A 72,089-nucleotide genomic window follows, 5' to 3' on the forward strand; every position below is an offset into this window, starting at 1 on the left:
AGTGTCATACCCCAAAAGACTCAAGGCTGTAATCGCTTCAACAAAGTACTGAGTAAAGGGTCTGAATACTTATGTAAATGTGATATTTCCGTTTTTTGTTGTAATACATTTGCAAAAAAATCTAAAAACGTGTCTTTGCTTTGTCATTATGTGGTATTGTGTGTAGATTGATGAGCGTAAAAATGATTTAATCCATTTTAGAATAAGGCTGTAAGATACCAAAATGTGGAAAAAGTCAAGGGGTCTGAATACTTTCCGAATGCACTGTATCTACCTTAATCACCTCGTACCCCTACACATTGACTCATTACTGGTACCCCGTGTATACGGACAGGTTATATATGAGAGAGAGAGAGACCGTGAACCGTGTACAACGCGCATGAAATATTTGATATCAAAGTATTGCAGAATCATATTATAGACCCTCTCCAGCCGGTGGGGGTCCCTTGTCAAGTAATTAACAGCCTGGCAATAACTGAACACAGCTGCTGCTTTCTGGGCTTTGTTTTGTTTCCAGGCTACAAGGTGCTATCTAGAACCTAAAAAGGTTCTTCAGCTGTCCCCATTTGAGAACCCTTTGAAGAACTGTTTTTGGTTTCAGGTAGAACCTTTTAGGTTCCATTTAAAACCCTTTTCACAGAGGGTAGCTATTCTGTATTTGAAGAGAAGAGACTGACATCAGACACAGTGCTATGCTCCCGAGTGGCGCAGCGGTCTAAGGCACTGCATCTCAGTGCAAGAGTCATCACTACAGTCCTTGGTTCAATTCCAGGCTGTATCACATCCGGCCGTGATTGGGAGTCTCATAGGGGCGGCGCACAATTGACCCAGCGTCGCCAGGGTAGGCAGTCATTGTAAATAAGAATTTGTTCTTAATTGACTTGCCTAGTTAATTAAAGGTTAAATTAACAAAAAAATATATATACTCTGCATCATTCATCGTTACCTAACACATTTTTTTTCAAATGGTGTCCTTTACGCATAAAATACGCATGACACATTGGCTTGTGGGCTGAAACACCCCTGTTGATACTGAATGTGATACCAAGCCACAATGTCAAATGCTTTGACAGCTTTGACATGATAAGTAGATTGGATGGGGAAAACTGATTTGTCATTCATATGAGATCTAAAGTGTTTGATGCAGTGCATCTCAACCAAAACCTTTTTTTGCTGCATTATAGAGAGGGAAGGTGTGCAGGTTTATTGAACATGACCATGTTGGACTAATACTTTTTACAGTTTTTGATAGATAATGGTTTATTTGAGTGCTTATAAAAACATTCATATGTCAAAATTCAGAATTTAAGTATATTTAGAAAAACATTTGCTCATTAACATGCAAATGTATACATTTGGCATGAAAATATGAGTAATTTCAGATATTTTGAGTCAAAGTTACATACTCAGCTTCAAATTTACAACAATAATTTAGAAAGTACACGCAAGTACGTTCACCATGATAACATTACATTTTAAGACAATTCAGGGATTTTACCAAAGGACCTGTAATTGCTAAATTGTTAATACAGAAAAATGACACTTTTACAATAAAAAGTTACATGATAGACTATTGTATATTGTCATGTCCCTGAAAAGCGACACAGGCATAATAAGACCATAATATACATCTGACAAAGCCTGGTGGAATCCCTATCTACACATGCTTTTTAAAATCATTGAATGGATTGACCTAAAAAATGTATATAATATAGAAATATATCAAGCAAGTACATCGAGTTTGGAATGAACAGCCACACCCTAGACCTGGGTTCAATACTATTTAAGGTATTTCAATTACTTTCACATTCATTTCAAAGTAAGTATTTTTATATTTTTTCTTTGGAAATACAAGTATTTTCTACTACTTCAAATAGAAGTAGCTGATTCGGTCACATTATTTGAAAATACTCAAATACACAGAAAATAAGTATTTAAAATATAAATACTTAATTAAGCATGCATTTGAACCCAGGCCTGCCACAATCCAATGGTTAGGACTTTGTCTCTGTAAACCTGCAAGCACTATAATATATCAGCAGCATTATCATGTTGATGGAACATTTTGGATGTGGGCAAGACATCTGCCAAGTTAAAAATGACAAAATGTATTGAATACAATATCTGGATATAACTAAATATAATCATGTTTTAAATCCCTTTTCAGTTTTGATATTCTGCACTGCTACAGTAAAGGCAATATGTATTTATTTATTTTTATTTAACTTTTACTTATTCAGGGGATCCCAATGGAGGCCAGGGTCTCATTCACAATAGTGCCCTGAGAACAAACAATTCACAAATCAACATAATTCAATAAAACAGCAAAAAATGAAAATACAAGACACAACAGATACATTTCAACAACACAAATAAATGATTACAATCAACCAAAACACTCGCAAACCTCAGAGAATGTATTCCACATCAGCGTTCTAAACTGCCCTGCTGGCACCAGGGATTCAAGATGTAATGAAGATTGTAAATTATTCCAAACATGAGGGGCATTAAAACTAAGGGCTAATTTACCTAGGTTGGTAGAGATACAAGGGACCTCAAGAGTTAACCAACCCTGTGACAGAAATTTAGCCAGTTTATTCATGACAAAATGTAGCTAACATTAGATAGTTAATCTAGAGATTGTTACCTTTGCCTCAATTCGGCAGGCTCGTCCAGATCATCATGGCATTTGTAGTTTTTTATGATAGCCGCATTAGCAGCTAATTAGCGTTTCACTTTTGGGGGATAAATACAGGAAAATATATTGATAAAAGTAACCTTGTCCTAGAGATTTACATGGTTATCAAAACGTCATGCCAGGGTAAGCCTACATTAAACACAGCTCTAATTTTAAGTGTTTCTAAAATCCACTATGGGAAAAATGAATGGTGGAAAAACAATTGGTAACTTGACTTGACACCATTGTGTCCTGTCTGTGAACATTTGAACGAAAACCAAATCAAAGGAGACATGGACGCTATTAAAAAGCAACTGACAATGCAATATTAAAACAAATGGGTGGAGATTAATCATAAACCCAAATTGAGAACCTTTTGTTTGATTAAGGCTGACTTTGTGTGTGAGATATATATTATGTACAACCTACATAAAAGCAAGTGATCGCTATGTGCACATGTAAGATCCGGAATATTGCCTCTGCATATTGAAACAGGTAAGATCAGGGAAATTGCCTCTGTGTATTGAAACAGGTAAGATCAGGGAAATTGCCTCTGTGTATTGAAACAGGTAAGATCAGGGAAATTGCCTCTGTGTATTGAAACAGGTAAGATCAGGGAAATTGCCACTGTGTATTGAAACCGGTATGATCAGGGATATTGCCACTGTGTATTGAAACGGGTATGATCAGGGAAATTGCCTCTGTGTATTGAAACAGGTAAGATCAGGGAAATTGCCTCTGTGTATTGAAACAGGTAAGATCAGAGGTATTGCCTCTGTGTATTGAAACAGGTAAGATCAGGGATATTGTCTCTGAGTATTGAAACAGGTAAGATCAGGGATATTGTTTCTGCGTATTGAAACAGGTAATATAAGGGATATTGTTTCTGCGTATTGAAACAGGTAATATAAGGGATATTGTCTCTGTGTATTGAAACAGGTAAGATCAGAGATATTGCCACTGTGTATTGAAACAGGTAAGATCAGAGGTATTGCCTCTGTGTATTGAAACAGGTAAGATCAGGGATATTGTCTCTGAGTATTGAAACAGGTAAGATCAGGGATATTGTTTCTGCGTATTGAAACAGGTAATATAAGGGATATTGTTTCTGCGTATTGAAACAGGTAATATAAGGGATATTGTTTCTGCGTATTGAAACAGGTAATATAAGGGATATTGCCACTGTGTATTGAAACAGGTAAGATCAGAGATATTGCCACTGTGTATTGAAACAGGTATGATCAGGGAAATTGCCTCTGTGTATTGAAACAGGTAAGATCAGGGAAATTGCCACTGTGTATTGAAACAGGTAAGATCAGGGAAATTGCCTCTGTGTATTGAAACAGGTAAGATCAGGGAAATTGCCACTGTGTATTGAAACAGGTAAGATCAGGGAAATTGCCTCTGTGTATTGAAACAGGTAAGATCAGGGAAATTGCCTCTGTGTATTGAAACAGGTAAGATCAGGGAAATTGCCTCTGTGTATTGAAACAGGTAAGATCAGGGAAATTGCCTCTGTGTATTGAAACAGGTAAGATCAGGGAAATTGCCACTGTGTATTGAAACAGGTAAGATCAGGGAAATTGCCTCTGTGTATTGAAACAGGTAAGATCAGGGAAATTGCCACTGTGTATTGAAACAGGTATGATCAGGGAAATTGCCTCTGTGTATTGAAACAGGTAAGATCAGGGAAATTGCCACTGTGTATTGAAACAGGTAAGATCAGGGAAATTGCCTCTGTGTATTGAAACAGGTAAGATCAGGGAAATTGCCACTGTGTATTGAAACAGGTAAGATCAGGGAAATTGCCTCTGTGTATTGAAACAGGTAAGATCAGGGAAATTGCCACTGTGTATTGAAACAGGTATGATCAGGGAAATTGCCTCTGTGTATTGAAACAGGTAAGATCAGGGAAATTGCCACTGTGTATTGAAACAGGTAAGATCAGGGAAATTGCCTCTGTGTATTGAAACAGGTAAGATCAGGGAAATTGCCTCTGTGTATTGAAACAGGTAAGATCAGGGAAATTGCCACTGTGTATTGAAACAGGTAAGATCAGAGATATTGCCACTGTGTATTGAAACAGGTATGATCAGGGAAATTGCCTCTGTGTATTGAAACAGGTAAGATCAGGGAAATTGCCTCTGTGTATTGAAACAGGTAAGATCAGAGGTATTGCCTCTGTGTATTGAAACAGGTAAGATCAGGGATATTGTCTCTGAGTATTGAAACAGGTAAGATCAGGGATATTGTTTCTGCGTATTGAAACAGGTAATATAAGGGATATTGTTTCTGCGTATTGAAACAGGTAATATAAGGGATATTGTCTCTGTGTATTGAAACAGGTAAGATCAGAGATATTGCCACTGTGTATTGAAACAGGTATGATCAGGGAAATTGCCTCTGTGTATTGAAACAGGTAAGATCAGGGAAATTGCCTCTGTGTATTGAAACAGGTAAGATCAGAGGTATTGCCTCTGTGTATTGAAACAGGTAAGATCAGGGATATTGTCTCTGAGTATTGAAACAGGTAAGATCAGGGATATTGTTTCTGCGTATTGAAACAGGTAATATAAGGGATATTGTTTCTGCGTATTGAAACAGGTAATATAAGGGATATTGTTTCTGCGTATTGAAACAGGTAATATAAGGGATATTGTCTCTGTGTATTGAAACAGGTCGGATTGTGGTGAAATGGAAGAGGAAAGACTATGTAACTATTGTGACCTCGAAGAGAGAACTCAATTAATTTTATCCTCTATTGCCCTTTCTACCACAATATACGCTTTCAGAAATTCCACCAGATCTACCCTGGCATTATGTGGCTGAGCGATGAAGAGAAACTGAAAACGTTTTTTGTCCATTGTGTATTTCTGTTTGCAGAATTTTTTTTATAAAGCCTGGAATAAAAGAAAAAGTGTGACAGAATGAAATTCAAAGTGCACATATGTATATAGATTGTGTAGATCACTTATACTAGAAGGGCTTGTAAGTAAGCATTTCACAGTAAGGTCTACACCTGTTGTATTCGGTGCATGTGACAAATACAATTTGATTTGATTTGTGCCAGACCGGGTTTAAACGCCATCCATTTCATTTTGCTGTATTTCTTTTGTAATTCATTTGTATTCTTTTTTACAGCTCTAGGGATGTTATTATTATTGCTTGAATAACCTTATCTACTACTATGTATTGATTTCTTGTTCATTCTTTATGCGGTGCACACTGCACAGAACACTGGAAGAATTATCACTGAATAATCACTGTGAATCATTGTAATGTTTGTTTATGCGTCAGTAACTGGCGATTTGACACGGAAATACAATATAATTCATTCATTTGATAGTTCCCAAACCACGTGCACATCATATACACATATAATAAATAACAATTTAGTACAGAACATACAGTATATAAAAGCTGCTATACATACAGTAGATGTAAAGCAGATTGGTAGGCTACATCCATTTTCTGACTTTAACATTAATAATATAAAGCCATTGACTCTGGAAGCAAACAATAATGTAATTGTAAACAAACAAACTGATCATTTTGATCTCATGAATGGTCAGTTCTTGCATCCATAGCTCTGTCTATCAATTTGACAGTGGTTACATTCCTCCAGCCCCATCTCTCAGCTGTTTACCAAAACAAGTGGTGGGGTGGCCGCTTTGTTTTTTTGAATCGCCGCTTGACCCTTAAATAACAATCTTCTTCTATTAGCATCTTGAATTAAGTACTCTCAATGAAGATTTTCTAATTGTGAATGTTGTTGACCACAGAACATTATCCTATTACAGTATGTTCAATATACCAGTCTACAAAGATACTGTGTACATAATAGTTGATGTTTCTTCATTTCAGTGTTCTGCCTAAAGTTCAACATTTTAATAATGCTACCTGACAGAAAGCCTTATGCGGAGTGTCATTCTGCATTCAAATACTCGTCAGCCTCCAGAAAGAGGCGACAGTACGATCGATGCTTGTGTTACGTTGCACTTCAGTATCTTGGCGCATCATGTGTCAGAGCTTTGTGTCAGAGCACTGTGGTTACCTGGGTGACTTCCGAGCTCATGTCATCGTTTGGCTGGTAGCGTGAGTCCAAAGACAACATCTCCATACCTAGTCATACCGGTTGATTGGACCTCTCCACCCTGTTGGCGCTGGAGTGCTGCTCGCACTGGTGCTGCTGGTGGGGGCGGGTACGAGAAGAATTCTGCAGCTCCAGCACAGAGGGACTCAAGGGGATGCAGAACTCGCGGAAGCAGCGCTTGAAGTTCTCATCCAGGAAGGCATAGAGGACAGGATTCAGGCAGCTGTTGGTGTAGCCCAGAGCGATGCAGAAGTGCCAGGTGACGGACTGCAGCAGGGAGTTGGGGATGTTGATCAGGGCTTTGATGATGACGTAGATGTGGATGGGCGTCCAGCAGATGATGAAGACGGCCACCACCACCAGGACCATGCGGGTGATGCGCCGCAGGTTGCGGTCCTTCTCCTTGGAGCCGGACAACATGCGCACGCTCTTCAGGCGCAAGATCATTAGCCCGTAGCATACGGTAATGATGAGGACCGGGATGATGAAGGCAAAGATGAAGACGCAGATTTTCAGGAGATTCTCCCAGTACCAGGACGGGTGTGGGAAGATCAAAGTGCAGTCGATGATTCCTGAACATGTGAAGATTGAGTACAAAACACAGTTGAAGGAACGTAGTACATGAGGAAACCAATAGCTTCACAGCAGTCTTTTTCACAGGTACAGTTGAAGTCAGAAGTTTACATACACCTTAGGCAAATACATTTAAACTCAGTTTTTCACAATTCCTGACATTTAATCCTAGTAAAAATTCCCTGTCTTAGGTCAGTTAGGATCACCACTTTATTTTAAGAATGTGAAATGTCAGAATAATAGTAGAGAGAATGATTTATTTCAGTTTTTATTTCTTTCATCACATTCCCAGTGGATCAGAAGTTTACATACACTCAATTAGTATTTGGTAGCATTGCCTTTAAATTGTTTAACTTGGGTCAAACGTTTCGGGTAGCCTTCCACAAGCTTCCCACAATAAGTTCGGTGAATTTTGGCCCATTCCTCCTAACAGAGCTGGTGTAACTGAGTCAGGTTTGTAGGCCTCCTTGCTCGCACATGCTTTTTCAGTTCTGCCCACAAATTTTCTATTGGATTGAGGTCAGGGCTTTGTGATGGCCACTCCAATACCTTGACTTTGTTGTCCTTAAGCCATTTTGCCACAACTTCGGAAGCATGCTTGGGGTCATTGTCCATTTGGAAGACCCATTTGTAACCAAGCTTTAACTTCCCGACTGATGTCTTGAGATGTTGCTTCAATATATCAACATAATTCTCCTTCCTCACGATGCCATCTATTTTGTGAAGTGCACCAGTCCCTCCTGCAGCAAAGCACCCCCACAACATGATGCTGCCACCCCCGTGCTTCACCATTGGGATGGTGTTCTTCGGCTTGCAAGCCTCCCCCTTTTTCCTCCAAACATAACAATGTTCATTATGGCCAAACAGTTATATTTGTGTTTCATCAGAACAGCGAACATTTCTCCAAAAAGTACAATCTTTGTCCCCATGTGCAGTTGCAAACCGTAGTCTGGCTTTTTTATGGCGGTTTTGGAGCAGTGGCTTCTTTCTTGCTGAGCGGCCTTTCAGGTTATGTCGATATAGGACTCGTTTTACTGTGGACATAGATACCTTTGTACCTGTTTCCTCCAGCATCTTCACTAGGTCCTTTGCTGTTCTGGGATTGATTTGCACTTTACGCACCAAAGTACGTTCATCTCTAGGAGACAGAACGCGTCGCCTTCCTGAGCGGTATGACGGCTGCTTGGTCCCATGGTGTTTATACTTGCGTACTACTGTTTCTACAGATGAAAGTGGTACCTTCAGGAGGTCTACAATTTTTTTTCTGAGGTCTTAGCTGATTTCTTTTGATTTTCCCATGATGTCAAGCTAAGAGGCACTGAGGTGGAAGGTAAGCCTTGAAATACATCCACAGGTACACCTCCAATTGACTCAAATGATTTCAATTAGCCTATCAGAAGCTTCTAAAGCCATGACATGATTTTCTGGAATTTTCCAAGCTGTTTAAAGGCACAGTCAACTTAGTCTATGTAAACTTCTGACACTGGAATTGTGATACAGTGAATTATAAGTGAAATAATCTGTCTGTAAACAATTGTTGGAAAAATGACTTGTGTCATGGACAAAGTAGATGTCCTAACCGACTTGCCAAAACTATAGTTTGTTAACAAGAAATGTGTGGAGTGGTTGAAAAATGAGTTTTAATGTCTCTAACCTAAGTGTATGTAAACTTCCGACTTCAACTGTAGATAAAGCTACATAGGCCCCGAAGCATTGCTCATAATGTTAGCCATAATAATCAGCTATTTGTTAAACAACCTTGTGCTGCCTGCTTCTATTCCCCAAGCTGACATCAGATAGAGTTCCTTCAAGAGACTGCAAATAACACCCATTCTCCTCTAACCAATAAAAAGAGCTATGATGGTTTTTACAGGCATTTTGAAAACCTAATTCAGGAGACGCATCACAAATTTTTCTAACAAGTTTCCATCCCACTATTATACTGAAATGATGCATGGACTTTAAGACTATTATACATGGTGGAAGCTGCTAGTCTATGGTTATATTAGTCATCTATAAAGACTACATGGTGGAAGCTGCTAGTCTATGGTTATATTAGTCATCTATAAAGACTACAAGGTGGAAGCTGCTAGTCTATGGTTATATTAGTCATCTATAAAGACTACATGGTGGAAGCTGCTAGTCTATGGTTATATTAGTCATCTATAATGACTACATGGTGGAAGCTGCTAGTCTATGGTTATATTAGTCATCTATAAAGACTACATGGTGGAAGCTGCTAGTCTATGGTTATATTAGTCATCTATAATGACTACATGGTGGAAGCTGCTAGTCTATGGTTATATTAGTCATCTATAAAGACTACATGGTGGAAGCTGCTAGTTTATGGTTATATTAGTAATCTATAAAGACTACATGGTGGAAGCTGCTAGTCTATGGTTATATTAGTCATCTATAATGACTACATGGTGGAAGCTGCTAGTCTATGGTTATATTAGTCATCTATAAAGACTACAAGGTGGAAGCTGCTAGTCTATGGTTATATTAGTCATCTATAAAGACTACATGGTGGAAGCTGCTAGTCTATGGTTATATTAGTCATCTATAAAGACTACATGGTGGAAGCTGCTAGTCTATGGTTATATTAGTCATCTATAAAGACTACATGGTGGAAGCTGCTAGTCTATGGTTATATTAGTCATCTATAAAGACTACATGGTGGAAGCTGCTAGTCTATGGTTATATTAGTCATCTATAAAGACTACATGGTGGAAGCTGCTAGTCTATGGTTATATTAGTCATCTTTAAAGATGCACTATGTAGAAATCGCTCTGCAATTTTCTGGTTGCTAATTTCAGTTTATGTGACAAAACAAGCAAGTATAGTGTAGAGCCTCCATACTCAACTGGCGGACCGGAACCGGAACCAGAACGGGGTCAATACGGACCGCAGGTTCCAAAGAAAAAACATATATATATTTTTTTACATGTTTCGGACCCCTGGTATCATAATAACACACATAACTCACATTTCTATGTGAAGTTGGTTGGGTCGCCCCAAAAGTTACATATTGCAGCTTTATAGCATTATATTGATGAATAGAGTTGGAAACCTACATTAAGGCCAATTAGGGATGAACACTTACAAAACATTATTTAATATAGCCTCTGATTTGCAGTTCTAAATCCACCATTATGTAAAAGTTAATGTCACACGTAAACCTAAATAAAGGAGCTGAAAGTGTTCTTATTGTATGATAATAAAAAAAGGTTTCATAGCTAACATGGCACTCTATTTCTCTCTATGACTCAGACCCAGACCATGTGTAGAACAGCAAAACAGCATTTCACAGACATGAAATGAAATGTAAAACATAATTGTTACTCTCTCGCTACTGTGGTGTACTCACTGACATTATAGATAGGCTGCCTACAATTGAGGATCATAGAAAAACAGCATGGGGAAACGTACTGTCATACTTGCCATTATCGGTTACAGTAGTTAAGGCGGTGAACATGACAGGCAGACCGATGGCAGAGGACAGGATCCAGTTGCACACGTTGACAATCTTTGCATTACGGGGCGTGCGGAAGTCTAAGGCCTTGACAGGGTGGCACACTGCAATGTAACGGTCAATACTCATGGTGGTCAATGTGAAGATACTGGTGAACATGTTGTAGTAGTCGATGGATATCACTATCTTGCACAGAACGTCTCCAAATGGCCAAGTCCCCATCAGGAAGTTGACACTCTGGAAGGGCAGTGTACTGGTGGCTAGTGCATCAGCCAAGGCCAGGTTGAAGATGTAGATATTTGTGGCGGTTTTCATTTTAGTGTATCTGGAAAGATAACATACAGAAAGAAAAATCAGAAGACAAATAATCAGGACAGCAGCTTGTCTATCTCAAAACCATAGGCTCAGCAATATCTTCGGTTCACCTTGCCGTTCATGGCAACATCTTATCGCTGTGTCTCAGTTTCTCAGACAAATCATGCCACCAAGAACAGGTTTACAAAATATTGGATTTATAAGGAATTTATATTACAAACAAACACACAGACAGATGGTGTATTGACATAGGCCTACATACATTACTGTTAATTAATTCTAATCCAATTTCTCTTTCTTACAGAGTTACCGACTGGGTAGCTCTCGAAAACGATTCTAATTATCTGTGGGTTTTCAGCGGTTAGCTTTGCACACGGTTGACTGCATGTCAACTACAATTCCTCCAACAGTGTGTTTTAACGTTTAGAAATGTCAATAATCATTGCTTGCGAAACGATTTTCGAAACATGCTGATATACCTTTTATCTTTCATACAGTGCCTTCGGAAAGTACCCCTTCCCTTTTCACATTTTGTTACGTGACAGCCTTAAAAATAGGTCAAATACGTTTTTTCCCTCATCAATCTACACACAATACCCTATAATGTCAAAGCGAAAACAGGTTTTTTGAAACTAGCAAATTTATAAAAAAGAAAAATCAATACCTTATTTACATAAATATTCAGACCCTTTGCTATGAGACTCGAAATTGAGCTCAGGTGCATCCTGTTTCCATTGATCATCCTTGAGATGTTTCTACAACTTGATTGGAGTCCACCTGTGGCAAAAACCAAGCCATGAGGTTGAAGGAATTGTCCATACAGCTCAGAGACGGGATTGTATTGAGGCAAAGATCTGGGGAAGGGTAGCAAAACATTTCTGCAGCATTAAAGGTCCCCAAGAACAAGTTTGTAAGAAGTTTGGAATCACCAAAACTCATCCTAGAGCTGGCCGCCTGGCCAAACTGATCAATTGGGGGAGGGCCTTGTTCAGGGAGGTGACCAAGAACCCAATGGTCACTCTGACAGAGCTCCAGGGTTCTTCTATGGAGATGAGACACCTTCCAGAAGGACAACCATCTCTGCAGCACTCCACCAATCAGGCCTTCGTGGTAGTGTGGCCAGACGGAAGCCACTCCTCAGTAAAAGGCACACGACAGCCCACTTGGAGTGCGCCAAAACACACCTAAAGCCTCTTAGGCCATGAGAAACAAGATTCTTTGTCTGATGAAACCAAGATTGACCTCTTTGGCCTGAATGCCAAGAGTCATGTCTGGAAGAAACCTGGCACCATCCCTACGGTGAAGCATGGTGGTGGTAGCATCATGCTGCGGGGATGTTCTTCAGCGGCAGGAAGTGGGAGACTAGTCAGGATCTAGTCAGTGAAAGATGAACGGAGCAAAGTACAGAGAGATCCTTGATGAAAACCTGCTCCAGAGCGCTCAGGACCTCAGACTGGGAAGAAGGTCACCTTCAAACAGGACAACAACCCTAAGCACACAGCCAAGACAACTCAAGAGTGGCTTCGCGACAAGTCTCTGAATATCCTTGAGTGGCCCAGCCAGAGCCCCGATTTGAACCAGATCAAACATCTCTGGAGAGACCTGAAAATAGCTGTGCAGCAATGCTCCCCATCCAACTTGACAGAGCTTGAGAGGATCTGCAGAGAAGAATTGGAGAAACTCCCCAAATACAGGTGTTCCAAGCTTGTAAAGTCATACCCAAGAAGATGTGAGGCTGTAATCGCTGCCAAAGGTGCTTCAACAAATTACTGAGTAAAGGGTCTGAATACTTATGTAAATGTGATATTTCTGTTTTTTCTAAAAACCTGTTTTTGCTTTGTCCTTTTTGTGTAGATTTTAGAATAAGGCTGTAATGTAACAAAATGTGGAAAAAGTCAAGGGGTCTGAATACTTTCCAAATGCACTGTATCAGCGAGAAATAATCGTTCAAATAAAAAATCTACACTTACTGTAGCAGTTTTGCACAGATCCACAAGCAGTGTGTGCCTCCAGTTGACAAACTACACTTCCTCTCCAGTTAAGTTTACACACAGGTGTTCAGAACACACTACGCTAGATAGCTAATTAGCCCAGGTGGCTGCCTATGTCTTGCACCTGTCTTCCGAAACAAGCGATGTAACATGGAGATATGGCCGTGTAGGAACACTAACCCAGTTAAGGTGTGTGGTAATTTTTAAAAATGTATTATTATTATTTTGCACTGATATGAATGATACGTTCCTTATGTTTCCAAAATTGTACCGCAAGCGATACGTTTTAACAGTCAGAACGATCCTAAAAAAACTCCCCCGGCCAGAAGATACTGTCGTCAATAGGCGCTAAAGTTAAAGTACGTTATTGTTAAACAAACAGACAGTCATTGTAATGGAAATTGAATTTTTACTTGAACAAATATTTGACCAGCCTAAATCCTCTCATGACAGGCACCGACAATAGTTCATCAAAATGATTAGCTCCAACAGCATAAAGACAGTGTTGAGTGGATCAAGAATGTCATTTCCACCCATTAGATACTACATTGATCTCTTATGTATCATATCAGAGCACTTATGATCCAGTTGGGCTTATTATACCAATTATCCAGGGATACCATAAGTAGTGTTGTCCATTGTGTTTAATTCAACGGAGCAGACTCGATTTTTTATCCTTATCTGTTGTCATCCCCGATCTTAATAATTTCAATCAAAATCATAGTGTTAATTTGGAGCTTATTGTGCTCCGTTACACAAAGAACGTATTGCTGCAAAATTAAGTACGGTTCACTTTTGTTGTTTCTTAATTTTCATTATTTCTCATTATGAGGCATCATTTGTAGGTTTAATTTTGTTACTTTCTAGGTTCAGCATATTCCTGTACACAAATAAAACTAAAAGGAAACCATTTTCATTTGTATAACTATTCTGCAATAATTTCTTTGTAGTAGTACAGAGAGTAAAGGTGGGTTTACATTGTGGAGATGCGGAATGACTACAAGGAACCGTCGCTTATATGTGAATTAGACTTTCGGAGCAGTCTGACCCTGTGCAGGATGCCTTTCTAATCCAAATCTCCCGGGCAATCTTGTGGACCGACCTGCCAACATTTTACGTTTGCGTGTGATGCGGATTACCATTAATTACATATTATATAAAAGTTATAAATTGAGATTTGGATGCGTGGGGGGGAAACTCAAGCATGTCGGAGCTTGAACTGTCGTTCCTGCGTCTCCGCAATTTAAGGATAGTAAATCAATTATTGCTATTGAACTTCCCATAATGACCAAAAAGAAAGAGTGGCATATCTTAAACAGATAGAAAGGCTTGTGTAATTGGCTATATAAATATACTGCTCAAAAAATAAAGGGAACACTTAAACAACACATCCTAGATCTGAATGAAAGAAATAATCTTATTAAATACTTTTTTCTTTACATAGTTGAATGTGCTGACAACAGAATCACACAAAAATAATCAATGGAAATCCCATTTATCAACCCATGGAGGTCTGGATTTGGAGTCACACTCAAAATTAAAGTGGAAAACCACACTACAGGCTGATCCAACTTTGATGTTAATGTCCTTAAAACAAGTCAAAATGAGGCTCAGTAGTGGGTGTGGCCTCCACGTGCTTGTATGACCTCCCTCCAACGCCTGGGCATGCTCCTGATGAGGTGGCGGATGGTCTCCTGAGGGATCTCCTCCCAGACCTGGACTAAAGCATCCGCCAACTCCTGGACAGTCTGTGGTGCAACGTCGCATTGGTGGATGGAGCGAGACATGATGTCCCAGATGTGCTCAATTGGATTCAGGTCTGGGGAACAGGCGGGCCAGTCCATAGCATCAATGCCTTCCTCTTGCAGGAACTGCTGACACACTCCAGCCACATGAGGTCTAGCATTGTCTTGCATTAGGAGGAACCCAGGGCCAACCGCACCAGCATATGGTCTCACAAGGGGTCTGAGGATCTCATCTCGGTACCTAATGGCAGTCAGGCTACCTCTGGCGAGCACATGGAGGGCTGTGCGGCCCCCCAAAGAAATGCCACCCCACACCATGACTGACCCACCGCCAAACCGGTCATGCTGGAGGATGTTGCAGGCAGCAGAACGTTCTCCACGGCGTCTCCAGACTCTGTCACGTCTGTCACGTGCTCAGTGTGAACCTGCTTTCATCTGTGAAGAGCACAGGGCGCCAGTGGGGAATATGCCAATCTTGGTGTTCTCTGGCAAATGCCAAACATTCTGCACGGTGTTGGGCTGTAAGCACAACCCCCACCTGTGGACGTCGGGCCCTCATACCACCCTCATGGAGTCTGTTTCTGACCGTTTGAGCAGACACATGCACATTTGTGGCCTGCTGGAGGTCACTTTGCAGGGCTCTGGCAGTGCTTCTCCTGCTCCTCCTTGCACGAAGGCGGAGGTAGCGGTCCTGCTGCTGGGTTGTTGCCCTCCTACGGCCTCCTCCACGTCTCCTGATGTACTGGCCTGTCTCCTGGTAGCGCCTCCATGCTCTGGACACTACACTGACAAACACACAAACCTTCTTGCCACAGCTCGCATTGACGTGCCATCCTGGATGAGCTGCACTACCTGAGCCACTTGTGTGGGTTGTAGACTCCGTCTCATGCTACCACTAGAGTGAAAGCACCGCCAGCATTCAAAAGTGACCAAAACATCAGCCAGGAAGCATAGGAACTGAGAAGTGGTCTGTGGTCCCCACCTGCAGAACCACTCCTTTATTGGGGGTGTCTTGCTAATTGCCTATAATTTCCACCTGTTGTCTATTCCATTTGCACAACAGCATGTGAAATGTATTGTCAATCAGTGTTGCTTCCTAAGTGGACAGTTTGATTTCACAGAAGTGTGATTGACTTGGAGTTACATTGTGTTGTTTAAGTGTTCCCTTTATTTTTTTGAGCAGTGTATAAACAATATTCTATGACGTTTGAGAATAGCAAATACAATCCCATTATGCTCATCCACATCATTCAGATTGTTTTTTCATGAGAAAATGTTTAATTCATTTCCAATGCAACATTAGCAGTCTGGGATTGTCTCATTTCTTCTCGTTTCCAAAACTCTTTATTATCTTCTAATGTCAATGAGATATTCAGAACAGATAACAGCAAATCATCTTTTTTATTTAGGAAAAATCTCACTGATCACTGTTTAGATAGATTACTAAACCGTACCGTGCCCCTGATTAAAAAGGGGGAAATCTAGTCAGTTGTACAACTGAATACCTTCAACTGAAATGTGTCTTCTGCATTTAACCCAACCCCTCTGAATCAGAGCGGTGCGGGGGGCTGCCTTAATCGACATCCACGTCTTCGGCGCCTGGGGGTTCACTGCCTTGTTCAGGGGCAGAATGACAGATTTTTACCTTGTCAGCACGGGGATTCAATCCAGCAACCTTTCGGTTACTGGCCCAATGCTCTAACCACCAGACTACCTGCCACACCAAAAGGAAGTTAGAGGAAAGAAGTTAGAGACCGTTTCACGAGCCAATGCTAACTAGCGTTAGCGCAATGACTGGGAGTCTGAAAGAACAGCGCACTGAATGGAAGTCTACAGGAACAGCTAGCATGCTATAGTTCCCTTAGACTTCCAGTCACTGCTCTAATGCTAGTTAGCAACTTCCTTCAAACTGCACGCAGAGACATAAAAATGGTATCCACGAGTTCATCTGACTCTGGGGAATTTGATAAAGGGCTTCATTGACAAAACCCCGAAGTATCCCTTTAAGATACAAGGCGTTTTCTGGATAAATACAATCTCAAATTGGCCGCAGGTAGCCTAGTGGTTAGAGAGGCTAGACAGCAACCGGAGGGTTGCCATTTTTAAATTCTGGGTCTGATGGGAAGAATCTGACAGGAAGGGAATCCTGGATGCCATTGCCTGCTGTTGTGCCCTTGAGCAAGGCACTTAACCCCCCCCCCCCCCCCAACAACTGCTCAACGGGCGCCAGGGTGACAGCCCCCTGCCCCAACCTCTCTGACCTATATATGTATGTGTGTCATTTGGAGGGGTTGGGATAAAGAGAAAGTAAAATTTCAGTTGACAAATAAAAGTTAATTTGATCTCAAATGAAGAACTACTCCAAAATAAAAAAAACAGCAGCACAGTAACCCAAACAATGAAAAGACAAAGAATTCAATCAAAGGCACATTGTAAACAAATGCACTGCATTTTACTTTTAAATGTAATTTACTCTTGAGCTGACATCCGCAGCATTTACTCTGAATGCAATCTCTGAGAACATCAGGGAAGTTGCCTTGTCGATAGTGCATTGCACTCGGATTGAATCCTGGCAGAAGATTGAGATGGCTGGGGAATGCATGCCAAAATAAATTGAACTATTTTTTTTGAAAAGATAATTCATTTTTTGTCTGCTATGTTTGCGCATGGAGTCGTACATTATACGTAAGCCATGGATGTACACAAGGAACCGGATGTCTTGAGCTTTAAGCGTAACATTTTCCGTGTCTGATGGATGGGTCTGATGTCATCAGTGAAAAAGCCCAGGAAGGAGCCAAGTGCAGGGTGTTTTGTATTGCACATTCTGGAACACAACATGTCTGTCTATAACAACACCATAAAACACAGCAGGGGAGAAGTGTTGATAAGGTGAAGCTTGAGTCTGGACAGAAGGGATATCTGGATCTGGACAGAAGGAATATCTGGATCTGGGCAGAAGGGACATCTGGATCTGGACCTAGGACTGTTGCGGTGACTGTATTACCGCCACACCGGCGGTAACGAGTCATGAAGGCAGTCAAATTCCATGGGACCGTTTAGTCACGGTAATTAGGCTTCTCCAAGCTCTGATGCTGCTGATGGTCATTAGTAGCCTACCAAACTTGCTAACTGACTGGCACTCTATAATCACTCTGACATCAACGCAAATGTGTTCGAAAATCTAATCAAACACTTCATGAGAGCCCACGAGCTCATGTTGGGCAACATGGCCTCTATTAAAAAGAGGAGGATCCCATCAGCCTTCTATAGGCTAGACCTAGTATATTTATTTATCAACTTTCCTAATATTAAGCACAATGCTTCTCTTTAAAACAGGAGTATAGCCTACCTGGCTAGCATGAAAATAAACCATCAGAAAAGCGTCCTCCATTTGCTATTTAAGTGCATAGATTACATGTATTTTTTTCCTGCTTTCCCTGTTTCGAGACAGGTGCATGATAACGGTCTATTCTAAATCAAAACAAATTTCACACCTATATTATTTAGTATATGTAAAGACAAGATTAAATCAAGAATAGTCTGATGGGTGACAATATTAGCCTATCACTTGTGAATTATTTTTTGTCACTTGTGAATGATGCCCAGCATAAGAAACTGACTTTTTTGCAACTTTTTCTATTCATAGTTGCACACCTCATGTAGCCTAGCCCATAGGCCTATATGTTTTAATAATGTTTGCATAACTAATAAAGTGCCCAAATAACCTTTTAAAATTAAGCACATTAATCCGCTTGACAAAGGGATTAGAGCCTAACTGTCATACATAAGCAGCACGAGATTCAAGTGTGGGGAAGATAATTTCACCATAAAAATGCACCTTTATAATATTTGCTGTCACTTTTGATAATGGTGTTTTTCCACTAATGGAACATTCGTGCTTATAGCCTACTGCCATGTGTGCATTGCTGCGCTTATAATGTGGAGAAATAGAATATGAATATGTGGACAACTACATAGGATATGTATATGAATATGTGGACAACTACAAATACCTAGGTGTCTGGTTAGACTGTAAACTCTCCTTCCAGACTCATATTAAGCATCTCCAATCCAAAATGAAATCTAGAATCAGCTTCCTATTTCACAACAAAGCCTCCTTCACTCATGCTGCCAAACATACCCTCGTAAAACTGACTATCCTACCGATCCTTGACTTCAGCGATGTCATTTAGAAAATAGCCCCCAACACTCTACTCAGCAAACTGGATGCAGTCTATCACAGTGCCATCCATTTTGTCACCAAAGCCCCATATACTACCCACCACTGCACTTGTATGCTCTCGTTGGCTGGCCCTCACTACATATTCGTCACCAAACCCACTGACTCCAGGTCATCTATAAGTCTATTGTCATGATGTTGGCCTGTGGGTAAGGTTTATGACCCCTCCATAAATACCTTTCTCCCTTCCCTCTCTCTCTGACTCTACTGAAGGTCTCTTGAATAGCCTTTGTTAAACATAGAGAGTCTGGGAACATCAAACAAGTGGGGGGAAAGGAACCATATTTCAGTAATAGAACCAGTTGAAAATATGTGTTGGTACTTAATGTATATGATGTCTGTTCGGTTGTCATCTGAGACATTATGACTGATGACAGGACGACATAAACTGTATCTGGGAAAGTCTACACATTCTAGTTATCAGATTCACATGGAATTGTTGTGCAAATTAAATGTTTGAATATGAAACTATTTGTGATAAGATTAAATGTAATTTTAGCTTCCAAATGAGAGAATTGGGTTATCATAAGGTTAGAGCCCTGCTCAATCAGTGGTCCGCCCCTGTGAAGAGACATGGGTTATAAACTATGAAACACACCTTTCTCTCCCTCCACTATATAAGCCCTTGACAAAAATGCAACCTGCTGTTCCGAGGACGATAGGACGACGGTCCATACGTTAAAAAGGACTAACATGTCAACTACAGAACTAAGCCAATCTCAGCGTGAGCTTTGGTTGTGAATGGTATGAACTTTGAACTCTTATTCACTAAAGAAGTGAGACATCCTAGCCGTTGAGTTAGCAACAGCAGCTGTAAACGTGGGCTAGGAAAGGACGGACGACGTATCCAGTCTAACACACAATGAAGATACTACAACGTTTCCAATTTACCACCAGAGACATTCTTCCGAGGACAGGAAGATCTCTGTTGGCCAACACGGCCAGCATCTACGACCAACCTATGGAAGCGCAGCTCAGAGTAAATATTTATTGCATTTTCCTTTTCCAAATGGGCGGTAATTTAGGATGCATAAGATACTGTATTTACGAAAGCTTAGCTTCTCCCTTTGTTCCTCAGTCTTCCCGCTCTTTCATTCAAGCCCAACCCCCTCTCTTTGTGTAACAAGCCATCATACAGGTTCCGTCCACCAGGGACGTTTTCTGTAGGACATAATTTGCATTCTGTGTATATGTAATTCTGTGTGATTAGTTAGGTATTTAGGAAATAAATAATTAAACCCAATTTTGTATTGCTGATTCAACTTGTTAGCCAGGGTTCGTGAAGATAACCAAGAATCTACAACTTTCAGATGAGACTGAAATAAGGTGACGATTAATATTTACTGCTATTGATGTAAAATATTACTAGGTCTTTCAGAGTTTATTCCGAAGATAACGGCTCTATAAACACTCTTTCGTGGTGCCCCGACTTTCTAGTTAATTACATTTACATGATTAGCTCAATCAGGTAATATTAATTACAGAGAAAGGATTTTATAGAATAGCATGTCATATCACTTAATCCGGCATAGCCAAAGACACGACACTATGCTAGGTAAAGCCCCGCCTTATCTCAGCTTACTGATCACCATAGCAACACCCACCCGTAGCACGTGCTCCAGCAGGTATATTTCACTGGTCACCCCCAAAGCCAACACTTTCTTTGGCCGCCTTTCCTTCCAGTTCTTTGCTGCCAATGACTGGAACAAATTGCAAAAATATCTGAAGCTGGAGACTTATATCTCCCTCACTAGCTTTAAGCACCAGCTGTCAGAGCAGCTTACCGATCACTGTACCTGTACACAGCCAATCTGTAAATAGCACACCCGACTACCTCATCCCCATATTGTTTTTTATCCTCTTGCTCTTTTGCACCCCAGTATCTCTACTTGCACATCATCATCTGCACATCTATCACTCCAGTGTTAATGCTAAATTGTAATTATTTCACCTCCATGGCCTATTTATTGCCTTACCTCCCTACTCTTCTACATTTGCACACACCGTACATACATTTTTCTATTGTGTTATTGACTGTACGTTTGTTTATGTGTAACTCTGTGTTGTTGTTTTTGTCGCACTGCTTTGCTTTATCTTAGCCAGGTCGTAGTTGTAAATGAGAACTTGCTCTCAACTGGACTACCTGGTTAAATAAAGGTGAAATAAAAGAAAAAGAAATGGCCTAATAGTTTATCAACATTTTAAGCTAAATGTTCTGATCTGTTGCATCAGCCACATTGCATAAACAAGTTTGATGCTAGTGGTTGTATTAATTTGGGATCTATTGCATCCCACAACTGTCTCAGACTATGTTTTGAATATTTATTTCTCACACAGAATAGGTCAACTTTTGTACAGTCGTGGCCAATTTTTTTTTAGAATGACACAAATATGAATTTTCACAAAGTCTGCTGCCTGAGTTGTATGACGTCAATTTGCATATACTCCAGAATGTTATGAAGAGTGATCAGATGAATTGCAATTAATTGCAAAGTCCCTCTTTGCCATGCAAATGAACTGAATCCCCCACTGCATTTCAGCCCTGCCACAAAAGGACCAGCTGACATCATGTCAGTGATTCTCTCGTTAACACAGGTGTGAGTGTTGACGAGGACAACGCTGGAGATCACTCTGTCATGTTGATTGAGTTTGAATAACAGACTGGAAGCTTCAAAAGGAGGGTGGTGCTTGGAATCAATGTTCTTCCTCTTTCAACCATGGTTACCTGCAAGAAAACATGTGCCGTCATAATTGCTTTGCACAAAAAGGGCTTCACAGGCAAGGATATTGCTGCCAGTAAGATTGCACCTAAATCAACCATTTGTCGGATCATCAAGAACTTCAAGGAGAGCGGTTCAATTGTTGTGAAAAAGGCTTCAGGGCACCCAAGAAAGTCCAGCAAGCGCCAGGACTGTCTCCTAAAGTTGATTCAGCTGCGGGATCGGGGCAACGCCAGTACAGAGCTTTCTCAGGAATGGCAGCAGGCAGGTGTGAGTGCATCTGCACACACAGTGAGGCGAAGACTTTTGGAGGATGGTCTGGTGTCAAGAAGGGCAGCAAAGAAGCCACTTCTCTCCAGGAAAAGCATCAGGGACAGACTGATATTCTGCAAAAGGTACAGGGATTGGACTGCTGAGGACTGGGGTAAAGTCATTTTCTCTGATGAATCCCCTTTCCGATTGTTTGGGGCATCCGGAAAAAAGCTTGTCCAGAGAAGACAAGGTGAGCGCTACCATCAGTCCTGTGTCATGCCAACAGTAAAGCATCCTGAGACCATTCATGTGTGGGGTTGCTTCTCAGCCAAGGGAGTGGGCTCACTCACAATTTTGCCTAAGAACACAGCCATGAATAAAGAATGGTACCAACACATCCTCCGAGAGAAACTTCTCCCAACCATCCAGGAACAGTTTGGTGACGAACAATGCCTTTTCCAGCATGATGGAGCAATGCCTTTTCCAGCATGATGGAGCACCTTGCCATAAGTGGCTCGGGGAACAAAACATCGATATTTTCAGTCCATGGCCAGGAAACTCCCCAGACCTTAATCCCATTAGGAATGTGTGGTCAACCCTCAAAAGGCGGGTGGACAAACAAAAACCCACAAATTCTGACAAACTCCAAGCATTGATTATGCAAGAATGGGCTGCCATCAGTCAGGATGTGGCCCAGAAGTTAATTTACAGCATGCCAGGGCGGATTGCAGAGGTCTTGAAAAACAAGGGTCAACACTGCAAATATTGAATCTTTGCATCAACTTCATGTAATTGTCAATTAAAGCCTTTGACACGTATGAAATGCTTGTAATCATACTTCAGTATTCCATAGTAACATCTGACAAAAATATCTAAAGACACTGAAGCAGCAAACTTTGTGGAAATTAATATTTGTGTCATTCTCAAACTTTTGGCCACGACTGTACTTGTACATTTATATTTACATTTACGTCATTTAGCAGACGCTCTTATCCAGAGCGACTTACAAATTGGACTATGGGGGATAGTAGATTGACATAGGCTAGTGCTTTTGCTGTTCATTAGGCCACTGCATCTTGTTGGCTGACAAAGTAAATGTGGACAGTTCTTCCAAATAACTTCAATATGCACCTCGGAATTGGATAAGGACGTTCGCAGTTGTGTCCCAGATGTGTCTGTCTTCACTTGTAGCCTGTGAGAAAGACCCAATCACGTGATGGAAAGCCATGTGAGTGAGAGGTGCTTAGGGGCGCGCAGCACTCAGGGAGAAGGGCACAATGCAGCAATCCGGGCCAAGGGCACAACGGCCACTGGCCGCAAAAGGCATGGATTTGTTTGGGGTGCATTATGGCCGCAAAGGGGATGCCGCCGTGAAATTCGAAGCATTATCAAGTGCTTGTCAAATTGTGAATGAGAGACTAATGAACTGTGTACAGCCTGCGCAAAAAACAAAGCAGACCTCATACCTTTCAAGCAACTTTTTTCAAATCATCATTAGAGTCGCATCATGCCGCCTGACAATGTATTAAAAATCAAAACATATAGCCCAACATCTGCAGAACAACTAAAGTTACATTAATAACTGTAAATTAAGCATATAGGAATACCTATTTCTTTGTTAACCGTTCAACACAGAACAGCCGCATGTGCGCACTCTCTCAAATTGTTTGGAGAAAATATTTATATTTTATTCAGCTATGTTCAATTGTATTCTTCATACTATAAAATAATGCCACGTAATTCTAAGGAAATCTTTCTGCTAAATGAACTCGTGTAGCCCACAGCCATTTGGCATAGACAGATCAGGACCTAACATAAGGACAACTCAGAGTATGCTATTCTGTTCTTCTGAAATAGACTACGATTTCTTCATATCATGCTTCTTTAGACCTGTCTAAAATAAATTATGGATTTATTGTGATGGTGTAGGCTATATTACATGGATTTATTCTACTTTTTAAAATGTAGATGTTCCAAAGGTCTACAACAGTGTGGAAGCCAGGAGATGCTAAACGTGTTTATGTTGATTAACGGTCAATTACCGTGAGACCGACAGTTATTTTTTGGACAATCACCAGCTGACAAAATTTAGTGACTGCCACAGCCCTATCTGGACCTATGTATGAATCTCCCAGAGTATACAACAAGCCATGCCAACATGCTCTACGGTTTTCATTATTCTCATATGTGACCTTGGATGCTAACAGAAGGGAAGTTCAGAAGTCTGATCAGTAATCAGTAGTGGGCGACAGTGACAGCTATGGTTGGAGTTCACTTCTTCATATTAAATGCTCTACTACGCTCATCCTGTCTCTCACAAGAAATTTCACAGGAAAAGAGAAAATGATTGACGGTTATAACACAGCAGAATGGAAATAGTCCCTGTGCACAATCCTGTTAAATGAGCTTTTAGTGCCTTTTTTCAATAAGAGATTTGTTCCTGGTTTTAGATGACAAGCCAATTACAAGTAGAGCGAATGTGCATCAAAAGCCTTTTTTTTCTTCTCTTAAGTTGGATGAATTTAACTGGTCCTTCCTCATTAAGGAAATTGTCCCCATAATCAGGGATGCCCCAGATGAATCATCTCCCGATATTCTTTAGTCTGGCTCCAGATTCTTTGAGGTGGAGAGTTATTCTTATGTATCAAAGGCATGATGAACCCTCTGATGCAGCATGGAGAGAGGATGGCAGTTGCACGCCATCAAAAACAGGTTCTTTCCACCTCTGGAAATGTCTCTCTCTGCTGTGATTTGAGGTTAGTGATTATGGGTGAGTCAGGCCCTTAGAATTCAATAGCATCAAACCTCTCTAACATCTGCTGGGGGACAAATCCATTTGATGCCACCACAACAACCTGTTCCCACAGACTTTGGCCGTAGTGTATTGGAGGAGAAGTCTTCTGCCCAACATCTTTCATTTTTGTCATTTAACAGACACTTATCCAGAGCAACCAGGGTTAAGTGCCTTGCTCAAGGGCACAACATATTTTTTACATAGAGGACTCAGGGATTCAAACCAGCAACCTTTTAGTTACTGGCCCAACACTCTTAACTGCTGGGCTACCTGCTGCCCAGCAGAAAAATGTGTAGCAGGGAGCAATGGCACAGGACGCCTCCTGCAACAGTGCTGTCTGCCTCTAGTCAGTGGCAACTAGTTCGCTATGAAAGAGGGAGCACAGCCATCACAGTATCTGATTAAGACAGACAGCAGCTTAACACTAAAACACTTCAGCTGCCTCATAGTAACTGCCTCTGCAATTACTGAGTGTGATGGTCCGCTCGACTGGCAGACATGATCACACCGGTGGCTGTTACCTCGAATCAAATAGAGCAGATATCCCTGCGCAGCCAGCTGTCTTTTCTCATTATTCAGCAGGTGATGTCTAGTGGAACGGATTTGCAAATACTTTTGGATATTCACCGCTGACACATGGCTCCAGGCATAAGTGACATAAGCTTATGTCGGGGTCCCAACTTACTGTTACAATAGTAGAATGCACTAGGTGCAATTTCAAAATGTGGTTGTGCATCAGCAGTTTTTCTCTTGTTATGTCAACTAACAATTTTTAGATTGGTAAATGAGTCTAGCCAGCTATCTAAACGTGTAGTAATCATGGCCAAATACCAACTGGGCAGGCAGGGCAGGTGCCCTGACCTCCCGGGGGCCCCTATTGATTTTGATAGTTACTCTCACTCAGATATCATTAACATGGCATAAGTTGTGGCAAAATGTGTATAATTGCAGAAAGCTTGCTTTAAAACTGCTACATTTTCTCTACTCCCCATGGCAAAATGTGTCCAATTGCAGGAAATTAACTTTAAAACTTACATTTTATCTCTGCCGTCGAGAGGTGGGCCACCAAAATGTTTTGACTGTGGGGTGGGGGCTAGGGCCGGCCCTGCACATGGCCTTTGAGCACGGCATGTTGTAAGGCCTAATGCACATGCATAGTGATAGTTGACATAGAGCAGACGTAAACAAGCCTTTTCACAATAGCTCCGAACTCATCAGAGCCACACTAGTGCAATTTATGTTGTCCCCTTACTGGCTATCACCCGGTTACTCAACCCTGCACCTTAGAGGCTGCTGCTCTATATACATAGACATGGAATCACTGGTTACTTTAATAATGGAACACTAGTCACTTTAATAATGTTTAAATAATGTTTACATACTGCTTTACTCATCTCATATGTATATACTGTATTCTATTCTACTGTATTTTAGTCAATGCCACTCCGACATTGCTCATTCTTATATTTATATATTTCTTAATTTGATTATTTTACTTTTATATTTGTGTGTATTGTTGTGAATTGCTGGATACTACTGCACTGTTGGAGCTAGGAACACAAGCATTTCGCTACACCCACAATAACATCTGCTAAATATGTGTATGTGACCAATAAAATGTGATTTGATTTGAAAAGATTTCGATTATGTGGATATAGAGCAGTAACACACCATGGTATGTTGAGCCTGTTTACAAAACATTGGTTAGTTTGGATTATCTCTTAAAATGCAGTTTGATTTTAGGAAATGAATGGTAACCTAGTATAACCACAGAAACAGCGCAGCAGGGTAGCCTATGCAATCAAGGCTGGTTGCTAAGGAACAACCGGAACATCGCCTCTTACTTTTTGTGATTACCTTCTCCCCATATCAAATCATACAGCCACAGATAGAACAATGAGCCAGATGTTTCACCAGAGTAGAAATATGAAGCATCCGGTGGGCATTTCCACTCAACACCAAATATGGAAGCCCAGTGGCTGGCAGTGGGAGAAGATGGAGCGAGATGGATTTTGGCCAACATTCTACACATTTTCTCATCGATAAAACATTGGATCTCAACACAGTTTTCTGTTCCCAAAACTAAAATCTGTTACGAACAGACTGGAATAAGTTTAGTAGACTTTACCGTTTGCCAAAGTTTCTAAAAATGGTGTTGTTTAGAAGGAGTGCGAGGGCGAATTGAGTTATTGCACGAGTACTTCACAGAGTAGACATTCCCTAATGTAAATATGCAAATGCATGCTAGAACGCGCCAATAAGATCTCGCTAGCTCGTGCTTGGCTCTGTCCACCTCCTTGTTTGTTTTGCCCACTATGATTAATTTGCTCCCATTGGAAACAACAGGCTGTGGTGTATCTTGGGTTAGTTCGAAAAATATTTGATACAACCTTCCATTACATTCACGCGAGACAGTGTTTCTCCTAGATTGTTTCAGGCGGGGTCCAAAGCCCCCAAAAATCAACATGGGCCTCTTTAAACATTTGAATTGAAATCAATTTCCCTAATACCCAATTTCCCTAATACCCACCTATATAATGGAAACAATGTGGTGAGTTCCTTTGGTACGAACCAGTTAAAGTTCTGATGAATATTCAAATGTAAAGTGGGCAATTTAGACTCTGACGTCTTTCTTTTTCCAGCGTTTTAAAACTGGAAAGCTTTGTCAAAGGGACAATACATTATTCAGTTGGAAATGTCAAAGACATGTTCTCTCAAAAACCATCATCACAAAATCTACAGTTAATATAGGAGCCAAAGAAAACAGTAATGAGTCCAATTAAAAACACCGTTTTTTTTTAAGTGTGACATTTTTTATGGCATCTCCTGAATTAGAATCCTTTCAATGGTGGAGAGAACCAAGATAAGAACCATCTTAATTGTATCACCCTGCACAGCAGGGAACGCAAACTTGTATTGTGTTTGAGGTTTAAAAAGGCTTCTAAAATGTGTAACTTCCAAAATGTCAGACTGGATTTGCACTAACCCTTACAAAAATGTCAATTACACAACAATTCACATTTCCTGTTGCTGTGAGAAACTGGTCAAATTAAGATCCCACATCTGTATTATATAATGACTGGAGACTGAATCAATGTCAGTCATGTATTCATTGACAAAGCTACTACTACCAATCATATTGTGAAGACACATTTACTGTTCAGGAGCAGTCCTGTTCTTGTCCTCATCTTACCTTGAGGAAAGACAATCCCTATGGGAGGGAGGCAATGGTGGAAATACAATTGTTCACCACTGCTGACCTTTCAAGACCAATATTGTTAATCTCCCTTAATAAAGATAGAAGGTAATTGAGCATAAGAAGAGGGAGATTGCCCTGCATGCTTCATCCTGCCAACAGACATCAGGAGTTAATCATAAGGAGAGCCAACATATTGAGCCAAAAACAGTGTGACATAAGGAGAGCCAACATATTGAGCCCAACACAGTGTGACATAAGGAGAGCCAACATATTGAGCCCAACACAGTGTGACATAAGGAGAGCCAACATATTGAGCCCAACACAGTGTGACATAAGCTGCCTATTGGCGATCCATAGGTGGCTGAGTTAGCGTTATTTACTTGGGTTTGAGAGGATGGAACTACTAGTATTAACCTGTATTTTCTGCCCATTTACCTGATGCTGTTTGGCATAGAGTACTGTGTGGAGCCTATTCAAACACATTTCTATCCCCATACGACATCCAGCACATGGACGTCTTTGAAGTGGCTTTATGAAACCAACTAACATCATGAAATGAGGAGATGTGTTATTACTGAAGGGTTGTTGAATGATCGATCAGGTAACACTTACAGAAAAATATTATTTGGCGATTTGCTCAGAACCCTCCTTTAAAACTTCTTCAGGATCGGTGGGTCCCCTGCGGGACGTAGGCTAATGCGATTAGCATGAGGTTGTAAGTAAAAAGAAGATTTCCCAGGACATAGACATATCTGATATTGGTAGAAAGCTTAAATTCTTGTTAATCTGCACTGTACAATTTACAGTAGCTATTACAGTGAACGAATACCATGCTATTGTTTGAGGAGAGTGCACATTTTTTAACATGGAAAGTTATTAATAAACAAATTAGGCACCTTTGGGCAGTCTTGATACAAAATTTGGAACAAAAATGCAACGGTTCATTGGATCAGTCTAAAACGTTGCACATACACTGCTGCCTTCTAGTGGCCCAAATCTAAATTGCACCTGGGCTGGAATAATACATTATGGCCTTTCTCTTGCATTTCAAAGATGATGGTACAAGAAAATAAAAATAAAACAGTTTTTTTCTTTGTATTATCTTTTACCAGATCTAATGTATTATATTCTCATACATTCCTTTCACATTTCCACAAACTTCAAAGTGTTTCCTTTCAAACGGCACCAAGAAAATGGATATCCTTGCCTCAGGGCCTGAGCAACAAGCAGTTAGATTTGGGTATGTCATTTTAGGCGAAAATTGAAAAAAAGGGTGTGATCCTTAAAGGAGTTGGACCTGACGTATTAGGCATACATTGTAGCAACCTGTTGATAAGAGGACAATTTAAATGATAAATCTTTACTAATCAAAATCATTTTGTTTGTGCATAGAGGGACATTTTAGCCTGAATTGATTTCCCTACCTCGTCATGTTTTGCACCCTTCAAAATGATGATAAAAAACAAGCACTAGCCTGACAACAATAAACCACCATTTTGGTTCATGAAGGAACATATGGCCATGAAGCTGACCCTTTTGAATGCATTGTTTGTGACCCAAAAATGTAAGTGTTAACAGCAATTCAGGGAATGGATCACACCAGGTGTTTTATTGTACTGCAAGAGGCTGACTAGGGGAAGGGATGGGCTGGTAGGCTGACTGGGGGAAGGGATGGGCTGGTAGGCTGACTGGGGGAAGGGATGGGCTGGTAGGCTGACAAGGGGAAGGGATGGGCTGGTAGGCTGACTGGGGGAAGGGATGGGCTGGTAGGCTGACAAGGGGAAGGGATGGGCTGGTAGGCTGACTGGGGGAAGGGATGGGCTCGTAGGCTGACAAGGGGAAGGGATGGGCTGATAGGCTGACTGGGGGAAGGGATGGTCTGGTAGGCTGACTGGGGGAAGGGATGGTCTGGTAGGCTGACTGGGGGAAGGGATGGTCTGGTAGGCTGACAAGGGGAAGGGATGGGCTGGTAGGCTGACTGGGGGAAGGGATGGTCTGGTAGCCTGACTGGGGGAAGGGATGGTCTGGTAGCCTGACTAGGGGAAGGGATGGTCTGGTAGGCTGACTGGGGGAAGGGATGGGCTGGTAGGCTGACAAGGGGAAGGGATGGGCTGGTAGGCTGACAAGGGGAAGGGATGGGCTGGTAGGCTGACTGGGGGAAGGGATGGTCTGGTAGGCTGACTGGGGGAAGGGATGGTCTGGTAGCCTGACTGGGGGAAGGGATGGTCTGGTAGCCTGACTGGGGGAAGGGATGGGCTGGTAGCCTGACTGGGGGAAGGGATGGTCTGGTAGCCTGACTAGGGGAAGGGATGGTCTGGTAGCCTGACTGGGGGAAGGGATGGTCTGGTAGCCTGACTGGGGGAAGGGATGGTCGGAGAGAAAGCCTTGGTGTCTCCATGACAACAAAAAGCACTCTGCACTATTTTCCCTGCGGTTTCCTGCAGTTCTTCTGCCAACTAGAATGGATTTTCCACATGAGCGTGCAGATATCATTCTGTGGGTGACACTGATTGTCATTTGTTTGTGCTTGTGAGAGTTTCTGGATGAAAGCGCTGATCTGGTGGAAGATTGAGGGTGGGGTAGGTGTTGTTGTTAATGGCATGACCATTGTCCACAGTGTAGCTGCTTTTAACACATAAAGGTTCAAAAGGCCTTTGCAGTTACTAGAGCTATTAAGTTGGTACACACTTAGGAAAGAATCCAAATTTGAGATAGGAATGACTAACTTGATTTTGTGTACATCATGCATTGACGTCAATGCATGATTTTCACGAGTTATGCACAGCAATCTCAGGCTACTTGTCTTTAAAAAAAAGTGTAATCATAATGCCAATCAGTTCACCACCCTGGTGTTCATTGGGGTAAATGGAGGACTTTGTGAGTGTATTCTGAATTCCCCAAAGGAGTTGACTCTCTTGAGGTTGTGCTTAAAGTAGCTTACATGCCTCTGGGTCATAGTGAAGTGTGGCAATATGGCACATGTTCAGTAGGGAACACCGTAATGAAACTTGTGCTGTGATTAATGAATATCTGTGTTCTTATTGGACAAGCTCAGGTAGTAGTATGTCTGGATAAGACTGAACTGTACTCAGGAGTCTTAGACTACTGTATGTCATCAGCAGAGATCAGTTGGTTGTCATCTCCTCTTTTGATCAAAGACTAAATGAAGCAGGCGAATGCTGATGTCCTACTAAGGCCACCCCGGCTGAGGAAGACATTTCTGAGAAACAGCATTGATTTACTGCTGGCCTTGAGCATCTTTCAATCACAGTGTGGGATTGTGGCTGGTGACTGGAGATACTCAACTGATTCAAAGCTTTAGGCTTTTAACACCTTTGGTAAAATATGAAGGACATTAGTGAAGCTGTTTAATTAAAAACACATCTCTGGCAACAGCATGCTAAAATATGCACAAGCTCCCTTCAATCAACACACCTGTGACTACAAGATATTATGTCTGTATAGAAAATGGTGTGAGGCATGCTGGGACCGGTAACAAAGTAACATGTACACATGTCAATCAGAAAGCTATCAGCAGTCTTGTAGCCAATCCATCCTCTCAATGTCTCCATGCAGGCCAGACTGCTGCTCAGTCTCACAAGGGCATATCAAGGGCTACACATACAATACATTTCTAATGAGCCTTTACCCTAGTGAATCATTTTTCATTGAAAGGGTATAGACCATACTAATATTGACATATAGCCAGGTTCAGTGTAATAATAGTGCAATTACACATTGTTATATTGTACCTGTTAAGCCTGTAATTACTGTTTTGCGCTTTAATATTATTGCAAAATAACAGGCCTTGTCATTTTTCTGGCCAATTTGACATGCATTTTGGGAGGGTGGGGCATATGCTCCTTAAAATATCTTTATATGTTGTCAAAGTAAAGTGTTTATGACAGTTAAATACCAATAATTACAAATAATGTTAAACTCCTATGTAGCCAATTGTTTCTACTGTGCCACATCAATGGTTTCTATGGCAGCTAATGTTATGATGTTGACTATGAGGGTCTGGAAATCGTTGCATTTTAGCGAATCAAAATTCCTTAATAACTGGAGTTGTAACTTGTAATTGTCTGATTAACTTGTGATTGCAATGCATTTTCTTGCTGCATTTTATTCTGACTAGGCTACATGAAAATACACATGGTGCAATGCTCTGCCTATTGACAAAAAAAAGCAATATGCTTTATTTTTATGATGGCCTTCAGCACATGTTGTAATGAATTCCCTAATGAATTACACAGGCTAAATAATGTAGCAATTTGCTGGTCAATATCATGATTTACATGCGTCTCACTCCTGGTGCCATTCCTTCACATGCTCTGTTCAGATTAATTATTGAGCAGGGTGCCATATTCATCTATAAACAACCTGTTTCTTTCAATTTACCACATAATATTCTACATTATATAAAAGGCAACAAGTTACTCATGGTGTCCCCTTTTATGGCGGGTTACTGCCCATTGATTTTCCTATTACTTTGACATTTACAAAGACTAACCTAGACTAGGCTAGGATTTACCAAACATCTGGACAATTGTCAGGGCAGTGTAGACTATAAAACCTGGGATTAGTTGTGATATCTTACCTGATAATGACATACATGACGAGCACGTTCCCCACCAGACCAAGCACACACACGATAGAGTAAAGAGTCGTGATTATAATCGCGACGATCACTGGTGTCGAGTCTTTGGCTAGGTTGTCTGTTCTCTCACATTTGGCATCTATACTCACGTTATCGCTGAAGTTCCGACAAAAAACACTATTGTTCATCATGGCCAAATGTGAGAAGTGGTACGGAATGTCCGAAGTGTTGCCACCGCTTTCCATCGTCCACGGAATAATAATGCGTTGATTTGAAGTGTATCACTGGCGCGGCTTGCTGTGTCGCTTTTTGTTGCAGATCCACGGAAGCTGTCAGTGCTGAGGCGCTCAGCACCAGAAATCTCCGAACGATTCTCCTACCTTCCAGGCTGCACAGTGTGAGTTTGAAGGCGCTTTTGTGTCACACCAAGTTAAGTACCCGTAAACACGAGTGACGGAAGGAAGATGAACAGGAATGAATATGACCAATTTCCCTTAATGCTTTTTCTCAATTTATCAAAAATGTGACGTCAGTCCATGAACCACCTGACCTGATGCACGGGCGTTAGAAAGTGGTAATTGTCTGTATAGAATAATTTTTAATGATTTCATTTAAGTGCGCTACAGTAGACTGCATACATTTTTCAAACTCCAAACCCAGCCGCAGGTCAAAATGAAGCGCAGCTGTAGACCCTGGCATATAGGCTACAATTGAAAGTCTAGTTCAAAGTGTAGGCTAGTAGCAAGCTACCAATATCAGAAAGATATAGGCTACAATTGTACAAAAATGTGGTGGTGTTGTTGGTGATGGGCTGTGGAGGGGGTGGTCCAGTGTGGCTCAGTTGGTAGAGCATGTTTTTTTGCAACGCCAGGGTTGTGGGTTCGATTCCCACGGGGGACCAGTACGGGAAAAAAAAAAAAAAAAATGTATTCACTACTGTTAGTCACTCTGGATAAGAGCGTCTGCTAAATGACTAAAATATAGAAATGTTAAGCAACAGGTGCACTTCATGCACCAACATTCAAGGCATTAGACAAGGTTTCTCTATCTCCCAGTGCAGTGTAATGCTTGATCACGTACTGTATCTACACAGTAGTTCACACGTAACACTTTTACACACGTAATCGCCTTTTGACACTTGTAGAATGAGTTGAGGTATTCTTATATTTAATGTTTTGTGTTGCATTATAAGTGAAAGAGGTCTGGTACCCACTTCTATAATCCAATAGGCATTGATTTTAATCATGATAATGTAACTCTGTGTTACATTGCTGTTTCTGGGAAATGTTAAGTGGATGACATTCATTTGTTAAATGTATTGAAGGCCGAACAATGTTTTGCAGAACATGCAGCTGCAGTTGCGACACTCCAAAACATTTTATAAAGTTAGGACAAATCCCACAGTGAGTCCTCTGTTTTGAATCATTTACAAACTGCTTCTGTGATGTTATTATTAAAATATATCACTGCTGTAGATCACAAGCACAGTTTTTAGTTACATCACAACATATGTCCATGTCTTTGTAGTAGTCTATTCTGCTGTAGATCGCTCAGAGAGTACGGCAGGTACAGTAGCCTAGCAGTTAAAGCGGTGTGTAAGTAACCCAAAGATTGCTGGTTAGAATACCTGAGCCGAGAAGGTGAAAATACGTCGGTGCCCTTGAGGAAGGCACTAAGTCCTAATTTGCTCCAGAGGTGCTGTACTACTATGGCTGGCCGTGTAAAACAACACATTTCACTGCACCTATCCAGTGTATGTGACAAAACAACATCATTTTTTGTATTATTATTTACAGGTTATGTACTGTACCGTAAAGGGCTGATCGTTGGCCCATATTACATTGCTATCTGATTAAGGTTATACATTGTGTGGAATTCAGGCAAGTAGCTGGCATCTTATAGTTAACAGATATTTTGGTTCTCGACTATTCACTTATTCCTGTTACAGTAAGAACACATTCTTATTTTCAATGCAGGCCTGGAAAAGTATTTGTTTGGGTAGGCATACTGTTTAAAGAGAATAACGTTTTCTCTTTATTCAGTATGGCTAGTGTTAATTAAAGTATTTGAAATAGAACAAATTCTATTTGAACCCAGGTAGAGCCCTCAATAGAGCCCTATTAGTGAAGATCCATTGAGATTGTAATTACAGTATCTCCCATGTAGATTCACTTTTAGGAGCTTCAAAAGCATGCCTCAAGCATCAGATTGGAACCGTGGTCTTCCTTAACAATATAGACCATATTGTTCTCTTGACATTTAATTATCTTCAAGTAATGTATTCTTATTCAGTTAAGAGGTTTGCTGTTTGATTAGGTTTTCAATATGGCTAAGACATAAAAAATGAGATTGTATTGTCCATTTGACATTTTGGTCATTTACCAGACACTCTTATCCAGAAGGTAGGTGAGACAGCCACATATCAATTGGCCTTTTAATCCAACTCCCTGAGAAACACACACACACACACACACACACACACACACACACACACACACACACACACACACACACACACACACACACACACACACACACACACACACACACACACACACACACACACACACCCACACACACACACACACACACACACACACACACACACACACACACACACACACATACAACCTGAGCAATTGGAATCCAGGTTTTATTATAATTTTTTACAGCTCAGTGGACCAATCCCAATCGATTAGAAACTTTTACAAAAACACATACAATTGACAAATGCAAACATGAGAATGTCATGAAACTGTAAATAAGTGCCTTAAGGTAGGTGGCATCTAGGATACAATTGCTAGCAAACTTTTCACACCAGATTTGGGATCTCTAACCTCTAGGCTAAATACAGTACCTTCGGAAAGTATTCAGACAGCCTTATTCTGAAATTGATTCAATTGTCTTTTTCCCTCATCAAGCTACACACATCTACACACAATAATGATAAAGCAAAAACAGTTTTTTAGAAATGTTTGCTAATCTATATAAAAAAATGGAAATATCACATTTACATAAGTTTTCAGATCATTTACTCAGTACTTTGTTGAAGCACATTTGGCAGTGAATACAGCCTTGAGTCTTCTTGGGTATGATGCTGCAAGCTTGGCACACCTGTATTTGGGGAGTTTCTCCCATTCTTTGCAGATCCTCTCAAGCTCTGTCGGGTTTGATGGGAAGCATTGCTGCACAGCTATTTTCAGGTCTCTCCAGAGATGTTTGATCTGGTTCAAGTCCGGGCTCTGGCTGGGCCACTCTTGGACATTCAGAGTCTTGTCCCAAAGCCAGGTTAGGTCGTTGTCCTGTTGGAAGGCGAACCTTCGCCCCCAGTCTGAGGTCCTGAGTGGGATGGACCAGGTTTTCACCAAGTATCTCTCTGTACGTTGCTCTATTCATCTTTGCCTCGATCCTGACTAGTCTCCCAGTCCCTGCCACTGAAAAACATGATGCTGCCACCACGCTTCACTGTAGGGATGGTTAGGGTCAAGCGGGCAGGTTGTTGGGCGGTCCGGCCGTCACAAGACGCAAGATTTAATCTGGAGAGAGACGGGAGAAAGAGGTCAAAGCATAGGGTAGGGCAATGTGAGCAGGACCAGCGGTGTCGTTTGACTTAACAAACGAGGATTGGATGTCGTCGACCTTCTTTTCAAAATGGTTGACGAAGTCATCCGCAGAGAGGGAGGAGGGGGGTGGAGGGGGAGGAGGATTCAGGAGGGAGGAGAAGGTGGCAAAGAGCTTCCTAGGGTTAGAGGCAGATGCTTGGAATTTAGAGTGGTAGAAAGTGGCTTTAGCAGCAGAAACAGAGGAGGAAAATGTATAGAGGATGGAGTGAAAAGATGCCAGGTTCGCAGGGAGGCTAGTTTTCCTCCATTTCCGCTCGGCTGCCCGGAGCCCTGTTCTGTGGGCTTGCAATGAGTCGTCAAGCCACGGAGCAGGAGGGGAGGACCGAGCCGGTCGGGAGGATAGGGGACATAGAGAGTCAAAGGATGCAGAAAGGGAGGAGAGGAGGGTTGAGGAGGCAGAATCAGGAGATTGGTTGGAGAAGGATTGAGCAGAGGAAAGAGATGATAGGATGGAAGAGGAGAGAGTAGCAGGAGAGAGAGAGCGAAGGTTGCGACGGCGCAATACCATCTGAGTAGGGGCAGAGTGAGTAGTGTTGGAGGAGAGCGAGAGGGAAAAGGATTCAAGGTAGTGATTGGAGACTTGGAGGGGAGTTGCAGTGAGATTAGTATAACAGCATCTAGAGAAGATGAGGTCAAGCGTATTGCCTGCCTTGTGAGTAGGGGGGGACGGTGAGAGGGTGAGGTCAAAAGAGGAGAGGAGTGGAAAGAAGGAGGCAGAGAGAAATGAGTCAAAGGTAGACGTAGGGAGGTTAAAGTCACCCAGAACTGTGAAGGGTGAGCCATCCTCAGGAAAGGACTTATCAAGGCATCAAGCTCATTGATGAACTCTCCAAGGGAACCTGGAGGGCGATAAATGGTAAGGATGTTAAGCTTGAATGGGCTAGTGATTGTGACAGCATGGAATTCAAAGGAGAAGATAGACAGATGGGTCAGGGGAGAAAGAGAGAATGTCCACTTGGGAGAGATGAGGATTCCAGTGCCACCACCCCGCTGACCAGATGCTCTCGGGGTGTGCGAGAACACGTGGTCAGACGAGGAGAGAGCAGTAGGAGTAGCAGTGTTTTTTGTGGTAATCCATGTTTCCGTCAGCGCCAAGAAGTCGAGGGACTGGAGGGTAGCATAGGCTGAGATGAACTCTGCCTTGTTGGCCGCAGACCGGCAGTTCCAGAGGCTGCCGGAGACCTGGAACTCCACGTGGGTCGTGCGCGCTGGGACCACCAGGTTAGAGTGGCAGCGGCCACGCGATGTGAAGCGTTTGTATGGCCTGGGCAGAGAGGAGAGAACAGGGATAGACCGACACATAGTTGATAGGCTACAGGAGAGGCTACACTAATGCAAAGGAGATTGGCATGAAAATTAACTAAACAACTGGGGAAGCGAGAGATCAGGGCCTCCCTCACTAACAATTCACTGAAACACTAAAACGCTAAAATATAACTTTTCTAGCTACCACTAGAAATTAAAATTGATGTAAACTACAGTGGTTCAATGTTTCCAGGAATAGGCTCAAACTTAGTTTATTCCGCTAGATAACTTGGTACAGTGTTCTTCCGTGAAAACCCACCTAGTGCCCCGTGTCCTATGACGCCGTAGTTAACTAGCTAACTAGCATGCTAGCATCCTATAACACACGGTTATCACCAATACTTGGTAACAACAAGCTACCAATGGATCATTCGTGTCCGTGTCTAGTTCATAATGCAGAAGTAATTAAACGTTGGCTAGCTAACACAAAGTCAGTCCTGCTAGCTACACAAGTGGACTACACATCTCGAATGTTCAGAAAGTTAAGCTTACGTTACAAAAATCTTGTTGACTAATAATGATACAGCTAGCTGGTAGGGTTAGCTAGCTAGCAGTGGGCGCGTTGTTGACTATGTTAGAAAATGTAGCTGGCTAGCTAACCTCGATAGTTACTCTGTACTACGCCTTTATCTTGATACAAAGACAACTATGTAGCTAGCTAACATCACACTAGTCAAATCGTTCCGTTGTAATGTATATAGTTTCTACAGTACTGCTAATTGGTCAAGTTGGCTAGCTAGCTGTGGTGTTATGGTGTTGACGCCGTTTCGAAAATGAGCACAGAATCCATATTATCTGAAATATGAACACAGAATCCATATGTTCTGAAACATCAACACAGAATCCATATGATCTGAAATATGAACACAGAATCCATATGTTCTGAAATATGAACACATAATCCATATTATCTGAAATATGAACACAGAATCCATATGTTCTGAAACATTAACACAGAATCCATGTGTTCTGAAAATGAACACAGAATCCATATGTTCTGAAATATGAACACAGAATCCATATGTTCTGAAATATGAACACATAATCCATATGTTCTGAAATATGAACACAGAATCCATATGTTCTGAAACATAAACACAGAATCCATGTGATCTGAAATATGAACACAGAATCCATATGTTCTGAAATATGAACACATAATCCATATTATCTGAAAAATGATCACAGAAACCATATGTTCTGAAATATGAACACAGAATCCATATGTTCTGAAATATAAACACAGAATCCATATTATCTGAAATATGAACACAGAATCCATATGTTCTGAAATATGAACACAGAATCCATATGATCTGAAATATGAACACAGAATCCATATGTTCTGAAATATGAACACAGAATCCATATGTTCTGAAATATGAACACAGAATCCATATGATCTGAAATATGAACACAGAATCCATATGAACTGAAATATGAACACAGAATCCATATGATCTGAAATATGAACACAGAATCCATACGATCTGAAATATGAACACAGAATCCATATATTCTGAAATATGATCACAGAATCCATATGATCTGAAATATGAACACAGAAATACAACTCTTATTATAGTAGCAATCTGACAAAATTACAATCTCAATCTTTGATTGGACTTGCATTGTTCTGGTCTTGAGTCTGTCTCCCCCCTCCAGTCTCGATTTGCTCCTGTCTTGGTCTTGAATTGGTCTCGATTTTCTCCGGTCTTGGTCTTGACTTGGTGTTGCTTTTGGTGGTCTTCTAGAGAACACAGCACTGCATGTTTGTAACCCTAACCCCAGGGGTGCTGGAGAACCTGCCTTTTTGCCCTCCTATGAAAAATGTTGGTGGCGTTAAAACAATAATAACCTTTCTATTTTAGTAAATTATTTCTCTTGTAACAGAACAAGTTGAAATCTATGAATGGAATTATGGTCATTTTTTTAGAGGTGGGGGTTTTGTCCTTTTTTCACTTTGAGCACCTGCCCACCAAAGCTCTGTGCACAGCACTGACTCATGCTCAATTATTTAAGGAATGTTTTAGAGGAAGGGCAACTACTTTCAACAGTTTCCCCTGTTCCAGCAGATCGAACTTAAAGACGCTGCAAATGTTGTCCTCAGTTCAAATTGAGTTCAAGGAACCTGTGTGGAAAAGCAATTTAGGAGACTCAATGAACCTCATTACAGCAAATTCAAAATGTCTTCATTTTTACAATAGAACATCCTCACGAATGGAGTTCCCGGCATTGTCTTATTCCATTTAGGCTGCGACTGAAATACAATATTAATTTTACTGACAACATCTTCATGGTCTCTCCATAATAAAAAAAAAGCATTTTATTACTAGATATTTTGCACATGATACTCTCTTATGTTATTCTCATTACATATACTGAGGTGTTATGTCTGACCATTTTAAATAAATCAGATCTACTTTCAAGGTCCACAAATTCAATTATCACTTTTCCCAAGTTAGAGAAAAGCAATCTTAAAAAGTTGGTCAGCAAGCATGTAGACAAGATTTGCAATCTATCCGTGACTACTTCTTTCTTCTTCACACTATAGTTTTAAATGACAAGGGTTGACAGCTCCAATTTGTCAGTCTGCTGTGTTATAGCTTTACCATGTATCACACAACCCCTTTGGTAATATTCTGCCCTGGGTTCTCACTATTACCACAGTCATTGATTTCTTCAAAGTGCTCAAAGGTGACTCATAGGTTAAGTCCAGCAGGAGCAGCAGTCCTGGATATGGAGTATGAGTTAGTGCTAACAAGGTCTCCATGATCACGATTCACAGAAAACAGAGCACAATGTTCTTGTTGCCACATTAAGCTGGTCACCTGACTGTTTTTAACAACCTTTGAGGTGAATGCAGTTGGATGACCAATTAGATGCTAAAATAATTTTGGTGCATTTTCTTTTGTTTCCCCGGTGAATGTGATGAGGGTGACAGAGCTCAGATCACAGCTTGAAATTCTTCCATTCCACATTGTTCCAAACAATCTGCAGACTGTTCTGTGTTTACTCATCTTGGACATAAGTCTTTCTGTTTAAGTAAATATTTAGTGGAAAATCTGGCGTAATAACTACATCATGTCATGTTCATTTTCTAAATACAGTCAAACATTTCATAAAACAGACTAACAGACCCACAATGACTTTGCATTAAATCTCCTCAATCTCCTGGTTTCTAAACTCGAATCTTCCTCTATTTTAACCAACTAAATGGTGTTGCAAAAGTTGTATTGCTATTTTTATAGCTGGATTCATATAAGCAAGTCATGCTGTCATGCTTCCCCAACTATATTATGGGAAAGTAATGGCAACCAGCACTTCAGAATGCTTCCTTTACATGTAGGCTACTGTATAGTATTGCCAGGTTAGTATGTAAAGGATCTTGCTTTGCGTCAATGGTAGAGAAATTGCTGCGTTTTTCCCTGCCGTGTGCATTAATCTTCAGTTCTTTCATTTGTCACTACTGTGCTGCCTTGTTGATAAAACATTACATGTGGTGCTCATGTAATGCAGACTGACCGGGGAAAGAGGACGCTGCACTTCAGTGTTCCAAGAGACTGCACACACTGCACTGCTTAGAGAAACAATCATTTTGATCCAACGGATGGACAGTCCCTGCATCCATAGCTCTGTCTATGAATTTCAGAATGGTTACATTTCTCCAAGCCCATCCCTCAGTGTTTACCAAAACAGTGGCTGGATGGGCGCTTTGTTGTTGTTTGAACAGCAGATTGCACTATTAATGATAGATAGTTATTACAGTATTGCTATTATGTATTCATGACTTGCACAATGGCTAAATGCGTCTCAGTCTGATTAATTCAATCTTTCACTCAATGTCATAGGAATTATTCTCTTGAGATACTGCCTGAACCCAGGCAAGAGTATATTAATTAAAATTAAGTCTTTGGATTATTATTCATTATTTAAGATTACAGTAATACAGGGAGTTAAGTTATTCAGCAACACAGAATGAAAGCCTTGGAGGCAATATTCTGGACAGTAACCACAGTACAGAGGCAAATCAGAAGGAACTGGCAACCTAATCTAATCAATTTAACCTAATCAAACGAATTTAGACTAAACTCATATACTGTGAGTCATTTTTCCTATCACAACAACCAGGTGAGGGATGATAATGTTGTTCCTGGTGGCCGTTGTAAAATATTGTTCACCCTGCTAAGAAGCAATTTATGAATGATGATGATAAAAGTTAGCTAAATATCAAGAATACATATGAATGGAAAGTGTGTGTGTGTGTGTGTGTGTGTGTGTGTGTGTGTGTGTGTGTGTGTGTGTGTGTGTGTGTGTGTGTGTGTGTGTGTGTGTGTGTGTGTGTGTGTGTGTGTGTGCGCGTGTGTGCGCGTGTGTGCGTGTGTGTGGGCCATGTGTTCATTAGTCTACTTGAATTACAAATACCCTCCATCTTCATTACTCTAATCAATGTGTCATAACTGAATGTCCCCCTTGAAACACACACACCCACACACATACACAGATACACACACACACATGGGCATCATGCATCCATTATTTTAGAGGACGACTGTGTCCTGTGTTGTACCAAAGCCAATGAATATTACAGGAAGTGTTTTAAATACTTAGCATACATACAGTTGAAGTCGGAAGTTTACATACACTTAGGTTGGAGTCATAGAAAACTCATTTTTCAACCACTCCACAAATTTCTTGTTAACAAACTATAGTTGTGGCAAGTCGGTTAGGACATCTACTTTGTGCATGACACAAGTCATTTTTCCAACAAATGTTTACAGTCCGATTATTTCACTTATAATTCACGGTATCACAATTCCAGTGTGTCAGAAGTTTACATACACTAAGTTGACTGTGCCATTAAACAGCTTGGAAAATTCCAGAAAATGATGTCATGGTTTGAGTTAATTGGAGGTGTACCTGTGGATGTATTTCAAGGCCTACCTTCAAACTCAGTGCCTCTTCGCTTGACATCATGGGAAAATCAAAAGAAAGCAGCCAAGACCTCAGAAAAAAAATTGTAGACCTCCACAGGTCTGGTTCATCCTTGGGAGCAATTTCCAAACACCTGAAGGTACCACGTTCATCTGTACAAACAATAGTGCACAAGTTTAAACACCATGGGACCACACAGCCGTCATACCGTCAGGAAGGAGACGCGTTCTGTCTCCTAGAGATGAACGTACTTTGGTGTGAAAAGTGCAAATCAATCCCAGAACAACAGCAAAGGACCTTGTGAAGATGCTGGAGGAAACAGGTACAAAAGTATCTATATCCACAGTAAAACGAGTCCTATATCGACATAACCTGAAAGGCCGCTCAGCAAGGAAGAAGCCATTGCTCCAAAACCGCAATAAAAAAGCCAGACTACGGTTTGCAACTGCACATGGGGACAAATATCGTACTTTTTGGAGAAATATCCTCTGGTCTGATGAAACAAAAATAGAACTGTTTGGCCATAATGACTATCGTTATGTTTGGAGGAAAAAGGGGGAGGCTTGCAAGCCGAAGAACACCATCCCAACTGTGAAGCACAGTGGTGGCAGTAGAGGTTGACCGATTAATTGGAATGGCCGATTAATTAGGGCCGATTTCAAATTTTCATAATAATCGGTAATCGGCATTTTTGGACACCGATTATGCCCGATTATATTGTGGCAGGCTGACTACCTGTTACGCGAGTGCAGCAAGGAGCCAAGGTATGTTGCTAGTTAGCATTAAACTTATCTTATAAAAAACAATCAATCTTAACATAATCACTAGTTAACTACACATGGTTGATGATATTACTAGTTTATCTAGCTTGTCCTGCGTTGCATATAGTCGATGAGGTGCTTGTTAATTTATCATCGAATCACAGCCTACTTCGCCAAACGGGTGATGATTTAACAAGCGCATTCGCGAAAAAAGCACTGTCGTTGCACCAATGTGTACCTAACCATAAACATCAATGCTTTCTTAAAATCAATACACAAGTATATATTTTTAAACCTGCATATTTTAGTTAATATTGCCTACAAACATGAATTTATTTTAACTAGGGAAATTGTGTCACTTCTCTTGCGTTCTGTGCAAGCAGAGTCAGGGTATATACAGCAGTTTGGGCCGCCTGGCTCGTTGCGAACTGTGTGAAGACCAATTCTTCCTAACAAAGACCGTAATTAATTTGCCAGAATTGTACATAATTATGACATAACATTGAAGGTTGAGCAATGTAACAGGAATATTTAGACTTAGGGATGCCACCCGTTAGATAAAATACTGAACGGTTCCGTATTTCACTGAAAGAATAAACGTTTTGTTTTTGAAATGATACTTTTCGGATTTGACTGTATTAATGACCTAAGGCTCGTATTTCTGTGTGTTATTATATTATAATTAGTCTATGATTTGATATTTGATAGAGAAGTCTGACTGGGCGGTGGTAGGCAGCAGCAGGCTCGTAAGCATTCATTCAAACAGCACTTTCCTGCATTTTCCAGCAGCATTTCGCTGTGCTTCAAGCATTGCGCTGTTTATGACTTCAAGCCTATCAACTCCCGAGATTAGGCTGGCAATACTATAGTGCCTATAAGAACATCCAATAGTCAAAGGTATATGAAATACAAATGGTATAGAGAGAAATAGTCCTAGAATTCCTATAACAACTACAACCTAAAACTTCTTAGCTATGCAGTTCTCCTCTTCCTGTTCTGAGCAAGGAACTTAAACGTTAGCTTTTTTACATGGCAAATATTGCACTTTTACTTTCTTCTCCAACACTTTGTTTTTGCATTATTTAAACCAAATTGAACATGTTTCATTATTTATTTGAAACTAAATTGATTTTATTGATGGATTATATTAAGTTAAAATGAAAGTGTTCATTCAGTATTGTTGTAATTGTCATTATTACAAAAGATATATTTATATACATATATAAAATCGGCCGATTAATCGGTATCGGCTTTTTGTGCCCCCCAATTATCGGTATCGGCATTGAAAATCAGAATCGGTCGACCTCTAGGTGGCAGCATCATGTTGTGGAGGTGCTTTGCTGCAGGAGGGACTGGTGCACTTCACAAAATAGATGGCATCATGAGGGAGGAAAATTATGTGGATATATTGAAGCAACATCTCAAGACATCAGTCAGGAAGTTAAAGCTTGGTCGCAAATGGGTCTTCCAAATGGACTATGACTCCAAGCATGCTTCCAAAGTTGTGGCAAAATGGCTTAAGGACAACAAAGTCAAGGTATTGGAGTGGCCTTCACAAAGCCCTGACCTCACTCCTATAGAAAATTTGTGGGCAGAACTGAAAAAGCGTGTGCGAGCAAGGAGGCCTACAAACCTGACTCAGTTACACCAGCTCTGTCAGGAATGGGCCAAAATTCACCCGACTTATTGTGGGAAACTTGTGGAAGGCTACCCGAAACGTTTGACCAAAGTTAAACAATATTAAGGCAATGCTACCAAATACTTCTGACCCACTGGGAATGTGATGAAATAAAAGCTGAAATAAATCATTTTCTCTACTATTATTCTGACATTTCACATTCTTAAAATAAAGTGGTGATCCTAACTGACCTAAGACAGGGAATTTTTACTAGGATTAAAAGTCAGGAATTGTGAAAAACTGAGTTTAAATGTATTTGGCTAAGGTGTATGTCATCTTCTGACTTCCACTGTACATTCTTGGCATTACAAATGATCATAAACACAATTAGATACCTTCCCATTTCACTTCACAACTGTGTCTTAGGGCTCTTATTTATGAAGAGAAAGGGCTTAAAAGGCACAGTGTAGTCAAAATTCTGTTTTGTAAACAAGATAAAATGTCTGCCCTGCGAGACCTGCCCCGGTCAACCGTAAGTGCTGTTATTGTGAAGTGGAAAAGTCTAGGAGCAACAACGGCTCAACCGCTAAGTGGTAGGCCACACCAGCTTACAGAATGGGACTGGCGAGTGCTGAAGTGCGTACCGTGTAAAAATCATCTGTCCTCAGTTGTAACACTCACTACCGAGTTCCAAACTACTTCTGGAAGCAACATCAGCAGAAGAACTGTTCATCGGGAAATCAATGAAATTGTTTTCCATGGCCGAGCAGCCACACACAAGCCTAAGATCATCATGCGTAATGCCAAGCGTTGGCTGGAGTGGTCTAAAGCTCGCCACCATTGGACTCTGGAGCATTGAAAATGCGTTTTCTGGAGTGATGACGGGCGATATCTGGGTTTGGTGGATGCCAGGAGAATGCTTCCTGCCCAAATGCATAGTGCCAACTGTAAAGTTTGGTGTAGCAGGAATAATGGTCTGGGGCTGTTTTTCATGGTTTGGGCTAGGCCCCTTAGTTCCAGTGAAAGGAAATCTTAATGCTATTGCATACATTGACATTCTAGACAATTCTGTACTTCCAACTTTGTGGCAACAGTTTCAGGAAGGCCCTTTCCTGTTTCAGCATGACAATGCCCCCATGCACAAAGCGAGGTCCATACAGAAATGGTTTGTCGAGATTGTTGTGGAAGAACTTGACTGGCCTGCACAGAGCCCTGACCTCAACCCCATCGAACACCTTTGGAACGCTGACTGTGAGCCAGGCCTAATTGCCCAACCTCACTAATGCTCTTGTGGCTGAATGGAAGCAAGTCCCAGCAGCTATGTTCCAATATCTAGTGGAAAGCCTTCCCAGAAGAGTGGAGGCTGTTATAGCAGCAAAGGGGGGATCAACTCCATATTAATGCCCATGATTTTGGAATGAGATGTTTGACTAGCAGGAGTCCACATACTTTTGGTCATGTAGTGTACACATGTTTTTATTTTTTATTTTTATTTAACTAGGCAAGTCAGTTAAGAACAAATTCTTATTTTCAATGACAGCCTAGGAACAGAGGGTTAACTGCCTTGTTCAGGGGCAAAACGACAGACTTGTACCTTGTCAGCTCGGGGATTTGAACTTGAAACCTTTCAGGTACTAGTCCAACACTCTAACCACTAGGCTACGCTGCCACCCCAAACATAGTTAGAACGTGGAGTATCCCTGAGGTAAATTAGTAGAGAAATAGAAACAAAGCTTAATACTTGTCACATAATGGCCGATGTCACTCATTGACACTTGTCATTGGCGTCTACTGGATTCCAGCACTAACAGAAAATTAAGTGAATGTCCCTCCCAGTCAACACCACATAAGATTGCCTGCTGCAGTTGTTTGAGAAGTGTCCAGTTTGCAGCCGATCAGCAGCATAGAGAAGACCAGCAAGGGGGCCCTCATCAGCATCATGCAGACATGTCCTCGCTGTGAGCATTTCTATGAAGGTGACTGTCAGTCACATGTTGGCAAGTATCTGGCCAGCAACCTTCCCCTCTCAGCCGCAATAGCTTTCACAGGCTTATCATTTGTACAAATACAGAAGGTAACTCACTTAATTAGTTTGATACATCTGATAACCCAATTGTGAAACATAATTTATGTAAACTGACATTATTTGTTTCTTATTTCCTACTTAGATGCATATAATGTCCAGGACATGACCTAGCCTGGTGGAAACAGCCTGATTGCTGTGTTCCCATATAATGTCCAGGACATCACCTAGCCTGGTGGAAACAGCCTGATTGCTGTGTTCCCATATAATGTCCAGGACATAACCTAGCCTGGTGGAAACAGCCTGATCGCTGTTTTCCCATACAATGTCCAGGACATAACCTAGCCTGGTGGAACCAGCCTGATCGCTGTTTTCCCATACAATGTCCAGGACATAACCTAGCCTGGTGGAACCAGCCTGATTGCTGTTTTCCCATACAATGTCCAGGACATAACCTAGCCTGGTGGAACCAGCCTGATCGCTGTTTTCCCATACAATGTCCAGGACATAACCTAGCCTGGTGGAACCAGCCTGATTGCTGTTTTCCCATACAATGTCCAGGACATAACCTAGCCTGGTGGAAACAGCCTGATTGCTGTTTTCCCATACAATGTCCAGGACATAACCTAGCCTGGTGGAAACAGCCTGATCGCAAGTGAAATAGAAAGGTGAACACAGGATAAGGTTGGTTCCACTAGGCTAATCTTAACCACCATAGCCACCATAATCAGTGTGTGTGTGTGTATGTATGTGTGTGTGTGTGTGTGACTGATCAGTATTTTTGATAAGGGGCCAGGAGCTGATCTACACTGCTATGCCCATCAATGGGGCTCTGGCAAGACCTTACCTCCATTCATTCTACTAAGCTAACATATGTAATTGTTTTAAGGTCAGATTCACAGATTCACTACATGGAACAACAGATAGTAACAAAATATATAATGTCTGCCCTATATCTAAGATATATAAGAAAGATCAGGAAACAATATATTTTTTTAACATGTATTTAACCCCTTATTTTTAGTACTAAACTATCTCCATACATACTTCCATTCATATTTTTAACTGTTAAGTGGGTACCTTCAGACAAGTCTTGTGAGGCTTGTGGGCGTTTGTGAGCGTCTCACCTTTCCACTGAGGGGTCGTATTAGTGTGTAGCCCAAACTAATGTGCCAGACGGGTCGTATTAGTGTGTAGTGTGTAGCCAAAACTGTTTGGATGCTACAGACAGAAGTTGGCAGATCGGCTGTACCAACTTCAGACAAGTCCTAAGATGCTTGTGGGGGTCGTAGAGCAAAACGGAAACACCATCGTGTTCGTGAGATTCTCATCTTTCCATAGAGGAAATAGTTTGTAGGCTCCCTGGGATTTTTCTGTGTTGCACTATTGGATTTTAAATGGTTAAATAAAAACCCAAGGCTGCTTAGTGAGTATTTGGCATGGATCCTGGAATGCAAATGAAAGAGGCAATCAGAAAAAAGTGATGACACACTAATCAGATACGCTCCCATTTCTCCAATGACTCAGCAAGGCCTCAAGCAAGAAGCCCTTTTCAAGGTCAATGGGAGAAATGGGAAGACACGCAAATACACCATCAAGATCACCTGGGGTGCGTTCGATAGGTTAAACTTTTTGCTATTTGTTGCAACTGTATGTACAGAATATCACGTTTTCCTAAAGAATTTGCACTTCGAAGAAATGTTTACCAAAATAAAGTGACTGGACGACTGTGAAGATCCTAAAGTGTGAAGCTTAAGAAATCAGGACAGTTTCACTAACTAAGCATTTGCATCCGAGCAAAATTTGCATCTAATATTTCAGATGGGAAAAACAAACCAAACAAATGGCACAGTCTGTTACTTCTCAGAGCTTCTCAATTTTAAGGCCTGCACTGGGTTTTCTTTGTCAGTACTGAATAATATGAATACTGTAGCAACCTGCACAGACAGCTGTGTGTTATGTGTTAGGCTATTAGTTGGTTGTGTTGTACTTACCAGTACCCAGTGTTCGCGGGGTCCGACATGCCAATCAACCTGCTATCTGCCAATCACCGAATGCCTGGAATGTTCTGATGCTGGGCATCCTGGTGGTTGGCGGAGTGGCGTGGAGGGGGGTTGGGCAGGGGGATGGAGAATTGGAGGTTAAGACCAGGTTTAGCCATTGTTCTCTCTCTTACGTCTGGCCTTCACAAGAGAAGGTCACGGTTGGTTTGTAGGGTACCTTTCCTTTATTTGGCGTGGGCTATGGCCAAACAGTAGCCTGTGTTAAGTTGGGTTAATAAATCGTCAATTCGTTAACTCAAACCTCTGTCTGGACAATTGTTCCTTTATGATCTAGCCAGGTCATTACAGTACATTTGGGGGAAGCCATAGTCTGTTGAACAAGAAGGAAAAAAGGGAAAGAGTGTAGGATTACACACCATATTTGGGCCTCTCTAGCGTGCCCGCCGAGGCTTTAGATTCAGTCTTAGTAGAATGTAATGATACAGGGATCCAATCACATCAGCCATGCTGTACAGCCCATTTTTGGCAAATGGGATTATATCCTTGGAAATTAGCCTCCCAATCAATTACACATTACTCAGCAACTTAACCGCCCCCATTTTTATCTGGTTGTCTCCATGGAAACAACACTGTGGTTCATTGCACTCATATGCATCTACTTCAGCTAAAAATGTAAATTAGAAGAGTATTATGAAGTATTTCATGCTTTCTAGGAAGAATCCTTACGACGACAAATGCATGTAATGGATAGCAGATGGTCTAGTAATAACTTTAAAATTGGTGTCTTGCAGGCACTTCAACAGATCGGGCACTCAATTAGGCAGTCTGACTGGTGAAGTTGTCTCTTGTAAACTGTCAAACTGTCAATTTGTCAGGGAACCTATCACTCTGAGGATGAAGAGCATCATTATCCGGATTGGATGCATGTAGAAACTGTCCCATCACTGAGAATATCCTAGCTTTGTATGTAAAATGAGCACCCTATAGTCTTTTTCCACGCCCCATTGAAATCTAATTAGCATAATACAAATTCCCCTTAAAAATCTGTCAATTTAAACTGGTCTCAATCCACCCATTTGCTGATGTTGCACTTCCGCCTCTCCAGTGAAAGGTAACAGATTTGGAGCGGTGTTTGTCAGATCATGAGACATCCCAAAAATCGTTCTTCTCACAAAATTGTATGTAGCGTCCGAACGGTTTGGCCTACAAACTATTATGACTACTTTACGACCCCCACAAGCGTCTTGTAATTCTACCCACAAGCAAGCATACAAGGCCCTCCCTCGTCCGCCATTCGTCATTTCCGATCATGACTCCGTTCTCCTGCTTCCTGTTTATGAGCATAAACTCAAACAGGAAGTACCCATGACTGTCTCCATTGAGAAATGGTAATCAGAGATTATGCTACAGGACTGTTTTACTAGTGCTGATTGGAATATGTTTAGAGACTCCACCGATAACATTGACTAGCTAGCCACCTCTGTCACCGGCTTCATTAGAAAATATATTGGCAACGTGTCCTCACGGTGAGGGTTCGCTGCTTCCAAAATCAAAATCCCTGGATTAACACAGAAGTTGGTGCTAAACTAAAGGACAGGGCTACCACACACACAGCTATCGCAGACAACCCTGATGCTACGGCTGAGGGCAGGAACAAGTACAAGAAATCTCGCAATGACCTTCGCAGAATCATCAAATGATCAAAATGACAATATACAGTAGGAGTAAGGTGTAATCATGTTACACAAGCTCCAATGCAGGGGCTACAGTTCATTATGGATTACAAAGAAAGACCTAACCGTGATTTGCCCATCAATACCTCTCTACCAGACAAACTCAATGCGTTTGACAATAGCAGCATCGTGCCGGGTGTGAGGGCCATCACCGACCCAGAGGATTGGGTGATCTCGCTCTCCGAGGCTGACGTGAGGAAGGTCTTTAATCAGGTCAACACCCGCAAGGCCGCAGGGCCCGACGATATTCCAGGGCGCGTTCTCAGAGCAAGTACAGAACAGCTGGCAGGCGTATTCATTGTAATTTTCAACCTCTCCTTGTCCCTGTCTTTAATCCCTACATGTTTATTGACCACCATGATTCCTGTCCCAAAGAACTCTGAGGCTTCATGCCAAAATGACTACCGCCTTGTAGCACTAACTTCTGTAAATGAGTGCTTTGAGAGGCTGGTTATGGCACACATTAACCTTTCTGACGCAGGCGTTCCGCTAGCAACCCACCTCCACAACATCCGGTGAAGTTGCAGAGCGCCAAATTCAAAATACAGAACTAGTCATAATAAACATTCTTAAAAATACAAGTGTTATACATCGGTTTAAAGATTAACCTCTTGTTAATCCAGCCGCTTTGTCAGATTTCAAATAGGCTTTACGGCGAAAGCATACCATGCGATTATCTGAGGACAGCACCCCACTTACAAAGCATACAAACATTTTCCAACCAAGTAGAGGAGTCACGAAAGTCAGAAATAGCGATAAAATTAATCACTTACCTTTGAAGATCTTCATCTGGTTGCAGTCACAAGAGTCCCAGCTACACAATAAATGTTTGATTTGTTCGATAAAGTCACTCTCTATATCCCAAAAACTCAGTTTTGTTTGCGCATTTTGTTCAGTAATCCACTGGCTCAAAGGCGGTCAAAACATGCAGACGAATACATCCTAATAATACCGGTAAAGTTTGCCGAAACATGTCAAACGATGTTTATAATTAATCCTCAGGTTGTCAATTGTCTAAATAATCAATAATATTTCAACCGGACAATAGCGTATTCAATAGAAAGGAAAAACAACGAAGTGCGCGCACTCAGTCACACGCGCAAACCAGCACTGCATGATTTTACAGTCCACTGACAGAAAGGTCTCATTCTTCTTCATTTTTCAGAAAACAAGCCTGAAACAATGTCTAAAAACTGTTGACATCTAGTGGAAGCCATATGAACTGCAATCTGGGTCCTAACCCATTAGATACTCTATAGGCATTCAATTGAAAACTACCCACATCAAAAAAATCCCACTTCCTGAATGGATTTTCCTCAGGTTTTCACCTGCCATATCAGTTCTGTTATACTCACAGACATTATTTTAACAGTTTAACACAAACTTTAGAGTGTTTTCTATCCAAATCTACCAATTATATGCATATCCTAGCTTCTGGGCCTGAGTAACAGGCAGTATACTTTGGGCACGCTCTCATCCAGATGTCGAAATACTGCCCCCAAGCCATAAGAAGCTCCACCATCCCAAACACCCTAGACCCACTCCGATTTTCATACCGCCCAAACAGATCCACAGGTGATGCAATCTCTATTGCACTCCACACTGCCCTTTCCCACCTGGACAAAAAAAACACTGATGTGAGAATGCTATTCATTGACTACAGCTCAGCGTTCAACACCATAGTACCCTCAAAGCTCATCACTAAGCTAAGGATCCTGGGACTAAACACCTCCCTCTGCAACTGGATCCTGGACTTCCTGACGGGCCGCCCCCAGGTGGTGAGGGTAGGTAGCAACACATCTGACATGCTGATCCTCAACACTAGAGCCCCTCATGGGTGCATGCTCAGTCCCCTCCTGTACTCCCTGTTCACCCATGGCTGCATGGCCAGGCACGACTCCAACACCATCATTAAGTTTGCAGATGACACAACAGTGGTAGGCCTAATTACCGACAACGACGAGACAGCCTATAGAGAGGAGGTCAGAGACCTGGCCAGGTGGTACCAAAATAACAACCTCTCCCTCAATGTAACCAAGACTAAGGAGATGACTGTGGACTACAGGAAAAGAAGGACCGAGCACGCCCCCATTCTCATCGACGGGGTTGTAGTGGAGCAGGTTGAGAGCTTCAAGTTCCTTGGTGTCCACATCACCAACAAACTATCCTGGTCCAAACACACCAAGACAGTCATGAAGAGGGCATGACAAAACCTATTCTCCCTCAGGAGACTAAAAAGATTTGGCATTGGTCCTGAGATCCTCAAAAGGTTCTACAGCTGCAACATCGAGAGCATTCTGACTTGTTGCATCACTGCCTGGTACGGCAATTGCTCTGCCTCCGACCGCAAGGCACTACAGAGGGTAGCGCGTATGGCCCAGTACATCACTAGGGCTAAGCTGGCCCCCCGTGGGAATCGAACCCACAACCCTGGTGTTGCAAACACCATGCTCTACCAACTGAGCTACAGGGAAGGCTAACATTCCCAGTGGTTCAGAAGTTTATATACACTCAATTAGTATTTGGTAGCATTGCCTTAATATTGTTTAACTTGGGTCAAATGTTTCGGGGTAGCCTTCCACAAGCTTCCCCCAATAAGTTGGGTAAATTTTGGCCCATTTCTCCAGACAGAGCTGGTGTACTGAGTCAGGTTTGTAAGCCTCCTTGCTCACACACACTTTTTCAGTTCTGCCCACACATTTTCTATAGGAGTGAGGTCAGGGCTTTGTGATGGCCATTCCCATACCTTGACTTTGTTGTCCTTAAGCCATTTTGCCACAACTTTGGAAGTATGCTTGGGGTCATTGTCCATTTGGAAGACCCATTTGCAACCAAGCTTTAACTTCCTGACTGATGTCTTGAGATGTTGCTTCGATATATCCACATAATTTTCCTGCCACATGATGCTATCTATTTTGTGAAGTGCACCAGTCCCTCCTGCAGCAAAGCACCCCCACAACATGATGCTGCCACTCCCGTGCTTCACGGTCGGGATGGTGTTCTTCAGCTTGCAGGCCTCCCCCTTTTTCCTCCAAACATAACAATGGTCATTATGGCCAAACAGTTCTATTTTTGTTTCATCAGACCAGAGGACATTTCTCCAAAAAGTACGATCTTTGTCCCCATGTGCAGTTGCAAATCGTAGTCTGGCTTTTTTATGGCGGTTTTGGAGCAGTGGCTTCTTCCTTGCTGAGCGGCCTTTCAGGTTATGTTGATATAGGACTCGTTTTACTGTGGATATTTATACTTTTGTGCCTGTTTCCTCCAGCATCTTCACAAGGTCCTTTGCTGTTGGTCTGGGATTGATTTGCACTTTTTGCACCAAGGTACATTCATCTCTAGGAGACAGAATGCGTTACCATTCTGAGCGGTATGACAGCTGCGTGGTCCCATGGTGTTTATACTTGTGTACTATTGTTTGTTCAGATGAACGTGGTACCTTCAGGCAATTGGAAATTGCTCCCAAGGATGAACCAGACTTGTGGAGGTCTACAATTTATTTTCTGAGGTCTTGGCTGATTTTCTTTTGATTTTCCCATGATGTCAAGAAAAGAGGCACTGAGTTTGAAGGTAGGCCTTGAAATACATCCACAGGTACACCTTCAATTGACTCAAATAATTTCAATTAGCCCATCAGAAACTTCTAAAGCCATGACATAATTTTCTGGAATTTTCCAAGCTGTTTAAAGGCACAGTCAACTTAGTGTATGTAAACTTCTGACCCACTGCAATTGTGACACAGTGAATTATAAGTGAAATAATCTGTATTTAAACAATTGTTGGAAAAATGACTTGTGTCATGCACAAGGTAGATGTCCTAACCAACTTGCCAAAACTATAGTTGGTTAACAAGACATTTTTGGAGTGGTTAAAAAACTAATTTTATTTACTCCAACATAAGTGTATATAAACTTCCGACTTCAACAGTAGCCTCGCTATTGTTATTTTACTGCTACTGTTTAATTATTTGTTATTTTTATTTTCTATTTTATCTTATCGATTTTTTTACTTAACACTTATTTTTCTTTTAAAACTGCATTGTTGGTTATGGGCTTGTGAGTAAGCATTTCACTGTAAGGTCTACACCTGTTGTGTTCGGTGCATGGGACAAATACAATTGAATTTGATTTGATTTGTGGGCGTTTTGACTGGCTGCATCACTGCCTGGTATGGAAATAGCATCACCCTCGATTGCATGGTGCTACAGATGGGTGGTGCGGACAGCCCTGTACATCATTGGGGCCGAGCTCCCTGCCATCTAGGATGTCTATATCAGGCGGTGAGATAGGAAGGCCCAGATAATTGTTAGACTCCAACCACCCAAGCCATAGTCTATTCTCTCTGCTTCCACACAGCAATACCGAAGCATCAAGTCTGGCACCAACAGGCTCCGGAACATCTTCTATCCCCATGTAATAAGACTGATAAATAGCTAACAAAATATACTGAACACAAATATAAACGAAACATGCAACAATTTCAAATATTTTACTGAGTTACAGTTCATATAAGGATATCATTCAATTTAATTAAATTCATTAGGCCCTAATATATGGATTTCACATGACTGGGCAGGGGTGCAGCCATGAGTGGGCCTTGGAGGGCATAGGCCCACCACTTGGCAGCCAGGCCCAGCCACTGGGGAGCCAGGCCCAGCCAATCAGAATGAGTTTTTCGCCACAAAATGTATTTTTTTATTACAGACTGAAATACTCCTCAGCACCCTGCTGACAGGTGGATGGATTATCTTGGCAAAGGAGAAATGCTCACTAACAGGGATGTAAACACATTCTTTGCAGAACATTTGAGAGAAATAAGCTTTTTGTGCATATGGAACATTTCTGGGATTTTTTACTAACAGGTCATGAAACATGGAACCAACACTTTACATGTTGCTTTTATATTTTTCTTCAGTGTAGCTACACAGACTATCTGAGTTAACCATGTGTCTTCATTGAACTTTTAATGTCATTTTTGCACTGTGTCTATGCACACTCACAGGGCCCTACACACTCACACAGACTCACTCCATCATCTGCTCACTCATACATAACACGCACATACATGCATACTGACTCTACACATATGCACACCCACTCACATAAAAGCTGCTGCTACTTTGTTGATCGTATATCCTGTTGCCTAGCCACCATACCCCTATATATATCTACCTCTTTCCCTCCAGTATCCCTGCCCATTGTAAATATGGTACTGGAACTGACCCTGTATATAGCATGCTTACTCACTTATTGTGTTCTTCATATTTATTTTTATTTATTGTGTTTTTTACTCAATATAACATTGTTTTTAGTTAGTTAGTATATATATATTAGTTAAATAAAGGCGATTGATTATTGCACTGTTGGGTTTTGAGTTTGCATGTGAAGTTAAAAACATGAAGCTTGAAACTAACCCTAACCCTGACTGGTAAGACAATGCAATGGTAGCTGTAATGGTAACCCTTATATTCATCCTAACCCTAATCCTAACCAAACAGGTAACCCAAGGTGCATACAGCTGTAATGGTCACCCTAATCATAACCCTAACCCTTATTGGTAACACAATGCACCTATCGCTGTAATGTTAACATAAACCCTAACCTTAACTCTGACTGGTAACACAATGCACCTATAGCTGTTATAGTCACCCTAACCTTAATTATAACCCTAACCCTGACTGGTAACACAATGCACCTTCAGCTGTAATGGGAACCCTAACTCTAAACTTAACCGTTAAAACTAACCCTACTAATCCTAAACTCTCTCACTGTCTCCAGACCGGTCTGATGTACAATATAGAAACAGGGCAGAAAGTTGCAATGGGCCCATGCAACCCAAGTTTTGATACCAGCATAAACAGAAACCCTCTTAAAACTAACCCTAAACCTAACCCTGGCTGGTAACAAAATGCATATATAGCTGTAATGTCAAGCCCTGATTTGTTTCACCTGTCTTTGTGATTGTGTCCACCCACCTCCAGGTGTCACCCGTTTTCCCCATTAGTCCCTGGGTATTTATTCCGGTGTTCCCTGTTTGTCTGTTGCCAGTTCGTCTTGTCTTGTCAAGTTAACAAGCGTGGTTTTCCGCCTGCCTTCTTTTTCGTATCTCTCTTTTGCTAGTCCTCCCGGTTTTGACCCTTGCCTGCCTTGACTCTGAACCCGCCTGCCTGACCATACTGCCTGCCATGAACTTGAGCCTGCCTGCCACTCTGTACCTCCTGGACTCTGACCTTGTTTATAACCTTTTGCCTGTCCACGACCATTCTCTTGCCTACCCTTTGGATTATAATAAATATCAGAGACTCAAACCATCTGCCTCCCGTGTCTGCATCTGGGTCTCGCCCTGTGCCCTTATATGTGATGGTCACCACAATTCTAACCCTAAACCTAATTCCTGACTGGTAACACAATGTATCTATAGCTGCAATGGTCACTGTAATCCTAACCCTAACCCTGACTGGTAACACAATGCACCTACATTGTGTTACCAGCTCCAGAGTTCCTCTGTGGAGATGGGAGAACCTTCCAGAAGGACAACCATTTCTGCAGCACTCCACCAATCACGCCTTTATGGTAGAGTGGCCAGATGGAAGACATTCCTCAGTAAAAGGCTTGACAGCCTGCTTGGAGTGTGCCAAAAGGCACCTAAAGGATTCTCAGACCATGCGAATCAAGACTCTCTGGTCTGAAGAAACCAAGATTGGACTCTTTGGCCTGAATACCAAGCGTCACATCTTGAGGAAACCTGGCACCATCCCTACTGTGAAGCATGGTGGTAGCAGCATCATGCTGTGGGGATGTTTTTCAGCGACAGGGACTGGGAGACTAGTCAGGATCGAGGGAAAGATGAACGGAGCAAAGTACAGAGAGACCCATGATAAAAACCTGCTCCAGAGCGCTCAGGACCTCAGACTGGGGTGTTTGTATATGTGTATGTAACCAATAAAATTGTATTTGATTTTATTTGAGATCCACCTTAAACAGGACAACAACCCTAAGCACACAGCCAAGACAACTCAGGAGTGGCTTCGGAACAAGTCTCTGAATGTCCTTGAGTGGCCCAGCCAGAGCCCGGAAGTGAACTTGATTAAACATCTATGTAGAGACCTGAAATTAGCTGTGCAGCGATGCTCCCAATACAACCTGACAGAGCTTGAGAGGATCTGCAGAGAAGAATGGGGGAAACTCCCCAAATACAGATGTGCCAAGCTTGCAGCATCATACCCAAGAAGACTTGAGGCTGTAATTGCTGCCAAAGCACGTTTGAATACTTATGTAAATAAGGTATTTATTTATCTGAATACTTATGTAAATAAGGTACTTATGTTTTTGATTTGTAATACATTTACAAACATTTCTAAAAACCTGTTTTTGCTTTGTCATTATGGGGTATTGTGTGTAAAAAAAACAAACAATTTAATACATTTTAGAATAAGGCTGTAATGTAACAAAATGTGGAAAAAGGCAAGGGGTCTGACCACTTTCCGGGTGCACTGTTTTTCTCAACATTCCTAATTTAAGCACTTTGCTTCGCTTTACAATTGAAGTAAGCATACTGTACCTCGCTTGCATGAAAATGAACCGTGGGAAAAGCGTCCTCCTAAGTGCATACAGATGACATGTATTTTTTTCCCCCTGTTCTGACGGGTGCATGATAATGGACCATTCTAGATCAAAGCTAATTTCACACATGTATTATTTAGTTTATTTAAAAACAAGATTACATTAAGAATAGTCTGATGGGTGAGAATATTAGGCCTATCACTTGTGAATGATGCCCAGCACGTGCAGTCTAAGGCTTTTTTTGTGTGACTTTTTCAGATCATAGTCCCATGAAACATGTGTTCTTATAAGCCCAGTCATTGCGGAATCACATGTGAAACAGTTTGGACTGGCCACTATTTAAAAAAGGATCCCAGCTTTATCATGCCGCTATATTTATTGCTCAATTCTTAAAACCTGGCATTTAAACAATGCAATCGCACATGACCTCCATTCTCTATTCCAATGCAGGCTACTGATAAACAGTTTTTTTGTGGGCCATTCTAAACAAAGATAATCCCACACATATATTAGTAGGCTACATGTAAAGACCAGATTAAATTGAGAATAGTCTGATGGATGAGAATATTATCAAGTGCTTGTCAAATTGTGAATGAGAGACTGATGAAGTGTGTGCAGCCTGCGCAAGAAACAGAGCAGAGCTCATGCCTTTCAAGCAAGTAACATTTATATCACAATTAAACTTGCATAAATAACTCTAAATTAATCTTATAGGAGGACTAGGGTTGTGGCGGCCCCTTTGGAAACATCTACATTTTTAAAAAGTCTAATAAATCAATTTAATATACAACATTACAATAAATCATGATTTATTTTAGTCAGGTATAAGGAAACATTATGATATGAAGAAAATGTATTATAGGCTTCATAATATGACTATAGGCTGCATGGTGTGACTATAGGCTGTGTCTTTACTAATATGTAAAATGTGTTTAGATTTAGAATGACTCATTATCAAAAGGGCAGGAACAGTGGCAGGGGAAAAATACATGTCATCTGTATGCACTGGAATTGCGAATGGTTGGTTTTGTAGGTTAATTGGGGTTTATAGTGGAGCATGTGTTTAACATGAGCAGCTGAGAAATAAATATAATAACACTTATTTCACTCCACATCAACCACTGTTTGAGGAGCAGGCTCTCACTGCCCAACAGGTGATATTCAACCCAAACTCTGTATGCCATTGGCTCTCCAACCCTGTTCCTGCAGCTACCCAATAATTTGGGAAACCAAGTGAAATCTGTTCGGGAACATCGATAGTAACATGTTTTTGCAACAAAATATATTTCACTAAATTGTTGCAAATCAAATTTATTTTTATATAGCCCTTCGTACATCAGCTGATATTCTCAAAGTGCTGTACAGAAACCCAGCCTAAAACCCCAAACAGCAAGCAAAGCATGTGAAAGAAGCACGGTGGCTAGGAAAAACTCCCTAGGAAAAACTCCCTAGAAAGGCCAAAAACCTAGGAAGAAACCTAGAGAGGAACCAGGCTATGAGGGGTGGCCAGTCCTCTTCTGGCTGTGCAGGGTGGATATTATAACAGAACATGGTCAAAATGTTAAAATGTTCATAAATGACCAGCATGGTGAAATAATAATAATCATAGTAGTTGTCGAGGGTGCAACAAGCACGTCCGGTGAACAGGTCAGGGTTCCATAGCCGCAGGCAGAACAGTTGAAACTGGAGCAGCAGCACGGCCAGGTGGACTGGGGACAGCAAGGAGTCATCATACCAGGTAGTCCTGAGGCATGGTCCTAGGGCTCAGGTCCTCCGAGAGAAAGACAGAAAGAGAGAAAGAGAGAATTAGAGAGAGCATATTTAAATACACACAGGACACCGGATAAGACAAGAGAAATACTCCAGATGTAACAGACTGACCCTAGCCCCCCGACACATAAACTACTGCAGCATAAATACTGGAGGCTGAGACAGGAGGGATCAGAAGACACTGTGGCCCCATCCGATGATACCCCCGGACAGGGCCAAACAGGCAGGATATAACCCCACCCACTTTGCCAAAGCACAGCCCCCACACCACTAGAGGGATGTCTCCAACCACCAACTTACCGTCCTAAGACAAGGCCGAGTATAGCCCACAACGATCTCCGCCATGGCACAACCCAAGGGGGGGGGAAGACCACGCCAGTGACTCAACCCACTCAAGTGACGCACCCCTCCCACGGACGGCATGGAAGAACACCAGTAGGCCAGTGACTCAGCCTCTGTAAAAGGGTTAGAGGCAGAGAATCCCAGTGGAAAGAGGGGAACCGGCAAGGCAGAGACAGCAAGGGCGGTTCGTTGCTCCAGCCTTTCCGTTCACCTTCACACTCCTGGGCCAGACTATACTTAATCATAGGACCTACTGAAGAGATAAGTCTTCAGTAAAGACTTAAAGGTTGAGACTGAGTCTGCGTCTCTCACATTGGTAGGCAGACCATTCCATAAAAATGGAGCTCTATAGGAGAAAGCCCTACCTCCAGCCGTTTGCTTAGAAATTCTAGGGACAATTAGGAGGCCTGCGTCTTGTGACCGTAGCGTACGTGTAGGTATGTACGGCAGGACCAAATCGGAAAGATAGGTAGGAGCAAGCCCATGTAATGCTTTGTAGGTTAGCAGTAAAACCTTGAAATCAGCCCTTGCCTTAACAGGAAGCCAGTGTAGGGAGGCTAACACTGGAGTAATATGATCAAATTTTTGGGTTCTAGTCAGGATTCTAGCAGCCGTATTTAGCACTAACTGAAGTTTATTTAGTGCTTTATCCGGGTAGCCGGAAAGTAGAGCATTGCAGTGGTCCAGCCTAGAAGTAACAAAAGCATGGATTAATTTTTCTGCGTCATTTTTGGACAGAAAATTTCAGATTTTTGCAATGTTACGTAGATGGAAAAAAGCTGTCCTTGAAACAGTCTTGATATGTTCTTCAAAAGAGAGATCAGGGTCCAGAGTAACGCCGAGGTCCTTCACAGTTTTATTTGAGACAACTGTACAACCATCCAGATTAATTGTCAGATTCAACAGAAGATCTCTTTGTTTCTTGGGACCTAGAACAAGCATCTCTGTTTTGTCCGAGTTTAAAAGTAGAAAGTTTGCAGCCATCCACTTCTTTATGTCTGAAACACAGGCTTCTAGCGAGGGCAATTTTGGGGCTTCACCATGTTTCATTGAAATGTACAGCTGTGTGTCGTCTGCATAGCAGTGAAATTTAACATTATGTTTTCGAATGACATCCCCAAGAGGTAAAATATATAGTGAAAACAATAGTGGTCCTAAAACGGAACCTTGAGGAACACCGAAATTTACAATTGATTTGTCAGAGGACAAACCATTCACAGAGACAAACTGATATCTTTCCGACAGATAAGATCTAAACCAGGCCAGAACTTGTCCATGTAGACCAATTTGGGTTTCCAATCTCTCCAAAAGAATGTGGTGATCGATGGTATCAAAAGCGGCACTAAGATCTAGGAGCACGAGGACAGATGCAGAGCCTCGGTCTGACGTCATTAAAAGGTCATTTACCACCTTCACAAGTGCAGTGTCAGTGCTATGATGGGGTCTAAAACCAGACTGAAGCGTTTCGTATACATTGTTTGTCTTCAGGAAGGCAGTCAGTTGCTGTGCAACAGCTTTTTCTAAAATTTTGGAGAGGAATGGAAGATTCGATATAGGCCGATAGTTTTTTATAATTTCTGGATCAAGATTCGGCTTTTTCAAGAGAGGCTTTATTACTGCCACTTTTAGTGAGCTTGGTACACATCCGGTGGATAGAGAGCCGTTTATTATGTTCAACATAGGAGGGCCAAGCACAGGAAGCAGCTCTTTCAGTAGTTTAGTTGGAATAGGGTCCAGTATGCAGCTTGAGGGTTTGGAGGCCATGATTATTTTCATCATTGCGTCAAGAGATATAGTACTAAAACACTTTAGTATCTCCCTTGATCCTAGGTCCTGGCAGAGTTGTGCAGACTCAGGACAATGGAGCTTTGGAGGAATACCCAGATTTAAAGAGGAGTCTGTAATTTGCTTTCTAATGATCATGATCTTTTCCTCAAAGAAGTTCATAAATTTATTACTGCTGAAGTGAAAGCCATCCTCCATTTGCGAAGGCTGCTTTTTAGTTAGCTTTGCGACAGTATCAAAAAGAAATTTCGGATTGTTCTTATTTTCCTCAATTAAGTTGGAAAAATAGGATGATCGAGCAGCAGTGAGGGCTCTTCGATACTGCACGGTACTGTCTTTCCAAGCTAGTCGGAAGACTTCCAGTTTGGTGTGGCGCCATTTCCGTTCCAATTTTCTGGAAGCTTGCTTCAGAGCTCGTGTATTTTCTGTATACCAGGGAGCTAGTTTCTTATGACAGATGTTTTTAGTTTTTAGGGGTGCAACTGCATCTAGGGTATTGCGCAAGGTTAAATTGAGTTCCTCGGTTAGGTGGTTAACTGATTTTTGTCCTCTGACGTCCTTGGGTAGGCAGAGGCAGTCTGGAAGGGCATCAAGGAATCTTTGGGTTGTCTGAGAATTTATAGCACGACTTTTAATGCTCCTTGGTTGGGGTCTGAGCAGATTATTTGTTGCAATTGCAAACGTAATAAAATGGTGGTCCGATAGTCCAGGATTATGAGGAAAAACATTTAGATCCACAACATTTATTCCATGGGACAAAACTAGGTCCAGAGTATGACTGTGGCAGTGAGTAGGTCCAGAGACATGTTGGACAAAACCCACTGAGTCGATGATGGCTCCGAAAGCCTTTTGGAGTGGGTCTGTGGACTTTTCCATGTGAATGTTAAAGTCACCAAAAATTAGAATATTATCTGCTATGACTACAAGATCCGATAGGAATTCAGGGAACTCAGTGAGGAACACTGCATATGGCCCAGGAGGCCTATAAACAGTAGCTATAAAAAGTGATTGAGTAGGCTGCATAGATTTCATGACTAGAAGCTCAAAAGACGAAAACGTCATTGTTTTTTTTTTTGTAAATTGAAATTTGCTATCGTAAATGTTAGCAACACCTCCGCCTTTGCCGGATGCACAGGGGTATGGTCACTAGTGTAACCAGGGGGTGAGGCCTCATTTAACACAGTAAATTCATCAGGCATAAGCCATGTTTCAGTCAGGCCAATCACATCAAGATTATTATCAGTGATTAGTTCATTGACTATAACTGCCTTGGAAGTGAGGGATCTAACATTAAGTAACCCAATTTTGAGATGTGAGGTATCACAATCTCTTTCAATAATGGCAGGAATGGAGGAGGTCTTTATACTAGTGAGATTGCTAAAGCGAACACCGCCATTTTAAATTTTGCCCAACCTTTATCGAGGCACAGACACGGTCTCAATGGGGAAAGCTGAGCTGACTACGCTGACTGTGCTAGTGGCAGACTCCACTAAGCTGGCAGGCTGGCTAACAGCCTGCTGCCTGGCCTGCACCCTATTTCATTGTGGAGCTAGAGGAGTTAGAGCCCTGTCTATGTTCGTAGATAAGATGAGATGCTCAACAACCCCCTTCCCCCCCTGTGGGGGCAGCTTCGCCCCATCGAAAGAGGATTTTCAGAGTTTTAATCAGTGTTTTTAATTAGGCTTTTTAATTACAGAGCCACTTTTCACAGAGAGTCCCTGAGTGAGGTAACTCTTGAATGGAGGCGATAGGGGAAGTTGAGCACTTGTCAATGTTGCGCTTTCTCTCTCTCTCCCAAATGGGATTGCAAATGCAGGAATGTTTTCTAGTTTTTGTGAACGCATGGGTGCATCAAGCTGAGAACTGAGTTTTTGTTTTTGTTGGAGGGATTTTCTTTGTAATTTGAAGCTTCTTTTGCATTTCCCTTGATAGCTAAAAAGTTAATACAACAATGGCTTTTGAATGCATCCGTATGGTTTCCATTTATATGCTTGAATGGGATGAGAATAACTGTCCAGACATGATATCCACAAGAAAATGATGAGTATCTATGATTAAGGACAAGTCTTTTGTTTACACAGGGACATTTAAAAGTGAGATATATTTATTTGCAACAGAGGAATGGTATATTATAAAGCAATGCATTTCATTGCTTTCGTTTTGTTGTTAAACAAATACATGGTTATCATCTCTGCTCACATTTGGGAAGAGCCAATAGTGGCAGTTTGGGAAGGGCCAATAGTGGCACTTTGGGAAGGGCCAATAGTGGCACTTTGGGAAGGGCCAATAGTGGCAGTTTAGGAAGGGCCAATAGTGGCAGTTTGGGAAGGGCCAATAGTGGCCGTTTGGGAGGGACCAATAGCGGCAGTTTGGGAAGGGCCAATAGTGGCAGTTTGGGAAGGGCCAATAGTGGGGGTTTGGGAAGGGCCAATAGTGGCAGTTTGGGAAGGGTCAATAGTGGCAGTTTGGGAAGGGCCAATAGTGGCAGCTTAGGAAGGGCCAATAGTGGCAGTTTGGGAAGGGCCAATAGTGGCAGTTTGGGAAGGGCCAATCGTGGAGGTTTGGGAAGGGCCAATAGTGGCAGTTTAGGAAGGGCCAATAGTGGCAGTTTGGGAAGGGCCAATAGTGGCAGTTTAGGAAGGGCCAATAGTGGCAGTTTGGGAAGGGCCAATCGTGGAGGTTTGGGAAGGGCCAATAGTGGCAGTTTAGGAAGGGCCAATAGTGGCAGTTTGGGAAGGGCCAATAGTGGCAGTTTAGGAAGGGCCAATAGTGGCAGTTTGGGAAGGGCCAATAGTGGCAGTTTGGGAAGGGCCAATCGTGGAGGTTTGGGAAGGGCCAATAGTGGCAGTTTGGGAAGGGCCAATCATGGAGGTTTGGGAAGTGCCAACAGTGGCAGTTTGGGAAGAGCATATAGTGGCAGTTTGGGAAGGGCCAAATGTGGCAGTTTGGGAAGGGTCAATAGTGGCAGTTTGGGAAGGGCCAATAGTGGCAGTTTGGGAAGGGCCAACAGTGGCAGTTTGGTAAGGGCCAGTAGAGGAGGTTTGGGAAGGGCCAATAGTGGCAGTTTTGAGAAGTGCCAATAGTGGCAGTTTGGGAAGGGTCAATTGTGGCAGTTTGGGAAGGGCCAACAGTGGCAGTTTGGGAAGACCATATAGTGGCAGTTTGGGAAGGGCCAAATGTGGCAGTTTGGGAAGGGCCAATCGTGGAGGTTTGGGAAGGGCCAATAGTGGCAGTTTGGGAAGGGCCAATCATGGAGGTTTGGGAAGTGCCAACAGTGGCAGTTTGGGAAGGGCCAATAGTGGCAGTTTGGGGAAGGGTCAATAGTGGCAGTTTGGGAAGGGCCAATAGTGGCAGTTTGGGAAGGGCCAACAGTGGCAGTTTGGTAAGGGCCAGTAGTGGAGGTTTGGGAAGGGCCAATAGTGGAGGTTTGGGAAGGGCCAATAGTGGCAGTTTTGGAAAGTGCCAATAGTGGCAGTTTGGGAAGGGTCAATAGTGGCAGTTTGGGAAGGGTCAATTGTGGCAGTTTGGGAAGGGCCAACAGTGGCAGTTTGGGAAGAGCATATAGTGGCAGTTTGGGAAGGGCCAAATGTGGCAGTTTGGGAAGGGTCAATAGTGGCAGTTTGGGAAGGGCCAACAGTGGCAGTTTGGTAAGGGCCAGTAGTGGAGGTTTGAGAAGGGCCAATAGTGGCAGTTTGGGAAGGGTCAATAGTGACAGTTTGGGAAGGGCCAATAGTTGTTAAAAGTATTCAATTGGGCCTGGATCAAACATTCCCTTCAGCTACAAGGGTACTGTATGAATCCTATTCAAGATAGGCTCTGTAGTGTGTGAAACCTAGACAGAAGGTTCAATAGTTCAATGTGAAGCTGTTAAACATCTCACTCAGTTTGTTGCGTCCACAATACATGACATATTAATTAATGTTTTATTTGATATGAAATACAGTGGTATGCATACCAGGGGGCTATAATGGTTCATATTTCCTAACTTAGAGATATTGCAGTAGAGGTAAGAAGAGGTTCATAATTGTTGTATGCTCTCATGCTGGTGAGGGCTGATAGCCATTGAAACCAAATGGTGAAAACTAGTCAGCTTTTGGCTGCTAAAGAATGGAAAAATTGAGCTTTTTGCACATAGAACTTTTTCACAGAAGTTCCCAGTTTAACCATCACTTAGATAAAGATAAAGCCTACTGATACAAATAACACATTTTGTTTTCACATTGATTCAGATCCAGGAGTGGACCTTGAGAAATGTTTAACCATCGGTCCTGATTCTGTTTGCTGAATGCCTATTAGATAGGAGAGCCTCACAAATGTTTTCCTAAGACATTGACCTTAGAATACATTTTGAGACAGCAATTTATCCTCTGTATCTTGAAATATCACCCCAGGCCACTCCCTTGTTAGAGTTTTCGATTTTAGGATAAGAAAGAAAATCCATACGGAGCTGTCGGGAGTTACTCTGCATGGCCGCAGAGTTGTGAAAGACCTTGTCATTTCGATTGATTCAGATGTCATTTGCGATACACATAACAAAACCATTTCAAATGTTCTGTGGTTGAATTTGCTTTTTGTCTTCCAGCCTTTTAAGGAGGATCCACCTGGATTGGCCTGGTCAGTCTATGTCATGGAGGTGTTCCTAATGTTTTGTACACTCAGTGTAGATCTACACTGTTAATGAGGCATACAGTATTTCTTCATATACAGTGCCTTTGGAAATTATTCAGATATCTTCACTTTTTCAACATTTTGTTAGGTTACAGCCTTATTCTAAAATTGATTTAAAAAATGTTTTATCTACACACACAACACCTGTCACGTCCTGACCAGTATAGGGGTTATTTGTTATTGTAGTTTGGTCAGGACGTGGCAGGGGGTATTTGGTTTATGTGGTTCGGGGTGTGTGTCTATGTAGAGGGGTGTTTGATTTATGTATTCCGGGGTTTTTGGGCACTGTTCTATGTTAGGGTATTTCTATGTTCTGTCTAGTCTAGTCTATTTCTATGTTTAGTTTATTGGGGTTGGACCTTCAATTGGAAGCAGCTGGTTGTCTTTGCTTCTGATTGAAGGTCCTATAATTAGGAATTTGTTTTCATGGGTTTTTTGTGGGAGATTGTGCTGTGTATAGCTTTGTGCCTTACCGGCCTGTTATTCGTCGTTGTGTTTTGTATACGTGTTTGTTTATGGTTTACCTTCTTTGTCCCAATAAAAGAAGATGAGTGTACATATTCCTGCTGCATTTTGGTCCTTACCCTACGACAACCGTGACAATACCCCATAATGACAAAGCAAAAACAGGTTTTTAGAAATGTTTGCAAATCTATAAAAAAAACGGAAATATCACATTTCCATGAAGTATTCAGACCCTTTACTCTGTACTTTGTTGAAGCACCTTTGACAATGATTACAGCCTTGAGTCTTCTTGGGTATGACGCTACTGTAACGTATACGCTGGGAGTCGGAAAGCAAGTGCAGGTGGTGAGTTTAATAATAAACGGAACATAGACCAATACAAGAAACACAAGTAGCGTAGTAGACATGAAACACATAGTCAATACTGCCTGGGGAATGGAACTAAGGAAGTGACAGATATAGGGAGGTTATCAGTGAAGTGATGGAGTCCAGGTGTGACGTGACAGCTACAAGCTTGGCACACCTGTATTTTGGGAGTTTCTCCCATTATTCTCCGCAGATCCTCTAAAGCTCTGTCAGGTTGGATGGGGAGCGTTGCTGCACAGCTATTTTGAGGTCTCTCCAGAGATGTTCGATCGGGTTCAAGTCCGGGCTCTGGCTGGGCCACTCAAGGACATTCCGAGACTTGTCCCGAAGCCACTCCTGCGTTGTCTTGATCTTGTATTTAGGGTCGTTGTCTTGTTGGACGGTGAACCTTTGCCTCAGTCTGAGGTCCTGAGCAGCAAGGATCTCTCTGTACTTTGATTTGCTCATATTGGCCTCGATCCTGACTAGTCTCCCAGTCCCTGCCACTGAAAAACATCCCCACAGCATGATGCTACCACCATGCTTCTCAGTAGGGATGGTGCCAGGTGTCCTCCAGACGTGACTCTTGCCATTTAGGCCAAAGAGTTCAATCTTGGTTTCATCAGACCAGATAATCTTGTTTCTCGTGGTCTGAGTCTTTAGGTGCCTTTTGGAAAACTCCAAGCTGGCTGTCGTGCGTTTTATTGAGGATGGCTTCTGTCTGGCCACTCTACCATAAAAGCCTGATTGGTGGAGTGCTGCAGGGATGGTTGTCCTTCTGGAAGGTTCTCCCATCTGAACAGAAGAACTCCAGAGCTCTGTCAGAGTGGCCATCGGGTTCTTGGTCACCTCCATGACCAAGGCCCTAATCCCCCGATTGCTCAGTTTGGCTGGTCGGCCACCACTAGGAAGAGTCTTGGTGGTTCCAAACTTCTTCCATTTAAGAATGACGGAGGCCACTGTTTTCTTGGGGACCTTCCAACGCTGCAGAAATGTTTTGGTACCCTTCTCCAGATATGTGCCTCGACACAATCTTGTCTCTGAGCTCTACAGACAATTCCTTTGACCTCATGGCTTGGTTTTTGCTCTGACATGCACTGTCAACTATGGGATCTTATATAGATAGGTGTGTGCTCTTTCCATTTTTTGATTTCTTTTATTTAACCTTTATTTAACTAGGCAAGTCAGTTAAGAACAAATTCTCATTTACAATGACAGCCTACTCCCGGCCAAACCCGGACGACGACAATGCTGGGCCAATTGTGCACCGCCCTATGGGACTCCCAATCACGGCCGGATGTTATACAGCCTGGAATTGCACCAAGGACTGTAGAGTGACGCCTCTTGCACTGAGATGCAGTGCCTTGAGACCGCTGCGCCACTCAGGAGATCATGTCCAATCAATTGAATATACCAGCAGGTGGACTCCAATTAAGTTGTATAAACATCTCAAGGATGATGAATGGAAAAAGGATGCACCTGAACACCATTTCCGAGTCTCATAGCAAAGCGTCTGAATACTTATGTAAAGAAGATATCTGTTTTTTTATTTGTAATACATTTGCAAAAAATTCTAAATCCTGTTTTCACTTTGTCATTATTGGGTATTGTGTGTAGATTGCTGAGGATTTTTATTTATTTAATCAATTTTAGAATAAGGCTGTAACGTAACAAAATGTGGAAATAGTCAAGGGGTCTGAATATTTTCCGAATGCACTATATGGAAGATTTTATTAATATATGGATTAAATGATGCATCAAATGTATCACATAACTGGTAAGTACTCACAATGAAAGAGGAATAAAGGATGGATTTGTTTCATGTCGATGAAAATGAAATACTAAGGATGCTTAGTACAAAACATAAGTCGCCTTTATTGCTTTTAGCAATGCAGTTAGCAAACAGAATTTTCAATATCTTTCAACGCTATAAGATAACTCTGATTTCTAAGTTTTGCTTTGGCTATTCCTTCATGAACATCTCACATTTATTTCAGTCTGATGAAGCTGTCACCTTGACAACGCTGGCACCTAAGGCGCACTAATTACCATTTTAAGCTGCATAAAATTGAAAGCATAATTGTTAATCCATTATAGCACTGAATGGATTTTTATTGAAAACAAAACTTCACTTGAAATAGAAAAATTGCACTCCGCTGTACAGACCAACATCCCTGCACTTTGCAATACCTTCACAAACGTATAATGCAGCACATAAAACGACATCATGGATTATTTTTCAGAAGGTTACACCCTTGAGGATATAGGATAATGTGTTCAAAGAGAGAAATTAAATTAATAATAGTTTTCCCCAAAAATGTTGATATTGTCTTACTTGCTGTTTTGGCAGATTAAATGACAACACATGATGGATAATATATTTGACAGAGGCAGCAGATTTCCAGCGACTCATCACACCTTTATATCTTAACTTTAAAGGGGAAATCCACTCAAAAACTATTTTGGGGATGTTTTCAGTTAGTCCCAAAATGTTTTGCATATCAGCAGTTAAGTTTTTAAGATATAGGAATTTCAAGAACCGAAGTATCACCAGCCACATCACCATGATGATGTATTTTGCATCATTATGATGATGTGGGAATGACTTTATTTTTCCAGAAGGAACTTCTGGGGCAAGTCGGATAGGATAAAGATAAAGATATATAGTAAACATATGAACAGCAACATTCACACGACACATCCTAATGCTGACAAGATATATACAAGATAAAGTCACACAAATCTGTTTCAGTCCATAGACTACATGACACCATGACACCATGATTACATGGCTACATAACAACATGACTACATAGAAACATGACTACATGACTACATGACAACATGGCACCATGACTACATGACTACATGACAACATGACACCATGACTACATGGCACCATGACTACATGACTACATGACAACATGACACCATGATTACATGGCTACATAACAACATGACTACAGAAACATGACTACATGACTACATGACAACATGGCACCATGGCTACATGACAACATGTTGGCATAAGTTGTTATGTAGTCATGTTGTTATGTAGCCATGTAGCTAATGTAGTCATGTTGGCATGTTGGCATGTTGTCATGTTGTCATGTAGCCATGGTGCCATGTCATGTAGTCATGTTGTCATTTCTCTCTTTGAACACATGACTACATGCCAACATGACTACATGACTACATGGCTACATAACAACATGACTACATGACTACATGACAACATGACTACATGACTACATGACTACATGACTACATGACAACATGACAACATGACTACATGCCAACATGACTACATGACTACATGACTACATGACAACATGACAACATGACTACATGCCAACATGACAACATGACAACATGACTACATAACAACATGACTACATGCCAACAGCTACATGACAACATGACTACATGACTACATGACTACATGCCAACATGACTACATGACTACATGACTACATGACAACATGACTACATAACAACATGACTACATAACAACATGACTACATGACAACATGACAACATGACTACATGACTACATGACAACATGACTACATGACAACATGACTACATGACAACATGACTACATAACAACATGACTACATGACTACATGACTACATGACTACATGACTACATGACATGACTACATGACTACATGACTACATGACAACATGACTACATGACAACATGACTACATGACATGACTACATGACTACATGACTACATGCCAACATGACTACATGACAACATGACTACATGACAACATGGCTACATAACAACATGACTACATGCCAACATGACAACATGACTACATGCCAACATGACTACATGACAACATGACTACATGCCAACATGACTACATGACTACATGACTACATGACTACATGACAACATGGCACCATGACTACATGACAACATGACTACATAACAACATGACTACATGACCAACATGACTACATGACAACATGACTACATGACAACATGACTACATGACAACATGACTACATGACAACATGACTACATGACAACATGACTACATGACAACATGACTACATGACGACATGAAACATGGCACATGACTACATGACAACATGACTACATGACTACATGACAACATGACTACATGACTACATGACTACATGACTACATGACTACATAACAACATGACTACATGACTACATGACAACATGACTACATGACAACCATGACTACATGACTACATGACTACATGACTACATATCACATGACTACATGCCACCATGACTTCATGCCAACATGACTACATAACTAACATGACTACATGCCAACATGACTACATGACAACATGACACCATGACTACATGACAACATGACTACATGACTACATGACTACATAACAACATGACTACATGCCAACATGACTACATGACAACATGACTACATGACAACATGACTACATGCCAACATGACTACATGCCAACA

At 41.6% G+C, this 72,089-nt stretch overlaps 1 protein-coding gene across 1 annotated transcript; it reads right to left on the bottom strand.

Moving 5' to 3' along the window:
• Nucleotides 1-2,745: 2,745 nt before the first annotated feature.
• Nucleotides 2,746-33,236, bottom strand: LOC106610780 (delta-type opioid receptor-like). The gene is made up of 3 exons (XM_082978283.1): nucleotides 32,675-33,236; nucleotides 10,776-11,143; nucleotides 2,746-7,342 (listed from the first exon to the last, which is right to left on the bottom strand). Exons 1-3 carry the CDS (start codon nucleotides 32,917-32,919, stop codon nucleotides 6,804-6,806), a joined length of 1,152 nt encoding a protein of 383 aa, XP_082834409.1. The 5' UTR covers nucleotides 32,920-33,236; the 3' UTR covers nucleotides 2,746-6,803.
• Between the last annotated feature and the right edge of the window lie 38,853 nt (nucleotides 33,237-72,089).

The sequence above is a fragment of the Salmo salar genome, chromosome 01, assembly GCF_965601325.2.
Source record: "Salmo salar chromosome 01, fSalSal1, whole genome shotgun sequence".
Taxonomy (NCBI): Eukaryota; Metazoa; Chordata; class Actinopteri; order Salmoniformes; family Salmonidae; genus Salmo; species Salmo salar.

Bases quoted from the DNA above. Each gene is read 5' to 3' on its own strand.
- LOC106610780 (XM_082978283.1), bottom strand. From the start codon at position 32,919: ATGGAAAGCGGTGGCAACACTTCGGACATTCCGTACCACTTCTCACAT. The intron at 11,144-32,674 runs GTAAGATATCAC...TTATCTTTCCAG, and splicing joins GTCATGTATGTCATTATCAG to ATACACTAAAATGAAAACCG. The intron at 7,343-10,775 runs GTACGTTTCCCC...TCACATGTTCAG, and splicing joins CGATAATGGCAAGTATGACA to GAATCATCGACTGCACTTTG.